The sequence below is a fragment of the Centroberyx gerrardi genome, chromosome 9 (genome assembly GCF_048128805.1).
Source record: "Centroberyx gerrardi isolate f3 chromosome 9, fCenGer3.hap1.cur.20231027, whole genome shotgun sequence".
NCBI classification, from domain to species: Eukaryota; Metazoa; Chordata; class Actinopteri; order Beryciformes; family Berycidae; genus Centroberyx; species Centroberyx gerrardi.
In genome coordinates this window covers 12,670,266-12,732,974 of record NC_136005.1, presented here as the reverse complement: position 1 = coordinate 12,732,974, position 62,709 = coordinate 12,670,266, and the positions used below count along the sequence as shown (strand labels likewise).

General features: G+C 42.2%; 7 protein-coding genes across 15 annotated transcripts in view; 4 read left to right on the top strand and 3 right to left on the bottom strand.

The window, feature by feature from the left end:
- The first annotated feature begins 2,514 nt into the window (after positions 1-2,514).
- On the top strand, positions 2,515-8,245 carry tmem161a (transmembrane protein 161A). Its single transcript, XM_071926002.2, has 11 exons — positions 2,515-2,602; positions 3,179-3,282; positions 3,375-3,458; positions 3,746-3,837; positions 4,037-4,193; positions 4,799-5,014; positions 5,167-5,310; positions 5,421-5,534; positions 5,694-5,868; positions 6,094-6,190; positions 6,544-8,245. The coding sequence occupies exons 1-11, from the start codon at positions 2,600-2,602 to the stop codon at positions 6,846-6,848; spliced, it is 1,491 nt and encodes a 496-aa protein (XP_071782103.2). The 5' UTR covers positions 2,515-2,599; the 3' UTR covers positions 6,849-8,245.
- Positions 8,246-10,968: 2,723 nt separating this feature from the next.
- On the bottom strand, positions 10,969-22,473 carry mef2b (myocyte enhancer factor 2b). Its single transcript, XM_071925971.2, has 10 exons — positions 22,366-22,473; positions 21,347-21,383; positions 17,398-17,478; positions 16,342-16,545; positions 16,095-16,223; positions 15,470-15,659; positions 13,906-14,054; positions 13,155-13,269; positions 12,797-12,908; positions 10,969-12,487 (listed from the first exon to the last, which is right to left on the bottom strand). The coding sequence occupies exons 3-10, from the start codon at positions 17,449-17,451 to the stop codon at positions 12,157-12,159; spliced, it is 1,284 nt and encodes a 427-aa protein (XP_071782072.1). The 5' UTR covers positions 17,452-17,478; positions 21,347-21,383; positions 22,366-22,473; the 3' UTR covers positions 10,969-12,156.
- Positions 22,474-27,951: 5,478 nt separating this feature from the next.
- On the top strand, positions 27,952-31,883 carry tmem221 (transmembrane protein 221). Its single transcript, XM_071925973.2, has 3 exons — positions 27,952-28,314; positions 29,491-29,576; positions 30,847-31,883. Exons 1-3 carry the CDS (start codon positions 28,016-28,018, stop codon positions 31,380-31,382), a joined length of 921 nt encoding a protein of 306 aa, XP_071782074.1. The 5' UTR covers positions 27,952-28,015; the 3' UTR covers positions 31,383-31,883.
- borcs8 (BLOC-1 related complex subunit 8) lies at positions 29,367-34,234 on the bottom strand. 3 transcript variants are annotated; one of them, XM_071925979.2, is made up of 6 exons: positions 34,052-34,234; positions 33,736-33,848; positions 32,970-33,034; positions 32,777-32,884; positions 32,238-32,329; positions 29,367-30,321 (listed from the first exon to the last, which is right to left on the bottom strand). In XM_071925979.2, the coding sequence occupies exons 1-5, from the start codon at positions 34,200-34,202 to the stop codon at positions 32,260-32,262; spliced, it is 507 nt and encodes a 168-aa protein (XP_071782080.1). In that variant the 5' UTR covers positions 34,203-34,234; the 3' UTR covers positions 29,367-30,321; positions 32,238-32,259. The 3 variants fall into 3 exon arrangements, with proteins under 3 accessions (XP_071782080.1, XP_071782082.1, XP_071782081.1); XM_071925981.2 differs by having other exon boundaries at positions 32,238-32,302; positions 34,052-34,202; XM_071925980.2 differs by lacking the exon at positions 32,238-32,329 and having other exon boundaries at positions 34,052-34,202.
- Positions 34,229-36,997, top strand: rfxank (regulatory factor X-associated ankyrin-containing protein). Of its 7 annotated transcripts, none has more exons than XM_071925977.2 (9): positions 34,229-34,334; positions 34,650-34,761; positions 34,958-35,068; positions 35,224-35,289; positions 35,787-35,887; positions 35,997-36,122; positions 36,320-36,386; positions 36,468-36,548; positions 36,642-36,997. In XM_071925977.2, the coding sequence occupies exons 2-9, from the start codon at positions 34,662-34,664 to the stop codon at positions 36,692-36,694; spliced, it is 705 nt and encodes a 234-aa protein (XP_071782078.2). In that variant the 5' UTR covers positions 34,229-34,334; positions 34,650-34,661; the 3' UTR covers positions 36,695-36,997. The 7 variants fall into 7 exon arrangements, with proteins under 7 accessions (XP_071782078.2, XP_071782075.2, XP_078141675.1 ...); XM_071925974.2 differs by having other exon boundaries at positions 34,265-34,377; XM_071925975.2 differs by lacking the exon at positions 34,229-34,334 and adding an exon at positions 34,462-34,546.
- A 239-nt stretch (positions 36,998-37,236) lies between these two features.
- On the bottom strand, positions 37,237-39,025 carry nr2c2ap (nuclear receptor 2C2-associated protein). Its single transcript, XM_071925983.2, has 5 exons — positions 38,961-39,025; positions 38,643-38,733; positions 38,394-38,499; positions 38,176-38,243; positions 37,237-37,574 (listed from the first exon to the last, which is right to left on the bottom strand). The coding sequence occupies exons 1-5, from the start codon at positions 38,996-38,998 to the stop codon at positions 37,452-37,454; spliced, it is 426 nt and encodes a 141-aa protein (XP_071782084.1). The 5' UTR covers positions 38,999-39,025; the 3' UTR covers positions 37,237-37,451.
- A 23,365-nt stretch (positions 39,026-62,390) lies between these two features.
- Positions 62,391-62,709, top strand: part of ncanb (neurocan b) — a 134,876-nt gene continuing 134,557 nt past the window's right edge. Inside the window, exon 1 of the mRNA XM_071926009.2 lies at positions 62,391-62,525. Within this exon, the coding sequence (XP_071782110.2) occupies positions 62,391-62,525 (135 nt within the window). The remainder of the gene's footprint in view (positions 62,526-62,709) is intronic.

The window sequence follows — 62,709 nt, the reverse complement described above, 5'->3', positions numbered from 1 at the left end:
CCCGCCACTTCCACCACAGATGGCTAATATGGCAGAGGGGATTACCATTTGTGTCAGAGATGATAATGATGGAAGTGTTTTTCCACCCAGACAGAGACGTTTCTTCTCACAGTCTGACTGACGGTGTGATGTCGTGGATGGAGAGTAGATGTGTGCTTACAGTAAAGAGAAAATACATTTTACGTCAAGGAATCATTTGAGTATCTCTGCTGAAGCATCAAAACCGCTGAAATCCCTAAGGGCAAAAGAAGAAGAAGAGTATCTCTGATGCTTGTAATCAAACAGTAGTGTCTTTGGAGGATACTGGTGTTAAATAGATGTTAGATGCTGTTATGATAACCTGAGTGTGAATAATTTAAACAATACGTCTCGCACTATACAGCACTATCCAGAAGTAAAGAGGTCATAAGGAGTAAAAGACTGATTTCCCACATAGTTCCTCACATCAGTCCATACATACATATTTTATCTTCAGCAGCAATAAACTGTGGAGAGACAAGCACCTTTTTTTCCCTCTAAAGTTCTCATACAAAAGTAAAACTCTTTAATTAAAACATGATTGCTCCATTTCCTTAGCTCAGAAACTCCAAAACAAATTGCCTCAGGGTGGAGACTGGAGTTGCTATCCACAAGACTCGTGAAGATCAAACAACCACACATAGTTTAATATTGAACTGAACAACAAGTTTTACATGATTTATGTGTGCAGATGCCTGCCCAGTGGTGCATAGATGCCCACCAGAGATGCTGTTGCTTCATCGCACAAAGCTCCATTTGATCAAATTCACCATTCTCATTGAAATGTCATGCTCTTGTGCACAAATTCTGAGGGCGAAGGATCAGACACATCTTCAACAGGAGGGGTGCAATTAGTAGAAAGTGGGAATTCAATCAACTTCGCAGACCACCCAAATAACACGAACGCACACGCTAAACACAGATTTGAATGCTGTGAATGGTTTGGCAAGAGATCTTTGGAAGGGCTTGTTGTTGGATACACTTTGCACCGTTGGAGGCATACGGGCCTCCGCTTTACAGAGGATGATCTGACATTATAATGCATGTCCAGGCCATGGCTGTGTGTGTGTGTGTGTGTGTGTGTGTGTGTGTATGTGTGTGTGTGTGTGGGCACTAACAGTCATGCTCATCCTGAGTGACCAAGCATACCACACATGGAGGATGCACCAGTGCGCACAGAAGTGTCTTCTTTGTGCCAAGATATTCCCGCAGCACCTCATGGCTTACTCCAAGTCGAGGCTCAGAGATTATACATCATTATACATCAACAAATTACAAAGACATAAAGTTTGTGTAGAGGTTTGAAGATGATAACCGTGTTGTTATCATAAAGCGTCTCCATACTTTGATCCATGTAAATGGAAAAGTAATGCTTTATTACATCATTGCATCAAAATTTGCATCCCCTTCTTCTCTCTCCCTCTATCTCTCCCTCTCTCTCTTGTGTGTGTGTGTGTGTGTGTGTGCGTGCGTGTGTGTGTGTGTGTGTGTGTGTGTGTGTGTGTGTGTGTGCGTGCGTGTTTATGCCAAAGTAGAGAATAAGACACGCATATCTGAGACTTTAATCTTCATGATTTGCATAATGTTTCTTTTCATCCAATGAAATGTTAGGTGCATGATGGTGGAAGCATGAAACATGGAGATTATCATTAGAAGGATCTCGCAGAGGCATTCAGGGGTATTGAGGAAGAACAAGGAACTAAGATGGATAAAATCTTACATGATAATTAGAGATAGAAAAACATGAGAGAGAGAGAAAGAGAGAGAGGGTTCATGTTGGTAAAATATTTGCCGTAGCCTATTGTTTTACATACTGTTTTCAAAAATATATAGAGCAGATTTTTTTCAAGTGCAATTTTCTGCTCTATATTTTACATCCTAAAGTGTTTATGTCTAACAATAATGTTGTAGAAACACGCCTTTGCAATAAAATTCAATTTTCGTCAACATCAACATGCACCACAGCTATTCTCTTTCATATTGCCTGCTACGAACCAATGAAAACGCTTGTTCCTCTGTGGCTGTTTTGCTGCCTTCAGGGCGAGTCAGAAATGTTGGAATTATGACTTGATCGCACATGACAAACGACCAAACAAAGTGTTAACGACAGAGGGAAGGTCGGACTTTTTATTGATACTCGTCTTGCCAAGACGTGATATTTAGGAGGCGCATTTAGGGAGAGGCTAAAAGCTGTGTCAACAAGCAAAATTAATGATTTTTACAGCCATTGGCCAACAACTGATGGTAAGAGTGAGCTATTAGTTGTTACTGTTTTGCATTCAATGCTAATGGCATAAAGCAGCCCTGTGCCACTTGATTTGTAAAATAAAACAGACACCAACAACTACTTCTGGTACAGGGTCCATTTTATTACTATTTCCGATCAAAAGCAGTCGTATGTCGTATCTATTGAAGTAGGAAGTAAGAGCTTACGCGGAGCACTTGAAGGCAGCATGTGACTCCACTACTACATCCGGGACTTGCCACAGTTTCACCTGTCAGCTGGTTCAGCTGTCAAGACATTCATGCATGTGAAGAAGCTACAATAGTCTCTTACAAGTCAGGTCTTTCGGAAAAAAACATGGTAAGTTTATTTTAGTCGTAGTGCATTGGCATCTAAATATAAATGTTAACCACAATAGCCTGCAGCAATTGTCGCCAGGGAGCTAACTTTGCCAGGATTAGCTACTATGAGAGCTAGCTTGCTAACGTTAGCTAGCTAGCTAACGCTTGCAGCAGCGTTGACAGCTGGTGAGGGTTAGCTAAATTTAGCACGTTAGCCATTTGCTAACTTTCATTCATTTTCCAGTGATTTAGAACAAAATGTATGTAAAATGTTGCTGAACCTATATTATTCCTATTAACATATTAGCGTCTTGCATCAGTAGCTTCAACCTCAGCCGTCGTTATGCAAACTAAGTTACTATCCTTGTAACAAAGGCTAGTTATCTCGTCTTAAAACTTTCTGGCTCTTCTGACCTGTGTCAGAAAGGGACGCTGTTGACTGACTGTCACAGTTGTAGTAGGGAGGGCGCCTCTACCCTCTGCCACGTGTTGCTGTTCGTTTTCATACAGTGGGAACTGCAGTGTTGGATCAGATGTTTTAACGATGAACCTTGTTGTGACAATAAAACGTGTGTGTGTCTTTTTGCTCTGATAGGCGCTGATGGGAATTCAGCTGGTGGTCAGCTTGCTGGCTGCTAGTATTATGCAGAGGATGGCTCCACATTGCTCTTTTGCGCGCTGGCTCCTTTGCAATGGCAGGTAATGTCACCCACTCCAATCATCAGTAATGATGGTCATATCTATTATGTACTGTGTACTGTTTATATGAAAGTGTCTGTTCTTCCTTCCAGTTTGTTCCGGTTCAAGCACCCATCTGAAGGAGAGCTGTGTGCATTGGCAGGGAAGCAGATGCCCAAACCCAGCAGGAGAGACAGGTGTGAGCCGGGGGAGGGCCTGACACTGCAGGAGTGGGCCACATCATACTAGTGCTGCCTAGAGAAAGACATGGGTTTTTGTTTTTTTTCAACAAGCCAATTTGTGTCTTAGATTACTTCTGTGCAAAAAATAGTTTGCACAGAAGAATTAATGTTTTTTTTGTTTATGTTGGCTGCTGCTCTTTCTCTCTATTCTGGCTTTGTAAATATAGGACTCACTAACAGAAGAATATTTGTTCCTTTGTGTGGTTTTGTGTGTGTGTTTTTCCTCTTTCTTTTATCTCTAGGAGACAGAATGGGGACAGCAAGCCTCTCACCGTGCCCAAAGACATCGACCTTCACCTGGAGAAAGCTCCAGTCAATGTCCTTGACGCTCTTGGTAAAACAAACACTCAACTTTCACCTACACCACAATGACGTCGTCCAAGCACAAACACTGTCCGAGCCCTAACTGTTGACTCACCCTACATTACGAGACCATTACTTCATTATAACCCCTATACAGGGTTTTTAACAGGGACACCACAAATCATATCCTCTGTGCCTTCTACCATGTTTTCTTGTGTCTCTGCTTCCAGTGTTGCGTTTCTTCCTGGAGTACCAGTGGTTGATAGACTTTGCTGTCTATGCAATGGGTGTCTTCCTGTTCACTGAGTGTTACTACAGTGTTGTGGACGCCAGCAAAGAGGTCAATATCGGAGCCATCTGGTGTGTTCTGACCGTTCTCTTCAGCCTGTATCTTTTCACTGTTAAGTCCCTCTGTGTCACAACAGATCATTTCTGAAAACAGACAAATGTTGGTATAAAACCTATTTCTCTTGTCTCACTATACAATAATACTGTTTGAACAAAGTACTTATCAGATATATTCTTACAAAACTACTAAAGCAGGACCACTGTTATTAACAACTTTCTTATCTAAACAGGGGAAGGGGATCAACACTTCTCTTCTGAGAGGTTTAAGGAGTGCCAAGACTTTGTGAAATGGGAGGCCAGGGGCAAGAGCTAAAACAAAACATTGTTGGTTGGCTGTGGGAAAGAAAAAATACTGTTAGGCATTGTTTATAATGATATTGAACAGGTAAAAATAGCTTCTCCCATCATCAGGATGTTTGCTAATATGTATAGTAATAATCAAGATGTCTTAAACTTGTCTCAACTTTTGATATACTTAAATTAGTTAGTAGGCCAAAGATGAAATAGCCTCACTAAAAAATGATGTGGAAGGTCAAATATGGGCCATGAATCCCACTTTGGGCGATCTTGGACTGGATGAATGCAGCATGAAGCTGCTGTTTTTTTTCCTGTCCCTTGTTTTTTCCTTAACCTGCCACCTTCAGGAAGACCCTGCACACTCTGATGAGCCACTACTTCCGCTCTGATGAGGGTGGCGAGCGCTCGGTGTGCCTGGCCTTTGGCTTCCTGTCTCTGCTTGTGGCCATGCTGGTGCTGGTGGTCAGAGAGGACTATCTGGAGTTTGGCCTGGAGTCGGGTTTTGCCAGCCTCTTTGACAACTTGGAAGTCTTTGCCAAACAGCAGGGCTACGCTGACTGGTCGTAAGTATCTCTCTTACTAGGACAACTTATGATTGAAATATCTAAATCCGTTTGGTATTCATGCCTATTCCTGCATTATGGAATAATGCAGACATTCTAGTCTCTCTTGTTGATCTTGATGCCTGGTGGTTGTTGTTTTTGACTCCCATCAGGGTCCCAGTGACGAAGCTGACAGTGAAGCTAGGTCTGGCTGCTATCTGTGCTTATATTGGTGCTCTCCTGGCCTTCCCTGGGCTGCGATTGGCTCAGACTCATCTAGATGCTGTACAGATGAACTCAGACCGTCCACTCATCCAGTAAGACCTGACACAACTACTTTGCAAAATGCGATGTACTCCGTGTCTCATTTAAACATAACATAAGCAGTGTTTTGCTCCTTCAGTAATGTCCTTATTGTTTCTTGTAGGATTCTGTTGCACATGAGTTTCCTATCTCCAGTCATTGTATTGGTACTATGGATCAAACCCATCGCAAGAGACTTCCTGGCCAATGCACCTATGGGGAAGACTTCTGTCACACTGTGAGTGAATATGTGTGTTGGCAATTAGTAGCCACCGCAACAAACTTCTCAATAATCTCCAAATTCTTTAATTTCATAATGCCGGTAAAAAAATTAAGACTAACTTATGACTTTCCAGTGCTGACTTTGACTGATCCTCTGATACACCTACTCCTGCAGTGTTCCCAGCGCAATGTTTGACAGTATGCGTCTGTGGATCATCGTGGCGCTGTGTTTGCTGCGGCTAGCACTGACCCGCTACCACCTGCAGGCCTACCTCAATCTGGCCCAGAAGTGGGTGGAGCAGATGAAGAAGGAGGCGGGACGTATCGCTGCGATCGACATTCAGCGGAAGGTCAGATTTGGGCTTAGTATTTTACTGTGATTTTTCTCTACTTTTAAGTGACAAATGACTGGACAGAAAGAGGATTTTGAATATTTGAACATTGAAGGGTTGAGTTTTATTTCAACCCTTTTAATGCAGATTGTTACATGAAGAATAGTTGGGCAATAGGAAAGGAAACACTCCGTAACTGTTCATGGAGAGTGAACTTGATGTGTTTGCCATCATTTTTCTCAGGTCACTCGTGTGTTTTGCTACCTGACTGTGGTTACTCTCCAGTACCTGGTTCCTACTCTGCTCATCCTCTTCTCTGTACTGTCCCTCAAGGCATTAGGTAAGTAAAATACCCTCATCAGAAGATCGAGGGTTAAAGGAAAAATCCACCCTAAAACACTTTAACACTGTTCTGGGCCCATTGTGTTGTTTGGTGGTATATTTTTCTCATTCTTGTGGAAAACTGGCCAAAAGTAGATTATGTGACATCATGTTGAGATATACAGTTTACAAATAGCAGTTTAATATACTGTTCAGCTATCTAAAACATCAGTGATAAACATCAGGTTATGGTGTCAGTTTCTCAGAATAGAAGAGCAAGAGCTTCTTTTCTAGACCCACCATTTGATGTAAGCACCAAACCGTCTCCAGGTTTAGTTCTAGAATGATGACAGATCTCCATTGATCCTGCAGGGGATTTCTCCTGGGGGTTGGGTGCAGAGGAGACACCCGGGGTGACACCAGCACTGGTGATGCCCACTGCGGCACCCGTCGTGCCCGGGGGTCTTGACGAGGATGAAGAGGGGATGGAAGACATGGAGGAGGACATCCAGGCCACCGTAGCACGCTTGTCAGAGGCCTTCACCGCACTGCGCTCTGTCCTCACTCCCCTCTTCTTCAGAGGCTTTTTCGCCTTCCTCACCTGGTGGGTGGCCGCCTGCCAGGTAATCAGCTCTCTGTTTGGCATTTACTTTCACCAGTACCTTATGCATAACTAACCGAGGAAGACAAAGAGTGGCACATTACTCTACCTACAATGCAACACCAGCCCCAGACTATTGTTATCCAGTTGCACAGGATGCCTGCAGACAGCAGAGGGGATATTTCGATCAAAACACACAACTGCAGACAGAATGGACACCAGTGGGTTTCACCTGTGTTTTTGGTTGCAGCAAAAGTTGTAACCAAGGTGTCTTAAAAGTAGACAGGTGATGGGCTCTGCCTGCTGCGTTATTACTACCTTGTCGCCCTTTAGGCTTTGCTTGACCAGCAGGCTACTGTTTTCCCTGTGGGTTACCGAGATCAATAACAAGGGTGTGCAAAGGGAACCGGCCGTTGTCCAACCACTTCAACAGGACATTTTTCTGCAACTTCTCAAATATATCTATGCCAGTGTTAACCCCTTTGTTCTTAACACAGAACATTGTTACATGCTGCAAATAAAATTTGAATAGGTAGCAGGGAAGGTATCAGTACTTTGACCCTGTGTAGATTAGACATTTTATTTTTGAGAGGGATTTCTTGTCCCCATAAGGAACCGATTTAAGAGTGCTAAATGCTTTCTGTTCATTTTTGTCTGCTGTACTGTACTGATTGCAAAGCAGTAGTGACGCTCAGATCCAGCCTATTGAGTCTAACACAGCTGACCATGGATCAGTCAAAACTGTGGTTGTGGCTGTCTATTATTCAAAATTATTTTTTACCTGAAAAAGTGTTGAGGAGCTGTTACTGTTATCTGATGAAGGAGTTCGCTTCAGAATTCTTAAGTGCCTGGGAACTCAGGGATTTTGAGTGAATTTTAAAATATCTCTCTCTTTTCTGTGTTCATGTGGATTTAGAATTGGGATTGACCATGCTCTGTTGAATAGATAAGATTAACACTCCACCCATGTCTCTTTTTTTTATTTTTTTTATTTGCAAACACTACTCAGTTGCAATGTTTTTAGTTGCAATGTCTCAATAAAGTACATCAATTTTTAATTTCTGCTGTTTTTATTGCCAAACAATCGTGTACAGATAAGCCAAATCAAAACCTACTTCGAATCAGTCTTGGGTATGAAATGGATTGCAAATTGTCAACGGATTGTTTTTATTTATTTATTTATAATATATTGCCTCAAATAACTTTTGTTATTTACAAATGGTGCAGATGCGGTTATGCTGTACATTTGTTTGTTCTGTTTGTGGCAGGTTTGATTTTAGTGTGATTTGTTTCCAGATGGTGTAATTGAATGTTCTGAAATCATGTTATACTGTGAAGTTCACATGAAAATATTGTTTTAAAACCTTTTACATCAATTGAAGAGACTTTCTGAATGCATGGTGTGCAAGCTTTTGGCTGTAACCCGAATGTTTTATTTCTCTGTGTGGCTTAATAAAACATTTATTATTTTCAGTCCCAAGTCATCATTTTGATATTACTGCATAGCGTACATTGTAATTTCGTCTTTTGTTTTTTCCACTGACTTCTGTCTCCTCTCAAGGAGCGTGGGAGATGGCGGCGATAAAAGACATTTCTCCTTTCAGTATCAGTACTCCATTTGACAAAAGACATCATGCATGACAATAGAGTGTCTCGCCGCTGTACTGGGTCCTGAACTCTGACCCCAACCTCCTGAGAAGATCATTCTTTAATCACTGATAATTACTACGAACTTAATGCCCCTCAAGAGTCTGGGAAGAAATGTATTTGTGCTCATCCACCTTGGGTATATGTGCTGTTATTGTATATTTTCTATGGACATTATTACAGGAAAGTAAACACAACAACAAATCCTCTACATATGTCATTGCAGTGTGATAATATTCAAAGTAGATATGTTAGCTTTATGACATTATTTACCAAAACATTCTGCAACAGTAAACAAGTTCGATTTACATGCCAGTCACATGTGTACCAGCAGTTGAGGAACGTGACTTTCATCAGAGCGGGACTGGGCCGGTTCTTTGTCTGCGAGCTGACATGATTTATTGGTGATATCATTTGACTTCCACGTCCAGTCAAACCCCACAAAGACGCTCCACTTTAGAGAGGGACGGCCACCTCTCTTGTCCTTTTATGTGAAGTGGGACATGCTTCATTGAAGGATATCAATACTGCTACTGAGAAGTGAGGAAATTCGAGGTGGCACCAGTTAACAACCCTGACATCTCATATATAATGGCTGACTGAAATTCAGCACTGGAATGATTTGCACCTACAGCATTATATTTATGTTTTTATGTTTAGGAATTATAAAATAAGGACAATGGGTAAAGAACACTCTGAGGAAAAATATGTATTTTACTTGGCTTTTTTTATTGTTAGATGTGAGCAATTGCCTTAGTGGATCATCTAAAAAGATTGAGCCTTTTATGATCAGTTTCAATTGGTTAGAATACCAAACAGACACACAGACACGCACTGCCTCAGATCAGACAAGCATAAGATGATCTTTGTACATTGCCCTTCTTAAGACAGTGTCCTCTCCCTCCATGTCCAGTCCAGTTGTGTTCCTCTGAGCCTGTGACAGGTCTGGGAGAGTGTCCGGCCTAATGAACTGGAAGGTGACAGGGTTGACATATCTATATAATCACATTAATTATGTGCATCTGTGCCGGAGGCCTCAGGCCCCCTCAGTCTGCTCCGTGGACTGCAGCGGGCCAGGTCAGGCAGCCATGGCGGGCTATGGTTGCTATAGAAACCAGGGTGGGTGTGTGTGTGTGTGTGTGTAGGACCCAGACATGCCCTACAGACTGGCCCTGGTCTCAGGGGAGCAGACCAGACATGACCCCTGTGAGACTCGCTTTTCATTTAGGGAGGAGACACGACGGAGACGGACTGGGGCTCGGCTGGGCGATGTGGGCAACCAACATCCCCTCTTGGCTTTTAGTTGAAATGGAAAGGAAGGCGAATGGGAGTAGAATAAGAAAATGTTCTGGCGTAGTTATTGTGAGACATCCAGCTGTGGAAATGAGCCTTTTAGTACCAAATGTATTTTTGAAGACATAAAGGTCTCCAGGCTTTTAAGTGGCCCATTCTTGTTCCTCCTGTTCGGTGGTTGCGTGGTGAGTTGCCTGACAGGGCCAGACATGATAATGAGGGAGTGTGTGTGTTCAAAAGAGAACGAAAGTGAATAAGACTAAATAAATGGACACATGAAAGATTGATAGATACACAGTAGACAGCATTTTATCTGTCTTCAGATTGAAGGTACATCAAAAAGCGGAACAGTGGCCTCTGAATCACATTTCTTTTTTTAAAGGAAGATAGTAAACTAGACTAGGCCAAATGAATGTACAAATCAAACATTTTTATTTAAAAGGAATCACATCATTAAATAGACTTAAAAAGCTTGTTTGATGGATATGACCTGACAGTATGTCAAACAAAATTCTGTCTCTGTTCTGTTAGTGAAGCATACAACAAGCATGTAAAAACTCAATCCAAAACATCAGAATACTGTTAACTTGGTTTTTCATGCTGACATTTATCCATGTAACTACATAAAATAGAAACAGAGAGCTAATTCCACAGCAGCACTTGAACTTGAAGACCTCCATCTGCACACTGCATCTCTGCAGTGTTCGTTATGCTGTATTTGTCTGAATGTCTTCAGGGTGAACCAGTGAACCTGTCTCTTGTCATGGAGATTAATTAGATAATTAATCACTAATAGTTAAAGCTGATTTTCTCTGCACTTTTCCTTTTCCACTTCAGCAATTATGATAGATAATAAGATGACCCCTTGTGGGCAAACCATGAAAGTTCAGTCTGCATCAAAAGGACAAAAATCCTTACAAGACTGAACTATATTTTCTCAACTTCTGAACCAAAGATGAATATTCAAAACCAAAACACACAGAAATCCAGTGCATACAATTACAGCGGCAGGTAAATTTACAGATATAGATAATTGAAACCTTCCTCAATAAAAATATCTAACAATAACTATGTGTTGTGATTCATTAATCAGTCGGTTTTTAATGATATAGCCTATACTCTTTGTCATCACATAAGCCAAATAATTATTTATTTTCACTCCTTAAAGAGTATCTCATACAATTCTAAATATCATAAGACAATGCTAGCAGTAAAGCTCATTAATATCAACTATACACAACCACTAAATGAAGCCCTTCAGAAAATGTTGTTATATGTATGACAAACTTTGGTAAAATTATTATTTTACTTTAATCAAATTAGACACAATAGAGACAAATGTCAGGGGCTGTCGCAGTATTTAATTGCAACACACAACAAATAATGAACACTTTGGTCTTTAGTTGGAGTAGTCTAAATTTTGTATTGATGGAGTAAAGTCAAAAGATGAAACTATACCATTATTTGGGAGAACAATACGATGAAAGCTTAGCTTATAGTCTTACAAAGAAATATGGAAAGAAACCCTTTTAAAATTTTATAAAGAAGCCAATCATGCAAATCCCTGAGAAACTCATTGATGCCCAGATTTTCATTTAAAATGTGTACAGAAGAGTTGTGTATTAGCAAGACTGTACAGGCACATTTCTCCACTCCCAAAGAAGAGACCAAGGCCAGAGTGATAGAGGACGCCTAATTGGTCTCATGTGAGGAGACCACCTCATTGATTTTGGGCTAAAGGCTAAAGCATTAAAGTTATATATATACAGTAACAGGGGGATTAGGTGTGAAGTATGACTGTACACCGAGACACAGTGGTTAAGGCTGGCTGGTGTAATGAATTATCTCCACTGCCCTCCGCTATTCACTGTAACATTCAGACAAAGACAGTGGAGGACACACTGTTATGTGGTTTCACAGCTATTTTCCAATTTCCACACCACACCTGGGTCAGACAGTGAATTACTCAGAGGCTTCGCTGAAGACCACTTGGAAAGCCAGATAGGTGGGTTTTGCACTTTTGGAGCAATTCAATTGGTCCCACTGTGCTGCTGTAGGTAAGTTCAATCAGTCACAGAACAAAAATAATACATTTCAAAAAGTACTTTGATTCACATTTGCTCCACACAGAAAACTAAACCTAACCAAACAAAGAGCAATGCCTGTGTGCATCTATTCATGGGATCAATCAGAGATGCAGAGACGAATCTTCATCAACCAGGAGAGACCAGCTCTATATAAGGAGACAAAGAGAGGCTTTCCTCTCTTTTCCAAATGGACCCCATCTCGCTATCTTCTTTCTACCGCGTGTTAGTGTGTGCGTGTGTGTGTGTGTGTGTGTGTATGTGTGTGTGTGTGTGAGGATTTGATATGCTGGGCTTGACGGAAGATAGCTGGTTGAATGGGAGATGGTGGTGGAGGGTGGACTGTACTGTACCAGCCAGCTATCTCTGCCACCCGTCACTGATCTCTAACTGCCTGAGAGGCTGCCCTCCTTTCTCCTCATCTCCAAGTTGTTGGGCCACGGCTGGGTAGCCGGCTTTGGGAAACTCCTTCCTCTCATTGGCTGGATAGGGTTCTGGAGGGGTATGGCGAGCGGAATCGGGGTTGCTCATTGGGGAAGGCTGCCTGAGGTGGTGCAGGGGAGGGGAGGAGGGCGAGGACATGTGCTCAGGAGAGCTACGCTCCGATTTGATGTTGAGGTTGAGGGAGGGGAGATGTGGAGAGGTTGAGGAGGAAGTCTGGGAGGGGAAGGAGCACCCTCCGCTGGACATCCTGCAAACAGCAAGAGGAAAGGAAAAAGAAATCTTCAACTGTGCAGTTCTCCCCAAAGTGCATCAGGTGCAACTTCAGGACAATTTGATTTGGTCATCTTCTCAAACAAGAAATACATTCAAAAGACCTTTGCTAAATGTGGCATTTGATTATTGCATCCACCTGATATTCACCTGCCACTGTGGGTTTGAACAAGGGTAGCAATAAATTATTCTTCCAATTTCTAAATGTAAACATTTCTAAATTAATAAGCATTCAAAATACAACCGATGGAGGGAACAGATGGAACCCAAGCATCACTATCCTTACCCTGGGCTGATATGAGGCCCGTGGGGCTCCTGTGGTGGCTGCGCTGGTTGCCAGGGGTTCACTGCTCCTCGCTGTAGACTGACAGAGTGGGGAAAACCTGGGTGGTTGTACTCTGGAAAACACAAAAAGACAAGTGGGGGTCGTATATTAAGGGACGCAAAAAGAAGACACAAAGACGGATTTCAAACACATCTTCTGTTCATGTTAACAAACCAGCATCAGTGAACAGGAAGACAGAGTATCTTCACTTTGATGTACCGTTGTATCAGTCTTGGTGAACATTGTTTCTTACAATTAGGACTCCATTGAGTTCAGATTTTCTCTATTCACTCTAAATGCTGGTGCAGAGCAGACGTACCAGAGGCTCCAGGTGAGGAGAGGCCGTAACCTCCCAGACTGTGGCCCAGCAGCCCCGCCTTCCCCATAGCCACCATGGAGCTGCCGGGGTGCAGGCCCTGGTACAGCAGGCCTCTCTGGTGATCAGGGAGAGAGAAACAGTCAAACCAGGTCTTAGGCCAGTGGTGATACAGTGATCTCATCTCAAAGGAACTGGAACTCTGTGCCATCTCATATCAAAACTTCTTCAGATCTACACTTTCTTAGTGATGCTAAAAATATCGTTAAAAACAAACCAATCATGCATACAAAGCGCAGCCATTCCAAATGACTTTTAATGGAACGGATTAGACTTCACTATCAGTATGTAATGTTGTAAATTTCATGTGGTTTTATATACACTGCCTTGAAATTTCATGTAATCCTTGATGTAGTTATATTTCATCCTATTTGTTGTTGTGTATGTATATATGACCTTTTGGAGGTTTGTGTTCTTATTGTATGGGGTCCCTGTTAAATAAAGTTAAACTTAAACCTAAACTTAAGAACTTGGGTATGAATATGAGTGAGACTGCAAGACAGAATAAACATAAAACTGTATGAGTTCACAGAAATTAGGTTTGTAGCCATTGATGTAGATGAAAGAAGACGTTCATTTTCCAAATAAAAGAAACTTTGATAATGAGCATTACATTTTAGATGCACTATGCCTATCTTTATTTGCTAGTGTCAATATTAGTCAGTGTTAGGTGATCATAGTGACAGCTACTTACAGCAGAGCTGAGGTTGGCGCGCGTGGCCCCCATGCCCTGATTAGCAGCGTCTCCCCGCAGGTTCTCGCTGCCCAGGTTCAGGGGAGGAGGGCTCTTCATGTCCAGAGCCCGACTCAGGTTGCCGTGGGAGAACACGGAGTAGCCAATACCTACGCAGCGAGAGAGAGAAGCAGGAAGTGAAAAATGAGACGTGGGCTTGTTTCACTCACAACGATCATTCATTCTTTGTCATACATTCTTTCCCTCACTTTCTCTTAATTGTATCCATCTGTGATAAAACAGAACTTCTACTTTTGGACTGACCTTCAGATTAGTATCTGATCTCTATGATACAACTGGCTCTCACGATTTAAAAAGTCATGTTAATATTTGTAGAATTTTCCAATATGTTGATGACTTGACAGCATCCATGTTGAATTGAACGTAAATATAATACCTTTTTTTCAGTGTCAAACATTAGATAAACAATCATAAGAAACTTAAAAAACAGCATTCACAAGTCCATACTGTTTCTTGGCTGTGGTCGCTCAGTGTCAAGTGACATCACAGTATGTCCATATGTCTACTAATAGTTATAGTCAGTGTGAAGAAGCTGAAATGACTGGCAGGTGCAATACATTCTGTCCAGAAACCACAGACGCCGTTTCACTAGTGGAGGGCCAGTTTCACAAAACACACGCATGTATGCACACAAATGTGTGGACACGTGCACACACACAAACACACACACACACACACACGCACACACACACACACACACACACACACACACTTCCTGTGAGTTCACAGCTGGCTGCACAACACAGAGGAAGGATGACTGTATATGAATTTTATAGCATGCACTTGTCACAACCCTTGAGGAGCATTTCAAGGGTTTCATTCCAAAATGCTATACAGTATATCCATTTTGGGGACGAAAAATGTTATCTGTTAAATATACAGATGATTACATTCTCTAAAATGTTGCCAATTTATAAAGAGAGGGTTACAAATTACTAATAACTTCAATGAAAAATTTCATTTTATTGCCAACAACCATTTTGTCAGATTAGATTGTCACATTTTTCAAATAGTGCACATTTCATTTTGGAATGAAACTCTCCATTTACCCAGGTGCTGTCCCACTCTCTGAGAGGTCACATGGTGGTCCTAAAAATCAGTTTGAAGGTAAAACGCATTAAGGAAATGGGGTGGTTGGGTTCACTATCACTCCTTCCCTCCAGACCCACTCCTCTTTGCTATAAACACTGGTATTTCTAGCTCCCGTAGTGACATATATAGAAATACACACATGGAGTGATATGTATAGCTTGCTGTCCATAGTATGCCTTGCACTGTATGTGAGATCTATGGTCTCTTTGCATTGTATGAAAGGCTCTGCTGTCCTTGTACTATGTGTCAGTATGTACTGTAAATCTTTAAGTTGACATTATGTCTTTGCACTAATGTCCACAAGCCAAATTCCTGTACATCCTTCACATATTGCACATGGCAATTAAAGTGATTCTGGTTTTGTTACCTAGGACCGGCCAGTCTTCCTAATCCTTACCCTCCTCCCACTCACCTGAGTGTGGAGACATGAAGGCAGTGTGTGTGTGCGGTCCAGCAGGGCTTGCAGAGCCTGGTCTGGAGCCCAGAGGTTTGAAGGCTGGGGGTCTGTAGGACGCCATGCTGGATCCAGAGGAGTTGGGGAAGCCGTTCTCACAGCCTGTAGACACCAGGAACTGGGCCTCTGGGGTGAGCAGTGATGGAGCCTGAAGTGTGAAATATATGTAAAATGATAGCTAACAACTCAAGTCACAAAATAGTCAGCAATTGTACAAAAATATGTTTTTTTTTAAGAAAAACTTAAGTGCATTTTCTATCATTCATTTTGTGGCTTGTGCATATTTGTGTCAGTATCATCATTATAATTCAGTAGATTTACTGTGCTGCAAGAAAGTGAGTCGACTGCTAGAGATTTGTGTCATTTTCATTCACTCAGATTGAGGGTTCATTGGAAAAACATCACAAATTGAGTCATTTCTCTTGTTTCAAGTGAAATCAATTGATAGCTTGTCTCCATTTATGGCTTCCAGCTCAGCTCTGCTCAGTGTGTTTGTGTGTGTGTGCTTATGCTTGTGTGTGCGCATATATAAATTTGTGTATGCGTGTAATGTGTGTGTGAAAGCAGAAGTGTGTGGACTGACATAGTAGCGTTGTCGGGCCACAGAGAGGTCCATGCCCTCGCTGAGAGGATATTTGTCTGTTGCCACCTGCATGCTCTCCTCGCTGTCGAGCTCTGTGCCGTCCAGACCAAGGCCTTTCCTACGCAGCGTCTGGTGCAGAACAGAAAGTGGCCACAGAAAATTACCCACAGTGACAGACAGAATGAAGACAGTCAGATTTAGAAAAGTAAGAACTACATGTTTCCTTTAATCTGAGCTCCGGCAGTACCTCCAGTATATCCGTGTTGGTGCGACTCTCGTGTGGCTCGCTGTACTCGGTGTATTTGAGCAGCACCTTGTCCATGTCTGTGCTGGCGTACTGGAACAGACGGTTGGTGCTGTTGAAGATGATGAGGGCGATCTCACAGTCACACAGCACGCTCAGCTCATAGGCCTTCTTCATCAGACCAAACTTACGCTTGGTGAAAGTCACCTGAGACGGGAGGAACACAACTGTTTGTGTCATCTTACTGTTTAGGCACTTATTGTTTTTGAAATTCATCTAAATTATTCTAATCTATCTAAGGACAAATGTGTAAAAGAGATACATATTAATGCAGAGTGTTTAATTTGCAATTGGTTAGATGAGAATAGAATGAGAATGAGAGTGAGAATAAACCTGTGAATTAGAGAGCAGGACATGCTTGGAGTAGTGTAACACTGTAACACCAATAATTATTTTTAATGGTCTTTTTAACAACATTATGACCAAATGCATCAAATACAAGCAGAGTATTACAACTATTCTGAAATATAACTATGATCCCACCACTGTTACTGTCTCATCATTCTATAAATTATTATCCTATATATTACTATTTATTGTTTGAACAGTATGCAGTATTCATAACCCATGCCTGCACAAGCTTCTTTAGCCTCAGGAGCGATACTCAGAACGTATTTCATGCATTTCCATCCAACTCAGTGCTACTATCATACCGTATGTTGTTCCAATGCACTGCTGGACTCTCACCTACAGCTGCAACCTACTGCGTGCCATGCCACTTAAATGTGCATGGTGATAGAATGTATATATGTGGAGTGGTATGTTTAGTCTGCTGTCTGTTGCATGTCCTGCAATGTCTCCTTGCACTGAATGTGAGGTCCTGTTGTCCCTGTGCCATGTCTGCCACAATGTACTTATGTCACTACATGTCGGGTGATATGCCGATGTGTTTTTGTACCAGTGTCACCGAGGCAAATTCCTGTGTGTTTATTGTGCTTGGAGAATAAAGTGAGTCTGATTCTGATTCTGATATAAATGAAATATTGCACGTTGGCCCACCTGTCTATTCCTCTGGTCCAGGATACGAGAAATTTGTATTTTCTTTCTTCCCATTCTTTCCGCTGTCTGACACTCTGACACCTGTGAAAGGAGATATAACAATGTTATGGTTGCACAATACTCTTAAATTATCTGGATTTATTCTGCTGCAGTGAAACTCAACAAAGAAATGTGATACAAATCTGTAATATTTACAACCTCTCCTCCTGTAGCCCAGGGCATAAGAAAAATCAGATGAAGAATGTTTTTTGATGAGAAAACAGTCTTTTACACAGTCAAGCAGACAAATGCATTTGTAAGAGAAGACCGACTTGACGGTCAGTTACTGTGTATAGACTCTGAGCCCTTTGCAGTAGTATCTTTCTAGGCTTTATCAAAACAACAGTGCCAATGCCCAGTAATATGGCCCTTAACATTCACATTATTCTGGTGGGAAAATGTCATCTGTTTAGTTTAAGTGACTCAAGTCCCACCCTTCCCCCTTGGTAAGGGCAGGGTGTTTATTTTTACCACCATGAGGCGATGCGGTCTAAAGTTAGAGCGGCCCTTGCCTGGCCAGCAGTCTACACAGCCTGACACCCCCACAGTCTGGGTTACCCCAAGGCCAGCAGTACAGAGCTTGGCTACACTATGCAGCCCCAAGAGACAGGGTTAAAAATACAGTCGATAGCTCCCTTTAAAGGTAGAGCAGGCCACAGCCAAAACCAAACAGCGGAAGGAAAATGGTGTGTTTTCGAAAGATGGCGAAAGCAAAAGCCACCCACTCTTCTCTCATGTGTAGCCAGGTCAGAAAAAAAGGAGTTGGAGGGACAGAGGCCAAAGACATGGATGGACTGTGGTTTGCCCTGAGATTGCCCATTTTTGAAACTCACACCCACTGTTTTTCTTGGTCAAGAAAACTCCCGGTCCCCGTCCCTATGCAGGACAGTATAGAACTGGACACTATAGAACATTCACTGCCGCTCTTTGCGTCCCTACACACAGGAGGTAGCATAGAAGCTTGGGAAACGACTACTCCACTGTAACATCATGCAATATTATATCAAAGATGGAAATAAATGCACTCTTCACTCTATATATTATTCGTCTTTACACTCCACTATCAGTCAAACTGCTATGTTAAGTGGCTGTCTGACTCCTCTGCCCTGCACTGTACAGTACTGCTCCAAAGCCCAGAGGAGCTTTCCCTGGTTTTTCCCCTAATATTGGACATGTATGACCTTCTCTATATTTAGTTCCCTATTCCTCCTGATGGTGACTGAGCGGATATGGCGCCCGTGTTCCCACGACCCCTAAAGTGCCCGCTACCCCTCAACCCACGCTTGGCACACAGGCATCTGGGGCATTTCTGGAGGAATCCACCTCTCTGCCCTCATCATTACCTTATAAAGTACTGTAATAGCCACTGGACTGAGCGTGCTGCAAAGACAAGACACACCTCGACAATAACTACCGGAGGTGAACTCCCTTTCGTTCATTCATCTATGTCAAACATCATTGGCACTGTCTCCATGGTAACTTCTTGGAAAACAGTGCTAGTTAATTAGAAGACACAGAGAAAAACAGGCACACTGTGGATAAACGGCTCTTGCTGGTAAATATGTGACCACAAAAAGCAGTACTGGTCAGAAATCTAGCAGCTCGGCTACCACAGTGAATTCAGCTAACAGCAGGTCAAGCTTTTCATTTTCTTTTTTTGAACAAAAGAGAGACAGGCAATTTGACCTCATATCAGGGCATGTTAATAGTGAGAAGAGAGGGAAGTGGGAGATATGTGCTAAAGAGAGGCCAGGGCAGAAAGATCTTTATCTCACAGTTTTACAGAAAGTCCCTCTCCCCTCAGTTATAACTACACTACCACCATCATCACCACAGACAGCCCAGCCGCCCACATGACTAGCTGGGCAAATATAGCTACACCTCCAGCCAAACGGTGAGGAGTTAGCTAGAACTCTCTGTGGTTTACTAGGTTTTTCAAACCCCTAAAGACACAGACAGGCAGTAAAACCCTGGCCGTGCTTCATATATCAGCTAATTCTGGATAATGTTTTCCCATACGACAACTGCCGCTTGAGGTCTGTAAGCACCACAAACAGCCAAGCAGCAACCACCTATTGCACGTGAGCTTTAATCTCTGGGTGAAGGTAATGACTGGGCAGAGCGACTCTTGAGCGCTTCATTCATTTTAGACAGAGAAAAAGTGGACAACAGAGAAAACGGCATCATTTATTTGCCTCTACGTGTTGTGAACTAGTCTCAGAAGTATAGTGAATGGAGATGAATGCAAGCCAGAATTGCCACGTGTCTTGTAATAGTGCAATCATTGCACACACGCACAGGCGCCCCTGGGTCTCCTGCTTCTATGGGGAAAGACACGGCAGCTTCCTCAGACGCCTTCCCAGAGGCTAGACAGTGGAAAAAACTGAACGCAGACAACCAAAGCAGGCATGTAACACAGAGCAGCCCTGCTTTCTAACATACCCCGGTCCCAGAGGAGCGCGGCCTTCTGACTAGTCACTGGGGATCTCACTGGGACAACAATGAGTTTGCACCATGGATGTATTAAACACACAACAGTCTCTGCATCAACAGACAACATCATTGTAACAGGTGATAATATGAATGAGCGCTGGGTTTGATGCTACTTCTCAGTGCTTTATCAAGTTGGATATTTTGCATGTTGCAGTGAATTAAAATAATGAAATAGAAATGTAAAAAAAAATACATTTTAGGTGTTTTATAGACTATTGGAGGTTCTCCTTCATTGATTTTCTCTTTGTGAGTCATTCAGAGCATGAGGGCTTGGTGTAAGTAAATGTTTCGAAAATATTTGTAAACAAGTGTAGGCTAATTTTAGGTATAGAAGCAGAGAGCTTCTGGCGCTCTCAGCAAACCAGATTCGAAGACCACCCAATCACATTTTCAACATCGCATACGTCCACTTATTGTTTGTGACATACAAGTTTGGCCGAACCCATCAAAGGCTGATGTTGGTGTTATCGAGTCTTAAAGCCACTGATCATGTCAAGTGGGGAAATTTCACGTGTTGAAATGTTAATCCATAGAAATTGTTTTGTTTTTTCTAATGCCATGGCAGTGATGCAACTGAAATTTCTAATACACTATCGCTAAAAAGGATGTTTCTGTGCCAGTGTCTTGCTGCTGCTCTCTAAGTATTGCCTTTCCTCCATGTATTCTGGCTATAAACCGAAAACAATTCAATCAATGAAGCAAGTCCATTTGCACTAAAATAGAAGCTGTAGCTAGCATGAAGTACTAAATTAAGCTGGGAGCCTGTAGTCTAACTCTGAGTACACTAGTAGTGTGGACAGTACCTCACCGGCCCAGTGCACAGCATTGTTTTCACTATTAGTTGCCGTAGTTGTGTTATCTATATCACTGGTAAGATGCGAAACCAGGCCCAAAACTATCTCCAAAAATAGAAGACCGGAATCCGATTTGCATGAACCAATACATAAATCCTCCAAACCCAACGTAAAAACACGGTGACCCGAACTGCTACTTTGAAATGTTAATGGAACAAACTCACCAGCTCTAATAAAAAAGGAAATGTATTTTGAGAAGAGGAAGCCTTTACATTGAATCTTGTCAGATGTAACACTTTATTCGTCAGTACGTTCATCACACATTTAGAGCCCATGACAGAGGTTTGTCTTCGAAGTTATTATTTTAGTATTATCGCGCGCGCGCGCGCGCGCGCGTGTGTGTGTGTGTGTGTGCGTGTATGAGTGTGTCTCACATCAGGGTCAGACAGTTCATGTGCTTACGGGGCCTTTGCAGAGCAGTGGTGAGGAAATATTTGTCTAATTTTAACAGGAGATAATTGAATTGCCTTGATATTTTTGATAGAGCCAGAATAGCAAGAGTACATGCAGGCATGAGCTGAACATTTGATCTTTCCATAAAGAACGGAAAAGGTTTTCATTACCTTATAAAGTTCTCCAATGTCCACTGGAATGAGTAAACTGCAAAGACAAGAGACACACCTTAAAGCTCCTTTTAACTCCAAACTCCTTTCATTCATTTCTTTTCTTTTGACAACTGAAGAGAGGAAAGGCTTCTGCTGACAACTGCAATTAAAAAGGCATGTTCGTACATTATTACACATAAAGACCAGCAAGTTCCATCTTGAGCCAATGATCTCTGATCATGAAAAACATTGGAGTCATGGATGCGCACTTGCACACATTGAATGAGAAACAATAGCAGTGTATTGAGAAGCAACAGTTCTGAGGACAAGAAAGTCCAACTTACAAAGAAGTCATGTAAAGGATTCAAAATGTTCAGTTCAGGCTGTCTAATGAAGCAACTACTGCATGTCATGGCTATAATAACTGTGACTGAATCTATCTATCTATCTATCTATCTATCTATCTATCTATCTCTATCTTTATATTCACTTCTGTGAATATAGTAGGCCTAAGTTACAAATTGTAATTTTGCTCTACATATCTCACACTGAGGCAATAAAATGCAGATGGGATTTATGACACTACTTACAACAAGGAATAAATTACCACTTCAGTTCAGATGGCTCTTAAAATCAGCCAAAGTCTGGGCTGAATGGTTTTAAAGTGTCATGAGATGTGTCTATCTGGTGTATCAAAAGGAGACAGATTGTACGGCAAGCATTCAGCGCTATAAATAAAAACGGTAAAAATACATTGCTTAAAAATATTTGCAGATAATTAATAAATTGCTGACGTCATTCAAAATAGTCTGGTTAAGAATAGCCTGTCTGTCCCAGAGTTACCAAGCATCCCTGTCTAATATTACATCTATAGGCTACTTTCAATAGGCTAACACACTAACAGGTACATTAACCGCAGTGGTATCTGATTATTACACCACAGGAGAGTGGAAACTTCGCTCATTTGTCTTAACAAGCGAGATAAATGAATAATAAACACACATGCCCAAAGAAAAAACCAGAAGATCAGTTCTCACCTGTTCTTTGACGTGACTCCGGTGGCCTTTTTTCTCTATTTACCTCTGCGTTTGACCCAGTTGTTAAAGACAAATATAACAGGAAAAGTTGCCGATGATAACGAAAAAACGAAACATAGGTATCTCGGAGGACTCTGGCCGTGTCTTCTCGCTGAGGACTGACAAAGAGATGTTCACCTGATGCAGCAGGAGCGGATGGTTGAGGAGCGCGGCTCTCCAGCAGAGCGCACGGCAGCAGCAGCAGCAGCAGCAACAGCTGGCTGCAGCTCGTCTCTCTACGTTACCACACACACCGCCTCCTCAGCGATGCTATTGGTCTGCAGCGACGACACGCTCATCCGCCTCCGACCCGCACCAGTCACTGAGGGCTGGCACCAACTGTAACTTCAGATCAGCGGCTCCCAAACTTTTTCACGTCAAAAGGATCCGCATTAGACCACAGGCGCGCCATTTGATATGATTTTGCCCCGAGGAAATGTTTTTGATATGATTTTTCCAGTTAGTTGTTTAGTAGTTAGTTGTGTAGCAGTATATAATTGCATGACTGTCTGCAGGTAGGCTACAGTGAAACTTATAATCAAGACAGCCATTCTTATACATTTCTCACTGTGCAAACTAGGGAAAACAATTGTTAAGGCTGATATCTGTTTTAGACTGAATTCCCCTATTGCCAGTATTTTGTGCTGATATTCAACATCTTTAAATGTGGCCATTTTCATGGCAAAAAATTAAATGTATTCCGTGTTTCCACTACTGTATTCCTGCCAGCCTCTGAAACAACATCTAAAAACCATCATGGGACACTAAAACGCTCCACCACACACTATTCAATGACAGGGGAAACTCTGGGATACATTAGACCTTTAAATGAAGAATTAACTTACCAAAAAAAAAACAATCATGGGACAATTATTCAGACAATTATATATTAAATATATATCAACTGCAAAGAAAATAACATTTTATTGCAGGTTTTATGTAGCTGTGGTCAGGGAGAAACCTCCATCATTCATCATAGAACATAATGGTTCTTAACTGGTTCTTTAAAAGGCTGTGTGGTTCCACGAAGACCCACCTGATAAAGAAACACTTTATTTAATGGAAGGTTCTTCCTGTTCCTCATATGGTTCTATGGGATATTAAAAGGTTCTTAATTCTTATTTGAGTTATTGGATGGTGGGTGGTCAACTGCCTACCATTGTGTAATTGCAAATGAGCCTATACAAGGGCAATTAAACAAAAACACAATGCAGGTGTCTAAACAAAGGTGTGCAGAAAATATTTTTTAAACAGCCTTGGTCTGCAAGGTTCTTTGTGGAACCAGAAATGGTTCTTCTATGCCATCACTGTTTGGTTCCAGTTTGCACCTTTATTTTTTTGTGTGTATTGGCTGTGGGTGACATGACATGCCGATATCCAATATTTAATAAATATATTGGCACACTGATGTATCGGTCCAACCCTTGTATAAACATCTTGTGAGTGACATAATAGTGAAATTAAACTATTCCTCATTTTACTGGGGATCCCCTGAATCCCCCTTAAGGATCCCTGGAGGTCACTGAACCCAACTTTTAACTTGTGAGGCATGTTTGCCTTATTAGTTTGTGCTCTCATCATACAAACACTGTACATGATAAGCTTTGACATCCTCTAAAACATATGGGGATAGGTAAATCCAGTGGTATAATTTAGGATGGAAGTATTTATGAGACTAAAATATTCTCTTGAGAAACTATTTCCTCTTTGTGACGATCCATATTTACCACTTGTCGTGAGTTTATTCCCTCTCAACTGGAGGTATTGAAGGTCGTGCCAATAATGCAACTACAACGGGCAGCAGTGTCTTTTCACTTTGCTCTTCCTAAATTCACTGCACATGACTCTCAGAAGGTGACAATAACTACAGCTGATTGAAAGGTGTGAAGAGTGAAACCATATGGTATTTATATGTTCTGCAGATGAAACTAAGCTCAGGGGAAACATGTGGGCCCACTAGCCAACTATATGTGTAGGTCAGTGAATTGAGACACCTGCCATAGGAAAACTGACATCTAACACTAGATAACACTGATACTATTTATGCCCTAAACACATGTTGTGTTTAAGTACCTACAATTCCAAAGGTTTTGTTGAAAATTAAAATAATCTTTATGTCATTTTGCATGAAGAATGTTCTTACCTTAGGAAAAACACGTATTAAACCCAGTACCTATATAGCTGCACTGAATTCATAATCTGTGTGTGTGTGTGCGTGTCTGTGTGTGTATGTATGTGTGTGTGCGTGTGTGAAAGCAGATGAATCAGAGGGTTTTTAAAGTGCTGTAGCATAATTAGAAAATTGTCTCTTTGCATTTCTTCTTCTCAAAAGAACATCTTGGTCTAAGAAGAAATCTTTGTGAAGAGAATTTCAGCACATGGATCAATAAGGTATCAGATTATTATATTCAATGTCTAAACGTCATCAATATTATTGACATGTCACAGTTGTCCCTACGCCCCCATCATCATTGAGCATTAACACTGGCTAAATTTTGCTGTTGTTTGTGTTGCAGTAACCAGAGAACCGAATCACACATTCCAGTTGCATTTGGTTCTTATACTTCTCTCAGGCCAAATTTCCATCTGCATATCAGATATAAAACACAAATTAATCCTAGAGACAACTAGTATCAAGTAACAAGTATACCATCATTTTGTCTGATTGTACATGTTGTGAGTGCCACACCTGCTGACTTGTCCACTGTATAGGCCTGGTAGTTTTGCTGTTGTGTTTAATAGCTACAGTAAATAATCAATACTAAAGTCTAAGGATAGAAAGGGAATGGAGTGATGAAGAAAGAGAAAAAAGGGTGAAATGAAATGATCAAAAGCAAAGCACAACTTACAGTAAGACAATGCCAAGGGACAGGGAATTATCTGCATGTTTTCTATTGATAGTAGCTGTGATGGGTTTCTATTTGTGCGCGCCATGCCTTTGATTTATCCCCCTGTTCTATTCAAAGTGGGTCCAAGTCAATAAGGGACATCGGCACATCCAGGAACACATTGCTCTTCCACATTCTGTTTAAATTTCATTTGACAAAGTATCTGTACTGAAGATTGATATGCAATGGGTATAATAGGACAAGCTTGTGTGTATATGACAGATGTCACGAGTCCAACTGTGATTGATTTTGATACATGTGATTTTGATACATAAGCAACTCTATTTATCTAGACGTTAACAAATTCAGTGTAATATTGCATCAGCATTCAGGTTGCATAGTGCATGCATAAGAGACTGCACACGGAAAGCTGCCATGCTGTCAGCTTAATAGATATATTTAGAGGTAATAACTGAATCACTTATACTGTATGAGCTGCATTATTCTTGACTATTCTTGGGATGTGACACAATGCACTCGGCACTCCTAAAAATAATGTAGTGACAAGAGTTATTAGTGTAGAACAATCATCCATGGAAAAGTGTGGATACCAACTCTCTTTTTCACACATGTACGCAGACACACATACACATCTCATTCAAACATACGGACACACAACCATAAACACACACACACTCGCACACACACAGTTTGTGATCTCTAAAGAGGCCCCAAGCGGCATCTGATGCAATAGTTAGCAACATCCCCGCAGACTGCCAGAGCCTTTTCCTCCAGGCTTCATCTGTGTGTGCATGGCCTGGCCAATCCGATAGAGAATAGTGCAAACCCCCATCTGCAAATACATCAAGCTAATCACCGGTGACAAGAGTGAATTATGTTTTCTGAGGATAGCGTGCATTCAGGTGTCTTCTTCACCGCTGTGTTCTGAAACAATAACGGCGCTGAGGACCGAGCTCAATCAATCCCGTGATTGACGTCTGAGTCATAACTAGCAATACAGTGCTACAAAATCCCTAATAATTACAAGAACCATTTAAAAAAGAAAGTGTAAGTCTATAAGTCATATAAAGGTGCATTTGAGAACTTTTCATAGTGAGTCCATTTTTTTTTTGTTTTCCTGAAACTTCTCACTTCTGCTTTCGACAAGATCAGCCCCGACCCTTTTAGAGCATGTGGTGAGGCTGTCGAATTCAGAAATAGCCTCCATGGTCAGTGTACATGTGTGAGAGCAATTCTTCACATTGTGTACCTTTATAGCTAGTCTTATCTACATCTCAACAGAACAAGGCTACACCTTTACCCCCCCCTCACCACCAACCCCCAACCTTTAACAGAACAGTAAGGTCTCTGTAACACAAGTCACACAAGCAGACTTTAAGTATGTCAAGCTGTTCGTGGTCCAGACCAGCAACAGCGGCGATGACAAATACGCACAATCATTTGTACTAAAATTCAATGTAGCCTATATTACATTTTTTTGAATACTTGCATTTTCTATTATGACTATTATATGACTATTATATAGCCTAATTAGAATAAATCAGACAAGTACTGGGCAACTTATTTCACTAGCCTACATGGCCAGAATACGTGGATAAAGATGAGAGAATAGATGAGAGTATAGGTGACAATAAAAGCAACAAAGTGAGTGTAGAAAAAAGTGCTCCGCTGCTAAGCTGTATTTGTTTCCAAGGCAACTAGTGAAAAGTTAATTAGATTCAGAGAGTTGAGAGGAGTTGGAGTTAAGAATGAAAGAGGTATTCTGCAGTGAACTGGGTCGGCTAAAGTAGCTCCTGCTGCAAATTCCTCAACATTTTAAGCAGTAGCCTAACTTACACCTGCCGTTTTGCCATCAGGTAAGTTTGCACAGAGACATTTTTAAGTTTAATTGGGCTTGGGGTCATATTTGATTTTGCCTGATGTCAACTGCATGTCAGTAAATGTAAGCTTATTCACTTTAGGATTACTTAAAGTTATCCTAAAGTTAAAATTATTATTATTAAGCATACAATTATGATTATTATTATTAATAATAAATTAGCCTTTGGTTGCTGATAGTCTTATGGGAAGGAGTTACAGTAATCCTATAATAATTTAGGGACATAAGCCTACTAGCATAAGGAATAGGCCTATTATAGTGATATCAAAGGAGATAAAATATAGGCTACCATAAACAATAAGATCACTATAAATTCACTAGTGAACAGGCCTATAGCAAAGACACGCTATGTGTCAAGTTATGTGTTTGGTAGTTTAATGAAATTTTCCCTTAAACTATTAGTAATAATTTCCATACTTCTGTAATTTAGTTAAACCCCTTTCACCAATGCAAAATGAAATTCACTTTTTACTAAGTCACTTATGGGATGCCGCAAATGTTTTAATCTTCTTCGTCTTTGCACTGTTTTTGTTTGGCCAGTGAACTGTGCCTCTCCCAGGAGCACGTCAATGCATTGTTTCCGAGGATCCAAGTGAAAAAGTCCATTGTTGTGGCGAAGTTTTTAATCTGGGGATTTAAAGCACATCACATGCTCAGACGGAGCAGCGGGGTGCGCTCCCACAACAGGCAAACTACTGAAAAAATCCATGTTGGGGAAACCTATCAAGTCAAAAAGGACGCCGAAACATTTTACAGACACTGCGATGTCGTCGCACTTTACGGAGGATTAAACATTTTAGGATATCGCAGAAGAATTGTTGTTCGCGCCGGGATAACTTTTTTTTTTATAGCTTGACCGCCGGTGATTTAAGAGACCCTAAAGATGACGCACACCTACAGCCAGCGGTCTCTAATGGTTCTGTCTTTACTGGGGATTTTATCGGCCATCATGTCTGTTTTATCGGTCATTCTGATTTTCCAGCTCCAGTCACAACAGACGGCAGTGAAGGAATCTCCCCCTTCTACCTCGGTCGTGCCAACTCATGTTTGGGCCGTCCTGCTGCCAGTGTCCACAGTGCTCTCCGCTCTTTCCCTCACGCTCAATTTGAGCTCTGTTGTGGTCTGTCTCCTCCACAGCTATTTTTCAACAGAGATCTGCAGAGGAGAACAAGATACGGAAAGGTATTCACCAGTAACGCAGCTATAGTTCAACACATTACACGTAATAGCAACATACGTCGGTTTAATTGTACAACAGCCATGTCAAACGCTCGCTCACTTTTGTTGGAAACTGTTGTTGATCCAAACATTCTAAAAGATAGTCCCGGTCAGTTCTGATTGGCTGTGTCGCGTTCGAAAGTTCGTTGTGAAATATGAATGCACACCTGATATCGCATTACAGTTAATTTAAATATTAATAGGCTACGCTAACAAAAATCACCATCCATACTAGGCCGACTTGTGTCGCTTAGCAACCACTGTTTAGCTTAGTGTTTAACAACTACAGCAGGCTACTGCTAGGTGGAAAATAACATGATTTATAGCAATTAAAAAATAAAGGATTTCCTCAAGATTGGGTTCTTGTTTTATTAAAATGGTGTGTTTCCGCGAAACAACCCCCTTGGCTGTTCTAAAATCACTGTAAACCACGGCTTATCGTGGCTTATTATTTAATTGCGTTTCAGTTACTAAAAAAAAAAAAGAACATAGCTGGTTTCAAAAGAATAAAAGTTGTTGCTTAATGTGTCAGGGTGCAGAAGCCCGCACTGCACTGCTGCTGCTCGACCCCCACCTCTAAAGTCCCTCTGAATCCCGTCCAAACAATGGCATTCCCCTCATTATGTACCCAGCACACGGCCCCGAGCTGGCCCTTTCCCACGTCGGTTTAGAAATCCAGCAGCGCGACTCGGGACCCTTCTGCCGAGAAGGGGACATTCCAGGACAATGTGAATAATCATAAACATCGCTGTTTCAAGTTAATTTACTCTGAACATAAATATTTGACATGTAAAAAGACAATAATCAATAATCAAATGTTTAAGGCAATAAAGGTCAGATATATAAACTTGACAGGAGGGGAAATAAAAAGAAAGGGACATGGACATTTTCATTACACAAAGAGAGACATGGTGCAATGTAATTAATCATAAGAATAGTTGACATAGAAACTATATATATATATATATACACACACACACACTCATACACACACACACATTAGGCTACATAAAAGCTTCATGTACACCCTTTAATTTTTGCTCTGTTATAATAATTAAAACAGCAGTGTCAACCTGTAGGCTACACATGTCTGAGCCATGGCATTGATAAGTTAATAACATTTGACATTTCCTTCCACAGAGCAGACTGGTTCCTGTTGGATAGCAGAGCTGTACGACATGTTACAATAGGACTGTTCTGCCTTGGGGTTTCTGTGTACTTGGCAGGTAAGAACAAAAGAGTGGAAAACATGACTTTCTTATTTTTTTTAACACAGGATTTTCTCTTGAAGCACATGTTGCCAAGTCTGCCTTTTCAGTGTGCTTTAGTCCTGAGTGGGCACATGCAACTGCTGAGTCACCGGCAGTCATATGGCCTTCTATCTACACATTTGTACTGTTTCCATGTGTGCACGTGTTATGCACCTTTCATTCAAGAGACAATTATTATTTAGCCATTACATCCTTTTACAGCAGACTCACACAAAACAATCTGATGCTTGTACAGAACTTGGTGTGAATGCTGTGATGGTGCAGCTCATGAAAAGCAACGTCCAAAACTGGGGGAAGTGCAGTGGATTTTCAGCAGCAGAGGAAAAAGCTGCACTACTGCTTTTTCACTGGTCTGTCCAGTGAGTCCGAGAGAACAATGCATTCTTTGAGCGACGTCCATGACTTGAGTGTTTTTAATGCAGAACCTGGCAGAGCCACGGGTCTCTGCTCTGCTGAGCGGCTTGCCCTGGGAGAGGGGGGGGGGGGGGGGGGGGGGGGGGGGGGAGTTGGGTCACTGGAGGCAGTTGCTCCATTGTGAAGGAGGAGGTGTTGCCCTTGCGACCCCACTTCAGCCTCTATCAAGAGGTAGCAGAGCAAGAGACTGCAGTAGCAACACCACCAACTCACAAAGCCACGTCACATCCCAGAGCTGTGCTTTTCTCCCCCTTCCTTTAGCATGGCTGGGTCCATGGTCCTTTTTCTGCAGACAAACACAGATGACAACTCAGCTCAGAACAATAAGTCTAACAAACAAAATATTATCTCTGTGAAATTTCAACAAAATTAAGTACATTTTTGTAATGCATCCAATTATCCAAACTGGAAAAACAAAGTCTCTATCTATCAACTGGACAGGCTTGAAAAACTAATGTTTATATGAAAATGAAGCAAAAATTAGCTTCGCCTTTTTTTTTTTTTTTGGAGTGTGTCCAGCAAGGCAAACAGCCTTATGAAGGGGACTGGAGATGGGGATCAAAGTAAAAACAACTGTTTCCTCAATTTGTTTGAGTAAAGTTATTTTCCTCCATTATCACATTTCTGCAGTAGTGCTGCTTTCTGCTTGGAATAACTGAAATATTTACCAAATCAAAATGAAGCCTTAAACAGAATTTCATACCATAACAGACTTGTTTGCCGTTTGCAGGGGAAGGTATAATATTTACTGTTTCTCTACGTGTCTTTTCTCTCTGTCTTTCTCCCTTCCTCTCTCCCTCTTCTTCGGCAGCTATGTCAATCTACATGCTCCTGATATTTGAGGTGGAGACGGGTATTGCCAGTGCATGTGTCCTGTCTTCTGGGATCCTGATCCTGTTGATCATCGTAATCCACTCTCTGGTCAAAGCTTCCCGTACTGCCAGGCCCTTTCACAGCAATCGCCTTGACACCCTGTACCAGAACGAGCACGGAAGCAGCAGCACCCCCGTCTCCCGGCCCTGCGAGCTCAAAATCGGCGTGGACAAACCGCGGATGCACCGCAGCCAGTCTCACCTCCAGCGCCAGATCTCTTACCCTCCGTGTGCCAACCCGAAACAGCGGGAGCAGCACCAGCAGTACTCCCCTCCCGGAGGTTCACAGGGCCACGCTAGTGATAAAGACGGCTACAGCAGTGGTGGCAGTTGTCCTCGAATGCACAGGACCCTGTCTACTGAGTCTGGCTTACTGCAGGCCCAGACTAAACCCTGGAATGGGGTCAATAATGAGATGAGGAGTGTCCTTGCACGCAAGTCAGGGATTTCCGCAAAAGACTCTACTCTAGTGTGATAAGGAGGGAGCTGAGCTCCTGGGTGAAGGCAGTACTGGCTAATGGAGACAGATGACCTTTAAATATGTCGAGAGGACTGCTAACACAAGTGTCAAGTCAACAGACCTAGAACTGCCAATTTATAGCTTTTTACATTCAACATGTTTACCATAACCAATACACGGTGTGCTCTGCGCACGCTTGTATTGACTGTGAATATGATGCCTTTTTCCTGGTTTTGGTGCAAGCAAAGCCTAAAACATGACATGGAAATGTTTTTATTGTCTAATGTAAGATGTTTGCAAACAAACGTGAGACTGTGATAAAAAGAATACAGACAATTTTTCATCATCATTACCTGATTCATCACCTTCAGATTATAAGGCATTTTATGTATAAACTTCTTAAGCACAACTTTTGTCTAATTTGTAGTGTTTTATATGGATGAACTTGATTTAAAACTCAGTATTCACACCGATGTTGCCTATGTATCAAATTGGCAAATTCTTGCATTTATAGCTTTCATTGACAAACAATAACGTAAATACTTTATTTCACTGCATTTGGTAAAGGATGGCTTGTGAAATATATTGCCAAATATTTGTACACAATGTGCAGATGTGTTATGTTATGCATTCTCTCAATATGATTTCATATCAACCTTAAATAAATTCATTCTAGAAAACTAATTCAACTTGAGAGTAAGACATTCTTGGAGAGTTGAATGCCACATTAAAACAATGCTCACAAAAGCTTATTCCATTAAACGGTCACCCAAGTGCACCTTTCACTAATTTCCAAGTGACTGTACAAGTGATCTTATGCCTATTTTTAGGCCTGAACGTGATTGTGTCACGGCTGGAGGAACTACTAACCTTGGACACCTCCGTCCAGGGGTCATGAGGAAGAGGATGGGGGATGTGGAGCAGGGACAGGGGGACTGGGAGAGGGGGTCACGTCACATAAGCTGCATGCACGTGTCAATGGGAAAAATAACAGCAAAGAAAAATACAACATAAAACACAAGGCACCCATGAACTAAAATAAAAAGAAGTTCAAAATAGGCCTGATTAATGTGTGAAACTTTGCAGTCAATGTCTGGATAAGTCAACTGCCAACAAAAATATCAACAGGCTATATTAGCTAATGGAGTGTCCCAAAACATGAATTAATACAAATTGCAGTAAATAACAGAAACAAAAGGTGACAAATGAATAAAGATTTGATGTGGAGCAAGGAACGAGCAAAAACAGGATGAAACTCCAAAGACATTAATTCCTCTCACCTTACTCTCAAATAATTACATTTTCTAGTGAGTTTTTGGAGCGGGAGAAGATACACGGACTCAAGGGTAGATGTTTGACACTTTGGACACTGCTGTGTCTCAGTGAACATGTTCTCTGCTGCCTCCTACCTGCGTCCTTGAGAGTTGCTGATCTGTTCCTTCATGCTGATGGCTTGACGTAGGAGGCTGTCGATGCTTTTGAAATACAGGCTGCTGTTCGTCATGCTCTTCACGGCGCTGCAAGGGCCGATAGATCGATGTAAGCCTCGACAGTCGAGGCCAATGGAATTCTTGAAATATGTAAATCTATGAGTCTTCTTACCTGCATGCATACTCTACAGTGTAGATGGCTCCTTGGCTCTGCTCCTCCCAGCTCTGCATGTCTGTCTGCGTGGGAGAAGACCCAAAAGAAAGTTCATTTTTGTGTGCCCTATACTTTGTTTTGCTTCCTTGAGTTTGTATTACATCATTCTGTTCTATGATTGATTGTTGACCAGTTAGATCTAGGTAGGCTTGTTCTCTGTAAAGTCCTCTGAGACATGCTTGTGATGAAGGGATATAAATAAATTAACTTTAACTTAAAAACGCATTCTGGAATTAGAGTATAACCCCATTACAGTACTAGTGGCTTTCTTTGTGTTTAATTCACAGGAGACAGTTTTCACATTCAAATGGCTGTGATACAATGACTGACAGCATATGACAGCAAATGGCTTTAAATTAGATTTAGCCAAATGAACCTTTATTTTAAATTCTGGTGGTATCTGAAACTTAAGCATGTCCTACCCTTCAAGACTTTATATACCCAAATTTAAACATACTCCTATCTACCCTCACTTCTTACACACTGAAAAAAACACACAACTCACACACACACGCTCAACGCTGCTAAACCTTATGCCCTTTGCTTTTAAACTAGCTAACTAGCTTTTAAAATAGCTAACTAGAAACACAAAGGACTTTGCGGCTACAAAAGCAGTGAGAACGTAATATTATAAACATGTACTAGCAGTCAAAACTTAGGTTGTTAGCTGTATTTTATGTAGGTTTTATCTTTATCTGCTACACATAATACAGTCTAACCTTACCTTGTGTTGCACCAGTTCTGGCAGCGACCTCCTGACGTGTTCTTGCAGTCGGTAGAGGGCCACAGACGGTTCATTAGCCAGGACGTACATGCTCTCCGTGAATTTGTCAGTCACTGTAAAGAACAGAGGCAGATGCTTGAAATATGCGAATTGTTTTGATAACAAAACAGAGATTTCACTGCATGGCACATGGACAAACCGCGATGTCAACACACTAACTTACTGGCAGCCATAGCATTACCAGCCATTAACGTGAGCTAACTAGCTGGTAACGTTGCAAGCTAGCGATGAGATATATGCCGATACATTTAACTACCTCGTTTGACTTTCAGTTGCATCTCCTGGTCTTCCATAATGCGAACTATTACAAACAGCCACTGATGGTGCAATGCTACTGCAAGTGAGTTAAGTTGTGTTAGCGAACGCAACGAATTAGTTGCTAGCTTCTTCCGTATTTTTGTTGTCATGTGTCGCAAGACAATGTTCCGGAATGAAACATTGATCTGGAAACAACAGTTCTTCCTCCAAAGCTTCATATAGATTGAGTATTAATATCACAACCATGACGCGAGTTGGCTCAAATGTGACTTAAAATTCAGGTAGAAAATGAATTGATTAATTGAATGGCGAATCAATTGAGACGTAAGTAATGTATTGTCGGCACACTTCGATGGCCAACATGATCCATCATGTGATTTTATATAATTTACTTTCAGTTTTGCCATCAGGAAGTTAGTGCAAATTAGACAAGTTGAGTTTGGATTCACATCAGCGAGTGATAGTTGGGGAGTAAACGAGGGATTCATTTGCGGTAACGACGTGTTTTGCACGTAGTTTAATTTGATTAGGCTAGTTAGTTCTGAGAGGCAGTATTACACTGTTTAATAGGTTAATCTCTGTTTTTTTTATTGCAGTACGTGATCATCATGGAAGCCATAGATGATGCTGATGATGAGTTTACAGATGGCCTAAATATTGAATCAACTAATGTATGTCTTTCGGACTCCAGAGAGGAGAGGTCAAATGGTATCTGTAGTCTATTTATTTTCAAAGGTTTCCATTCAGTTTTCCTCACTGTGAGATTATCACTTTCTAGGCTTATCATTTTCTATTCAGTATTTACAGTCACCTGACAGCGTTTGCAGACTTAAGATAATTAATTGTTCCAACACTGAACATCTTACTTCCACTGACATTCCTCTTGTCCATGTGATGGTGGCAGTGTCTCCAGAGACCATGGATGTGGATGAAGAGAATTTGTTCAAACACTCCACCACTCTCACCAACAAGCAGCGTGGGAACGAGGTTACAGTACGCCCAGCAACATTAGACGGTGAGTATATTAGCTGAAAACATTAAGAATGTTTGTTGGTGGCAACAAACTAACAGAGCTTAATTCTACATTAGTGCTGGGGTTCTGGCACTAGCAAAGTCATGGCATTTCACTGACTTGACCATGTAAGTTATTCTGACTATATCTACCCCAAGCTCTGTCCATACACCAGCTGGCAGCTCAGGGCGAAGTTTCACAGTTGACTACACACCTGAGTAAAGGTGAGGAACCTGAATCTTATTATCATCCACTAAGCCAGTGGTTCTCAACATGGGGTCCGCGGACCACCAGGGGTCCTAGAAGGGGTTCCAGGGGGTCCCCAGCAAATTGATGAGTTGTTAACGTTCAGCATTATTTCATTTACAAGAAGTTAACACAATTAAAGAACGTAGAAGTAGACGTAAACGTAAACGTAGAAGACTATTTTGATCACAGTTTCTCTGTTATCTCTCTACCTACAGTACAGATAGTCATGGAATTCTGGACAAAATCTTTTCCAACAATAAAATTTTTTCTCAGATTTGGGTCCAAGACACAAAATCTCCTCAAATGGGGGGTCCGTGGCCCTAATATGTACTACATTTGGGGTCCTTGATATGAAAAAGATTGAGAATCACTGCACTAAGCAATATAACACAATACAAATTCTGTGTTTGTTTTGTCCAGAATTGATGTGCACAAATCTTATTAATGGACTGTAAGCTGCTTCATTTTGCAGACAGTTCACTGCTCAACAAACAGGATGAACGGGGCTTCACGCCCCTCATGTGGGCAGCAGCATTCGGAGAGAAAGCAGTGGTGGATTTTCTCTTGGAAAAGGTTAGCAGTAAGATATAATAATAAGATAAGATAATAAGATATGCCCTGCACATTTAGTGAGCTGACAAAGCACACTATATCACTGATATTTTTGTGATTTGTGTCTTAGGGTGCAGACCCCAAAACTATTGCAAGGGAGCGAGAGAGCGCCCTAACCCTGGCCAGCTCTGGAGGCTTTGTTGACATTGTCAAGTCTCTTCTTGGACACGGAGTAGACATTAACACTTATGACTGGGTACAGTTATGATTTTCTGACATGTCATCCCAAGTCCATGACACAAATGAGTTATGGCAAGGCAATATTGCACACACACACACACACACACCAAATCAAGCTGGATGAAAATCTATTAGACATACAAATTTTACTTTATCCAATGTGATTTTTCTAGATGTTTTTACTGATTGAACATTCTTGCATTTTTATCTCAGAACGGAGGAACTCCTCTCCTCTACGCTGTACGAGGGAACCACATCAAATGTGTAGAGGCGCTCTTAGGTACATTGCACGTTCGTCTGTTATAAATTCATGGCAGCTCTCTCTTTGACTACTTCTCTAATTGCCTTTACTGTATCTCAGCCAAAGGGGCAGACATGACCATCGAGTCGGACTCTGGGTACAGTCCAATGGCCTTAGCTGTTGCTCTCGGACACAAAAAGAGTGCGTACTTTCTTGTCCTCTTTTTACTAAAAGTTACTGTAAATAACATTTTGTTGTAATGCATATAATTATTTTCAATTCCTTTCTTTCCAGTCCAGAAAGTGTTGGAGGACCACATTCTGAAACTCTACAAGCCACCAACATGACACTAATCCCAGGGCTGTAATAAATGGAAAGGACAGTTTGACACAGTGGGTGTTGGACTCACCACCTCTCTACATCATCAGTGATGAGATGATCAAAACCACTGTCTAGTAACAAGTGATTGTTAGGGACAAATACACTTGGAAAGGAGTTTACACTAAGTCAACTGTGTTGGTTCATAACATTTATAAAGAACTTGTTCATTCCGTTTGTATGCATTAGTTCAGCATACAAAAACATCTGCTTATATATATATATATATATATATATGAGGACATTTTTATACAAACAAGGAACTAAACTATCATGTTTGTGCATTTTGTTTCACTGAAAGATAGTAAAAATGAACTGTAAACAAGTTTGAATACAAAAAGCAATGTATTTTTATACTGTGTGTTCTTTTGGAATGGCATTTCAACTCCAAGGCACAAATAATAAACAAGGGAATATGAGAGCATGATTATACAGCAAGTGTTTTTTTTTATAACCATAACTAAGCCAATAAATCTGTAATAAAAATTCAGATTCAGAGTCTGTGTCAAGCCCCGGCATTTCCACTTCATATTTCTGACTGATGAACAGCGAGGTGGCCAAAAACTCTCATACCAAAAAAGGCCACATTAGGTCCATTCACATCAGTTCATATACGGCGGTGTGACAGATGTCATGTTTCCCTGGAAAGTGCCACCACACTCTCCGCTGTCCGCTGCTCTGGGTCCCTTCTTCTCTCATGATGTGAGGTTGAGAAAAAAAAAAAAGTCATGAAGCTTGTTCCCCCAGGACGTCCAAGGAATAAACAATAATTCTCCCAAAAAAGTCGGTACTATTCTCAAACACTATTTTTACTTTGTCCACTGCAGGGGCCTCCTGTATGGGAAAGCTGTGGGTGTGGAGTTAAGAACAAGATAAGCATGGCAGTGATGAGAGGCATGCCCAGGAAAATATTGTTTGATACTTCTATTATGTACCGTCCAGGCACCGAGAGGAAACATGCAGCATCTGTATTCATGTCACATACAATATAGCAGGTATAGCTTGAACAGAATAAATTAATCTATAACGTTAAATTGAATTTTGCATTAAATCATGCATTAAAATAAATATTGGCTCAAACATGTAATGGAACAGACATTTGCCTAATTTCTTTGTTCCAACAGAATATTGATATTGGCATGCATCATGATTATGCTTGCAAACTATGAATAACACATTATCAAAAGAGTGTTGACATTTATCGTTATATAAGAATGAATTAAAACATGAAATAAGTTAATAAAATCTGACAGCAAACGTATCATGCATTAGATAATATTTTTATAAAAAAGTATAAAATATTAGGTTCATATTTTCATATTTTACTCCCCTATCACTGGCATCAGATAAAAAAAACAACATTTATTAGTTTGGTTTGGTTCAATTTATGTCACAAAATATCGTCAATAATTGATTTAATCTCTTCCAAATGAGTAAGAATGAAGGATATCTGAAGGGAGTTGTCGTCTTCTGGGTAAAAATGACTGATCATGGTAAAGTCTGCATCTTTTGGGCATCCTGAGGAAAACGTAAGTGGAAAGTTATCAGGCTTATCTAGTTACAGCAATTATAGGTCTGCAATACGAGGCACTGACACGGGAAGCATGGACAGACAGTGGATAATGTATAGTGGGACGATGTATTCAGCAGGTATTTCTCACTCTGTACCTTCCAGTCTGCAGGTTTTCCCTGAGAAGCCTCCTTGGAACTGGACCTTTAACTCCGACACCTTGACAGGCTGCGGGAACTCCAGAGAAACCCACTGGGAATCACCCTGCCAAAGCCAGGACAACTGATATCTCACTGTGATATGTAACGTTACAGCAAAACACAGGCTACTACACCCGAGTCAGGATATTCATGCCCATAGCTCAATAAACACCTACTCATTCAGACTTTAGGGAGTTGTAGTTTTACCTGGTCTGAGTTCCAGCATGTTTCTTCATTGCAGTCAAACATGTACTTCTTCCCAAACTGCTTCACATCTCTATTCAGCACTGAACTCACTCTGAAATTGGAGTAATGGCTAGTTGTTAATGTTCATTGATTAGACTACTAACTTTAAGATTGACATTAGGCTAAATCATTCACATGTAGCATCCCTATGCTAAGCAGTAAGTCCACGTGTCGTTTCACAGAGTATCGATGATAGGCAGCCATTCATTTACATCAGTAAACTCGGTTATCTATAGTGCCCAGATGTGTATATTTCATTCAGTGAGTATTAATATTTACCTGCTCTGTGTTTCATTGCAGATCAATGAGGAAGCCATGTCGGATTTTCAAGTTGAGGGCAATTTGCCGTATGCCACTGAAAGTGACGTGGTGCACTTTACGACAGTGATGGCAACAGATGGGGCGTTGTTGTTCTTTTCTCCACTAGATGGCAATCGCGTTCTTTCACATTGCTGAATGCAAAGCGGCAGCTAGCAGCCAAGCCACGAGGAGCAGGTAGCAGGTAAAACCGTTTCATCATCATCTGTATTCTCGATGGCAACAAATGAATTATTGTGAGCATAAAACATTTAACTTAATTCAACCCATTTCGTCTGCTCTATAGTCTGGCTAATCAGGTAATGAGGTGTAGGCTCTTCTTCCCTTCTCTGTGTTTGCACCTGCGCAGGTCACACCGTTGTCTACAGAAGACTGAAAGGTCATCGAGATAAGAATTGATTAGGAAGAGAGGACTTGAGGCACCGGGCCACACAAAAGGTGAATCGATCAGCTAACCAATTGCAATCTTCCAATGAAACCGGCAGGACAACAGACCAAAGGCAGCGGTGGATGTTGCACTTGTGGTAGGATAGCATGTAGTTGTGCTTTTATTGTTTCATTGATTCACCAAAGTGGATTGAATTATAGCCTAATACTTTGAAAGAGTCAACACCAACATGAGCTTTGTTGTTCTCATTAGTGAGCATATTCTTGCTGTCAAGGTCTCGCTTTCATAACCTGGGAAGCAATAACACAGCAAGTGTATGTGTGTGTGTGTGTGTGTGTGTGTGTGTGTGTGTGTCTACTGTAGCCTATTTGGCACATGGCTCATTGAAGATGGAGACCTCCTGCTGAGGTTTGGTCACAGTGCCCCCCTCACTGCAGATAATCAATAGGTCTGAATTACAAAACCTGATGAAACCCAGCCTGCGTGAAAATTGCCCCGGGGGCTGGGGAGAGCGACTGGAGTAAAGGTTTGGAACAATAATAGGCTGCCCCCCCCCCCCCCCCAAACCCCCAACCCCCACCCTCTCCACCTCTACACACAGACACACCATCACCACCATTGACTTTGTCCAGCTTGCATCTACATCATGATGTTGGTTCATATTGTATGCATGGCAGTCCGCTGTCAGTGTTTGAGATTGAATGTAAATGGTGATTTAAAGGTGCAATATGATTTTTTATATCACAAAATGACCATATTACATCTGCAGGGGTTTGATAGGGCTGTTAATCAATACCATCGACTCAATGATTACTCTGCCAGGTGCTGAGATTTATACCTTTCAAAACTCACTTTCCGGCCCATACTGTGTTCTGAAACAGCAGCTCTACCGTCTCACATTTTCACCAGCTCAACGACGGAGGACAGAGCTACGAGTGAGCACCCAGCGTCGCGAGACAATTAGTTCTCAAAAAGAAAAGCAAATGACAAAGCAGCAGCCTATTTTCACAGTTTTCCAAAGTGATATATTACCTCTTCACTAGACATTTCTGTTGGGTTTCTGCTCTAATTAGCTAGCTCACTCGTCTGTATTGTGTACTCATCTCTAAAATATCACAAGATTGTGATGGAGTGTTGTCTCCATTTCCTTTTCCAGTTCAATGCCTTTGTTTACATCTCTGTGCTCACGTCTCATGGTCAGCTCTTTCAAAATGGCTTGCTGTGCTTGTTAGAGAATATCTGCATCTTCATGACCGATCAAACGACTTCTGAATCCTCATATTCCCGCAGCTCTTTCACCACCGCTGTTGTTCCGTTGAGTTTTTGTCACCTTTATTTCTGGGTCGTTACTCATGAGGCAAGATTAGTGGGTTAGCGAGCTAACGTTGGGCTTAACCCTGGCTTTTGGGTCTAAAGGAGGTGGCTCACTTTTTAAGCGGGGTGCATCGCCATGTTAACTCAGACTGCACACCTAACCTGCTCCAGAGCAGGTTATGCTCCGGTTATCAGATCTAAACATCACAAATAAACTCGCTGAAAAAATGGCATCACCATCCCTAGAGGTGTCTGTGGACTTGTGTGCACCGACTGTAAGAAATGCTCTTTGCAGGCAACCGCTTTGTTTTCCCTAATGATTTATTATATCAGAGATACAGTATAATAAATGTTTGTAGCATTTCCGGGCCATTTGCCCACTCTGGCTATAAAAGAGGGCTTCTGTCAAGTAGCAGGTAGCTTACATTAGTTGACCATAGTTATAAATAATGTTGACCATAGTTATAAATAATGAATGAAATGTACTGTTGCATATTAAGTGTGCTGAAATTCTTTTATAGGATTCCCAAGAGTGATTAGTACAATTATAGATTGCACCCATTTTCCCATCAGCTCAGCCCTGGGAGAACACGAGGCTGACTTTGCGAATAGAAAATCTTTTCACAGCCTCAATGTGACGACACAATATTGTATCAATGAAAAGTAAGCCCACTCTGCCTCTCTGACAGGGCAGTGAAAAGCCTCAGAAAAAGTCTGTCCATTCAAGTTGTGTCGGAGCTTAGAAGTGTGCAGGCTCTTTTTCTGAGATTTCCTTAGCACAGCAACTACAAAACGATGTGCATATTCTTCATCTAATTATTGGTAGAAATAGCTTAAGCATTTACATTATCTGTAATTTTCCTCCAGCAATCCTCTCTAGCCTTGGCATCAGAAAGTGTATTACTTTTCGCTGTTATAGTGTTTTGCATTTGTCTTGTTTGTTAAAAATCACAGTTTGTAATATAGCTGACAGAATAGCATGGCAGTGAGATTGTGCCAGCATGGGGATGAAATGTGATGGAGAGGGATTTATGGGTAAGAGAGTTCAGAGAGAGAGAGAGAGAGAGAGGGGAGATGGTGCATGACATCGGGTTCAAGGGTTGTACAGGCAGACAATGAAACAGAGGTAAGACATATGGGCGTGTTGACTGTCTTTGGAGAGGTAAATAAGCTGGGCTTCATGAGCTGAAACAGCCTCTATGGTCTATTCCAGAGTTTACGAGCTGTGGGCACTTGTGCAGATTGTCCTGATGAGCTGGGTGATTAATCCTCGTGCTGCTGTTCGCCAAGGGACACAGCAGTCGGGCTGGGGCAGCACCACAACACATTTAGCTGTGCCCTTTCTGCCCACATGACAAACTGACTGCCCTGACAGTCTGAATGAACTAAAGTTGTTTGTAGTTCAGTTTGATTAAGGAGAAGTCTGCAACTTATTGGGGGTTGGGGGGGTGAGGGGAGGCAGGCGGTGTGAAAATAGTAGGTCTCGTCTTACTGGAGGTGTATATTGAGGCTGAGCTAAATAGATTTGGAGCTTTTGAAGTTTGCTTGATGGAAGTCCTGCCTATTAATTTTGTCATTTTGGAACAAGTCAGCTGTTGGTGATAGCTGTAGTTAATAATTAAACACGAGTTCAGTTGCCCAGAGCCACAGACAGGGCCTTTATTGAATTGGGTAGAATATTTTGGAAATGAGAATGACATGATGTTGCTTAGTGGTCGTAAATCATTTAGTTTGGGAAGATAACACGTGGTGTTCCTCGGATTCCAACTAATTTTAATAAAGCAGGAAATGGGCAGAAACGTGAGGCGCATCTGTCGGCTGCTGCAGCAATTAACACAGGGTCTTGAGTTGCGGCGCTGTTTCCTGGCACAGCTTCTCACTCATCTCCATGCTCAAATTTTCTGCTCCAGTTTGAGTGAGGTTCTTTAATTAAACCATTAAAAAGCAAAGCATTTGCACAATATGCTCTGCTGCCTTCATTACAAAGCACAATCACTTGTAATTTATTCGGCGTTGGATTTGAGTCGTCGTCTGTATTTCTGTTTTTTGTGAACACCGAGTGAGCTCACTTTCAGTAGCGTGTCTTCTGTTTTTCTCCTAGCCAGTGTAAAGGTGGACATGCATGCTTTCACCGCTCTAAATTACAAAGAGATTGATGGATGGCTGAGGCGTAATGGAACTCTCAGATTGGCTGTTGTTGTGTCCGGGAGGTTTGGGGACTTTAACGCAAGAGAGGATGGTAAAATCATGGAGAGAATACAGCTAGTGTATGTGTGGACACTAGCAATTCAAGGTGGCGAACAAATATATACTTTGGGCTGCACATACAGGTCTAAATTATTCAGGCTTTGTTTGCTACTGTAAGATATAGCCACATAATACTTGTGCTGTCTGAATTATGTGGTATGGAACAGTAGTCTGGCACAGGTGTGCGTCTACTGTATCATATAGCATGTAAGAGCTGAGATGCCTGTGTTTCCCCAGGCTTTACGAACCTGAGCATGTGCAGTGCATCGATGGGCAGGATTTATGAAGTGTGGCTGCTTCAACTTCATGCTCCAGCAGTCAGAATCCCTGCTTGCTCATGATGTGGTTGGGGGCCCACAGGACAAGCCTCAGCCCCACTATCACAACGCCCCCCCCCCACCCACCCCCCCCACCCCCCCGCCCCCCCCTAGCTTCTGATATCCGTGCAAAGGAAAAGGCCTGCGGTAATGACTGGAGCACTAGAAGGCTCTCATAGGAGAAACTACAGTGGCAAGAGCAGCTACACCTACAGCATATCATATCATGGCGGGGTTACAGGGATTTGCCGTGGGGAATAGCAGGATCTCATGGTTCAGGGAGTTTCACTTGAATCTTCAGGTTCGGTTCATAGCCTGCAAATAGAACATTAGATGGATTGTCAAGGCTGTATTTTACAGCTGCGACGTTCTGTCATCTTTTTAAAATGTGTAGGTGGATTTTGCGATTACATGCTGATTACATACTTAAGTGAGATTAACTGGTCCTGGATAGAAAGATTTTTTTCTTCTGGTCTTTGAAGTCTTACGCGTCTCTGTCTCAGCCTCGCTCCAGCTCAGGCTGTCTAGACGAGGAGGAGAACTAAGAACTAACCCTGCATGCTACTCTGTATTCCAGGGGGGTTAGCCCTGTTGCATGCTTGCCCCCCCCCCCCCCCCCCCCCCTTTTTCTTCAGTCTCTTTGCCTCACTTAATTTACAGCAACACACCTTGTGAACACGAGCAGCCAAGCATCAAAGCATCACTTCACAGATCACCTCTCTCCTGAAATACTGTATGTTCTCTCAAGGTAAGAAGAGGAGATACACTACATGGTCAGAGATCACACGACACCATTTGGCCGATTGTTGTTTTCCATGTCAAACTGGAAGGCCGACACGTGGGAGTACTAGTGCAGACCCCTTTAACTTGGTATTACTATAAACCAGATCTACCGCTATGAGGAGCTGAACCAAACTGCGATCTCTCACCTAACAGTCTCTGCTACCTCTGGCATGGCACCTCTTCCACTGAATATGAAGTAATTCATGCCATTATTAATGATGCAGATAATGCACATGCCTGATTAAGAACCTACGCGTTTTTATAACGCCATTACCCTTTATTTTACGACAATTCTATTTTGTTTTAGGTAGTACAGTCTGAAGAAGGATGACTGAGGACAAACGCCATGAGATGGATTCAAACTCACAATGCCACAAGGTAAGTGCCATTGCCTGCCAACCCTGAGGTTTGGTGTCTTTAGCTGCAGTAGCTCACTTCATGATGGAGTGAATCCCTGCTGGATGGTTGTGGTTGTTCCGGTGACCTTTGAGAACTATATTAACTATATTGCCCCAGCCAGCACAGAAATAATGCAGTGTAATCATGCATGTATAGAGCCACACAGATAGACATACACATATGAGCATGCACACACAGGCACACAGGCACATGTGCACGCATACACACACATACATACACAAACTCTAAAATTATAAGTGCACCTCATAAGGTATATAGACAGACCCCCCACACACACACTTTATATTAATGGAGGCCTTTATGGGTTTATGATGAATCTGCGTAGGCCCGGCAGAAACGAATAGTGCCATGTTAAAAAGGAGAAATGAAAGATCAACTCAGTCACTCATGATGGTAGATGGAATGGACATAGAGTCCAAGTACAGGGCAAGGTAGTAGTAATGTATGTACTGTATGTTCTAGATAGCTATACCTTCTTCTATTTTCATACTGCAGTACTCACAGTTTAATAGACAGTCTTTTGAATATACATTTGAAAGAAATTCCATTTTTCATTTCATGCTATATTGAATAGCTATTACAAACACTGAACATTTTCCTGCAATTATCTCTATTTGTTATTTCATTAAAACCCTATAAATACCTTGGTATTTTACATTATAATCCATGTCAGGGTTGCAATGTTTGAGGTCAAATAAAGTAAATGGTACAAAGCACAAGGCAGTTATGCACATAGATAATGATGTGAGAGAAGACTGAGGGGCTGAAGAGCCTGAAATAAAGAGAGACACTAAGAGGGGATTTGCTCTTTACTCTGTGGAAAATTAGCCTGTTTTCTTGAGGTTGTGTCTTAGCGGTGGAGTGCCTGCCACAGAGCGAGGTCAGGGCCACGAGCTGGAAAACCTAGCAGGCAACCGTGATTATGTGTAGACACCTGAACAACAGGCAGGGCTACTTAGTTTAACCCCGGCAAATTGTATTTACAGCAATTAAAGCCAGATAGCAGCTCCAATTAGGAGCTTTCATTCTCATTATAGCTTGCTCTTCCTTCTTGGACGTGACAGACAGCAACTGCAAACACCTGCCGTGTGCAGGCGGTGTGTGTGTGTGTGCATGCGTGAGTGGGTGAGTGTGTGTATATGTGTGTGTGGCTGTGTGTATGTGTGCATGTCAGATAGGGTCTGTAGTGGTGGCGCGAAGGATATGTGTGTTATATTCGCGGTTGACAGGGTCAAGTGTGTTGCGGTGACAGATGTGTGTGTGTATGTTTATGTGAGTGTGTGTAGTGGAGAGTGTCAGGTAAGTTGTTATGCTATAGAGCAGAGCAGTCAGGGTATGAGCATGTGCAGATGTCTGTGTCTGTGTCTATGTGGGGTTGACAGGGTTAGATGTATTGTTTGCTTGCACAGCACAGTTTGTGTGTGTGTGTGTCTATGTGTGCATGTCTGTGTCTGTGCGTCTGTCTGTGTGAGTGTGTGTGTGTGTGTGTGTGTTGAAATGTTGAGCTGCTGTCAGATGGGCTGCCTCTTTAATCTGCCCAGGCAGCTTTGTAATTGGACCACTGCATGGAGAGTGGGGACCGCAGCTGATAGTACACCCACGGTTTGGAGACTGGGGAAATAATAGGGATGGAAGGATGGAGGATGGGTGGCTGGATGCAGAGGGAGGGAAGCGTGTGTGTAGGGGTGTGTGTGCGTGTGTGTGTGTGTGTGTAGGGGGGTTGGGGGTACGGGGACTGGCGGCAGTGGTCCTGGGGGCGGTTTCCTTGGTCCATCACCGAGGCAACAGCATCATTGTCTGAGTCGATTCACTCGATCCCCCGCCTGTTCACCCGCTCAGTCTGGTCAAAACCAATTGAGTGCCTGTCTGAATGGATTCCAATGGCAGCCAGAAGAGCCCCCCCGATTTTCATTCAAATGCAATTCAAACAGTTTCACTTTCAATTCCCTCTCAGCGCGGGGCCTACCATAATGTGGTCCTCTCCTCTCTGTCCTCCTCCAGTCTCGGTCTCCTCCCCCCAGTAGACCCACCGCACAGGAGATGAACTCACCAGACAGGTGCCATACTGCTCAGAATGACAATTTGCCTTTTGGAAATCAGCCTCTGGCTCCATTGTGTCCCCTGAAATTGAGTTAGCCCATCAGCAGACCCTCAACAGTCCCCCCTTCCACCCACTTTCTGTCTCTGTCAGGTCCTTTAACCGGTAATGCTGGTGGAAGAGAGTGCCTCCATTTCAACCTGTTCACAATAGAGGCATATAGGAAATTGGAAGAGCATTTCTTGTATATCATGGAACTGTTAGGGAGATGTTTATCACAGTGGCTGTGCTAAGGAAAGTGCAGGACTGTATGCAAGTGAACAGTCAGCAAGCATTCATTTTCATGTCTTGTCATGTAACTAGTACACAAATGGTACTATTGCGGCCACACTGCATATTGTCATATAATACCAAACAGGCAGGTATACCTGAAACATTACTTTCCACTTAGGTACATACTCCTCCATACAGTAAAATCAAATGACATCATATCTATTATCCCGCTCCCTGCAGCATTCAAAAGAATAAAACCTCAGAACTGTTCAGTCTGTAACTGAAATAACAAGGTAGCCCCTCATCTCCTAAATCATCCACCTTGTTCCTATGTTCCCCGCAGAGCTGATGAGCAGTAAATCTGAGACATTATTTATGAGCAGGTCATGCAGTATGGAGAGATGTGCGAGTTGGCTGTCAGCGAGAGGGTCCTTGGGCAAGCCTAATTAACTACTACGTCAAAAAGCAAATGAGTAATCCATCAGGAGAAGTGGTTGGAAGAGATCCATCCATCTCAGCTCCTCCTGCTGCAGAACAGCGCTGTGGCCTCAGCTTTAATCACACTGTATTGCACAGGTCACACAACTAACCTGGTTACTGTTGCGGTGAGGCGTACAGGAAGTTATTCATAACCACTCGGAAGCTTTTTGCATCAGTTGAAGTTGTGTCTTGTAAAGCATTTGCTCCTTGGCACATTACCAAGCAATGACAGATTGGCATACAGCACAGGACATAATTAATAAGGCTATTAGATGCCACATTAAAGGCTTTGTATCTCTATTTGTTAAGACAGGTCAGTTTGTATTACTGAACTTTTGTTACTGTCACTCATTAGCAGTGAGAGCAGAGAGTTTATTCTGTGAACCTGTGATACTGATACACAGCTGCAGTGGGGATGATTTGGAGAATATGGAAATGGAGATGGCATTTTGTGACAGTACTTAGGAGAATATTCACATGCAGGTGTAAGAGTGCATTTTCTGGTCCAGAACTGATAGCACTATCAGCTCAAACAGTCACAATATGTGTCTACAGTGAGTTGCCCATTCATCGTCAATGGAGCATCTCCAGGCTGTTCATTTGGAAGCATCTGCTCAGTCCAGGAGTTTTTTTTTTTTTTTACTACTATAGGTTAAAGATCTCTTCTCTACTTCCTCGATATCAGTTAAATGCACTTCAATTAAAGTCTTGCATCTCTCTGGTTTTTCCTCTCTTTTGGAAAGTGTTTTTATGCTCACAAGTTTAAATTGAAATCTACAAGGCCATGCAGATACCATTTTCCAATTCTTAAATTAAGTGTTTTTTATATTTATTTCTCTGTTTGTTGGGTCCTGTTGTTCTTTGTACCATGCGTGTCAGTCATGTACATTTACTATACTGAATGAACAAAGTGATTCTGATTTTAAATCTGTACATTACATCATCACTTCTGGAGAGCAGCTTTAATCAAATGAGATTTCAATGAACATCGGTGTTCTGGTAGCAGGCTGCATTCACTAATTACACTACAACAACGCTACAACGTTCACTGGCGTTGCGTGATCGTTTTATTTGATGTGATGCAGTGCCTCTCTCTAAGCAATAGCAGTGGCGTTTAGAGACAGGTTGTATTTTTTTAGTAAGGTTTGTAAATTTTGCGGTTGGAAGGGGATTTATAAGTGCTGACAACCAAGAGTCAGGTCTGGAAAACTATGATCTGGAATGCGAGGGGAAATGAGTTGTAAGCCCGGCCGTTAATCAGAGCTGCTGGAGCACAAGAGAGTGAGTAGCTACCTACTTGTGTGCCACTTTCAACAGTGTGTGTGTGTGTGTGTGTGTGCACACCTGTGTGTGCTTGCGTGTAGACGTGCCTCAGTCTCTGTGTATTGCGTTACAGGAATCCTATGCAACAGCTTGAAATGCCTTGCACTCCAGCGGTTGCGTTTTTGTTCCATTCAAGATAGCGCTGTCAAGAGTACTTTCACCTTTCAGTGTTACTTGAAACTCTGATTTTGGTATTTTCCTTTTTTTTAAAATCTTTTCTGTAGTATGTCAACCCGGCTGAAGCTTTGCTAAAGTACTGGAGCCAGTCATGTCAGTCATGTCCGCTCCATAAACAGAGGAAAAAAGCTCTTAGACATTTCTTCCTCTTCAGGTCCTCTGGTATAGTTGTATGGATGTGCACATTTCCCTAGGTTTACATGATGTACGGAGATTGGATTCCTCCTCCGTTTCCATTGCTTTCTCCAGCTGACTGTTCGCCAGATAATGAATAGACTTGTTATCTGTACTTGTATGATACTGCTGTGCTTGGATTAGCTTGGCATTGGCTGGGAGAACACATTTATGTCCGCTCATTTGTATCGTGGGGTTGTCTTTGTGAAGATTAGGTTCTTGTGAATGTATTTTGTAGTTTGTACAGCTCACAATGACAGATCTGCTGATGCGAGTTGTATCTGTGTCACTCCCAACGCAATCAATCCATGCTATTGTCCCAAACATTGTTATCTTATATGAACACTCTCGGGGGTGTTTTCAAAACTGGATAATTGTTTTTTTTTCTGGTTCGTTTACATTTCTGATTTCTCCTCCCGTATGCAGGTGGTGGCATCTAAACGCAATTACCTCAGAGGTGAATGTGAATGCTTCAGACCGCAGTAATACATCAATGTCAACCAGGACTGAGATCTGCTGGTGAAATATGATTTTCTCTCTATCTGTAGAAATAAGTTCCCCACTCGATAAAATGAAAATAAACTACTACATTTGCCAGCCTCGGTCCATTTACCAGATGTTTGCAGATGGTAAATAATTTGTGAAAAAAAAAACAAACGTATATCTCAGAGGAAGGAGGGAAGAATACGCTGGTCCACAGCAAGGCAAAGACATCAGAGATGGATTTGGCTTTGGGCCTCCATGTTCTGCGCTTGTGAATGAGATTACCAAGAGAAATTGGATTTGCAGTTTATTTCATCTTTCTTGTGACTGAGCCTCATGCTATAGTTCAGAGAGAGGCAAGTTTATGAATGCGCTATGGTATTAAAACCAGCTCACCAGCACTTGAATAGCTTTGCTGCAACCGGGAGATACATTTTGAAATGCACTGATGATAGAAGTAGCAATAACATTTTGTGAAGCTCTGGTGCAGTACAGGCCAAGGTGCATAATATGTACTCCTGTTGTAAAGAGCACAACACCAGCCCTCTCTCTCTCTCTCTCTCTCTCTCTCTCTCTCTCTCTCTCTCTCTCTCTCTCTCCTATCTTTTGTGTCTCCCTCATTCTACACTGTCAAACAGTGCAGAAATGCCATAAAAACAATAACTACCTAACTGCAGACATTTTATTATGCTGATGTTCAATGAACGTTGTCAGATAATTGTATCTTAGAGGAAAGTAATGGTGTTTTTCACTTTTTGGCTCATTTCTCTTATCTTATCTCCACATTACCTTGTCTATAGGCCATTTCCCTTTGTTCATATACACCTTGTAAAAACCTTATGAGGGCCAGTAAGCAGAATGGAGCTCACTTGCTTCAAGAAATGGCACAAATCACAGTTTACAGCTATCAATTCCAATGTGAACTCCTGCTTTTGCTGCTGTGTGCTTTGATTTCAAATTCTACCTGCCTGGAAACCTGACACCGGTTATTAAGGTTATTGCTTAAAAAGCCCTAGAAGGTATTTCCGAGCAGAAATTGAACGCCTCTTCATTCCCTGTGATAGATTGAGGCTTAACTATTAACAAGCATGTCTGATGGAGTTTCAAGTTGAATGGGATCCTATAAGCAGAGGAAGGTAATGCAACTTTGAACAGCATGATGAGAATTAAGTAAGTCGGGCTCTGCGCTGGGTCAGAGGCAGCACTCCAGCTGGCAGCAGAGAAATGAAAGATGAACAGAAAAACTCGAATAACACCCATATTTTTCTTTAATGTGTACTTCTCTCTCAAATAGTCTTATTGGGTGTTTGGTTCAGGATGAATGCACCATTAAAGCTCCCTCCTCCCCACCACTTTCCTCCGTAAAGACATGGCCAGTGGTTGCACTCATTTCATTCCAATTATCTCAAATAATGCTGATGTGCTTTTAGATTTAGAAGAGGAGGTTCTCAAGACCTCAGCTCTCTCTCTGTCTGTCTCTCTCTCTATATATATATATAAACGATGTTGAAAAGAAAAAATGAACAATGTCCAGTATTATTGAGTAAAATTGACAAATACATAACACATGAAGGTAAATCAAAGGTAAGAAAATGCTCATTACATATATACAATTCTATACAGTGTAGAAGAAGAATAAATGGTGGTTTTACAGTGAAGCATTTCTGACATGCAGTTACGTATTTCCCTGCCAGTTCTACAGTATTACTGTCTTATTCTCTCTTTTCCTTTTCTCTCTCCCTCTCTCTGTCTCTCTCTCTCTCGCTCTCTCTCGCTCTCTCTGTCTCTCTCTCTCCGTCTCTCTCTTGCCCCCCTCACCTCCAGTAAGTCTCCACCTGGTTAAATACAGTACATGAGAAAACAGTTTCTGCTCCATTAACAGCTCTTTGTTTTACATCTCCTCTCCTAACTGACTCACATTATCTAGTGGCAGGTCTTTGTTAGTTCACTGGAGATCTATAAAACACACTATTGGCATGCAGACTGCTGGGCCATCAGTGGGTTGAAAGAAACAACTGAAGGAAAATGGTATATATATATAAAACGTCCTGCTTAGTCTACTGCTTTAGTTTACTTTAGTTCAGCTCAATCTTGTGCATTTCTGTCCAGTCCTGCTAAGTCCAGTCCTAGTCTAGTGAAGTCTAGTCTATTGGCAAGTCTTTTCTAGTGATGTGTTTTATTGTAGTCCAAAAGAGGCAATTAATTTATGAAGTTTAAAGTTGATTGCTAGGGCTTGATTACTCCGGATGCCATTCATTGAAAAATGCATCACAGCACTCTATATCATTGGTCTGCCAATTGTCTGCCAAATGACATTCTTATTAATCATTCTCCCAACAGGCTTACATCGGTCTTGTTGGCTTTTACTGCCTTGAATGCTCTTTCTTTCTTTCTGTCTTTCTTTCTGTCTTTCTGTCTTTCTTTCTGTCTTGCTCAAACATACACACATTCACATGGCACAGCATGCTGTAAGTGTTTTGATCAGTGGTTCTGTGTGTCCAGGTGAGCGTGCAGTTGTGACCTGGTCACTCTGGGTCAGCCTGTTGCCTCATACATAAATACATTTTCTAGCAGGAGCAAAAATATGTGTAGACAGCTAAAAGACGTGGGAGGACCTGTGTGTCATGATGCCAAGCACTGACCAGTTTTTCTGAATCCGTCTGAAAGCTGCAGAGTTAGGACTGTGTGTGTGTGTGTGTGTGTGTGTGTGTGTGTGTGTGTACTCCACTCCACGATTCGACCTACACAATGCTAAACTGAGCCATGTTGAGCTGAGCTGCCAAACAGTGTGGTCCTGCTGCTTACTCTATTAAAGGGGCTGCGTTAACCGTCCTCAGGGCCGCATGGAGCCTTCTTCTCTGGGACACCTTTGATTAGCATGAAACCAGATTGTCAACTTTGCGAAGGAAGAGAAATAGAGCAAGAAGGAGATGGAGAAAAGGAGTGGACAGCAGGGGGAGAGACGGAGAATGAGAGATAGACAGATAGAGAGAGAGAGGGAGAGAGAGACAGAGAAGATCCTTAATCATCTCCCTCTGCCAACATCAAACAGAGCGGTACGCGGCTTGTGCGATGGTTTCTTGAAAGAGAATTCATCCATAACTTCAAATGCAGCCCAACAATGAGCTGTGTACAAATGAATAAATCAAGAAATAAATCAGGGCGAGGTAAGCTGATGAGGAGAGAGAGAGAGAGAGAGAGAACAGGCTTGCCTATCTGCTTAAAGAATGCCAGCGTTGGTCGCAATTAGTGCAACCAAGCAAGTCGGTGCCAAGAGGTAAACTAATGATGGATGGAAGCAATCAATTCTATTGCACACTCTTCGCCGTTCTCCCACTGTACTCCAAAACTCACCACTAAGGAACCTTGTGCAACACTCCCCATAACATTTCCTATCGCTCATACAAACACTGTGCGGTTCCTTTCTCTCTCGCCCGATGGAAAGTCTTTGTTCAAAGAAACAATTTGTTTAATTACCCCCAGCGGTGGAGCCAATTAAGAATTTAAACTCAATTAAGTCTTAAGTGTGAATTTCTGCATTGAAGTTTGAAGATGATGTGGCTCAGACAGGAGCCCCTGTGGTGAGCGCAGTCGTTCTGTTTTAAGGAGGATTGCTTATTTGTCTAATAATTACTCTCCATGACTTTTGCCCACATACATAATACTGTTAAATTAAACCTCAGCAAGTTGCTCAAGAATTTGTTTGTTCAGGAAACGGCTTAATTTTTTGAGTGAAGCACATTTATTTTTGAGATTATACAATGGACTTTGAAAGTATCATGAAGCCTTCTCATAACTTTTAACTCAATTAAACTTTCAAAGGAAAAAAAAAATGAAAGAGACCAAAAGCTTGCTAAAAGCTCATTAAAAGAGAAGATTGCATGGATCTAAGTGTGTGCAAGTTTTTTTTTTCTCTGTTTAGAGTGGGCATGACTGACATGACAATCTCCCATACCTCAGTAAACTTGTGGATGTTCTACAGAAAATATTTTTAAACAGGATAATCCCCAAATTAGAATTAGGACGGTTTCAAACAACAGTGAAAGCACTCTTTGACAGCACCATCTTGAATGGACTTTCTTTTGTGTGTGTGTGTGTGTGTGTGTGCATGTGTGTCTGTGTGTGTGCATGTGTGTAAGCGTGCACACATCAAACCATCCTGCATCTAATCTGCATCATGTGTTGCACAGTGGATTGAGTCTGACAGAATCACCAACTGTGACTGAATGTTCAACAAGACATCAAACAAGCATGACAATTAGATGAGTGACTGTCCCTAAATCACAGCTCGACAACACAGAGACGGTTTAAACAAATCAAAACTACGTTGATCTAACCGACAGGAACTTTCAAGTCCTTGTAACGGTTCCTCTCTGGGTCCCTCCACTCTGAACCTGGCTGATGAATGCTGCTGCTCCATGTGGTTGCAGCAGCAGCAGGCTGATTCTGCATTCAGACTGCCAGGAACCACATCGCCTTGCTGCTGTCTGATGGTAATTTCAACCAGCTGATTGCTAGTGGTAGCAATCAGCTTGTTCGCCGAGGGTTGCAGTCATACACGAGACACATAGCAATGCTGATACGTGGCTGCTGACGGGCCGACGCAGCCCAAAAGTTCAGCTAGAGCCAACTTTTTCCATGCCAACAAAGGAGTAAATTTTACTCTGGTTGCACAAGATTAATGGACTTCTGGAGACTTGTCTCTGGAGTTGCTGGCAGTGTGTGTATGTGCGTGGTAAGGTGAGCTGGCAGGGCCTCTCTAATCAGCCTCCTTTGGTTTGTGTACCGCCTTAGGTTAATACACTTGGTTGAAGTAGCACCTCCTTGGATGTATTTGGATGACAAGGTGGTCTAGTGTTTTGACAGACCAAGTTGAAATCCCCTCAACAGCCGTGTGTCTTGTTTAAGTGAACAAGCCCTACCTGCTCACTCAGTCCGAGCTGCTCTGGATAAGAGCGTTACCTCATTTTAATTCGCCCTGACAAACAGCTCATGCCATACCTCTCTCCTGATGGTTACACAATTGTAGAACGAGGTGAAGCAAAGTGTAACGAGAGAGGAGAGGGCCGTGCTGGCGAGATTAAAGCCGTGTTGATTTGACAGCGAGATGAGGTTGCCTGGAGTTTATCCGGTCGAGGAGGCTTGGTGCCGGGGTGCTTGCAGTGACAACGCTCCCTCGTACCCTCACACATCCATGTGGCTCCTCCCTACACACACACACACACAGAAAGAGAGAGAGAGAGAGAACTGAAGGCCTCTTTCAGGACGCAACTACAAAGAATAAATGCTGGTCCCAGTGGCTCTGAGTTGTGAATTCCCCTCTCCCCCTTCTTCCTCGCTCCTTCTTTGCCTTTGTGCCTCCCTCCTCTCCCTCTCCTTCCCCAGGCCGCTTCCCCTGCCACCTACCTCTTTCTCATCTTCTGTCTCCCCTTTTTACTCTTCTATCTGCCTGCTATTCTCGGCCGCCTGCAGTCATTTTTCGTCTTTGCCCTCTCAGCCTCCCCTCCAACCTCCTCTCTTCCTTCTTATCCCTATCTGTCTGTCTTGCCTGTTGTTTCTCTTAACCCTCTCACCCCCCAACTAGCCTCATCGCTTTCTGTGAAATATCACTTCAGGAATCATGTAAAAATTGTATTTTAATATATGGAACAATTGATGGTTAAGGTGATTGTGTAGTCAATATGTGTTTGTAGTTATGAACAGAAACATGTGGACCAGGTTATAGATTGAGGAATTCATCATGTGTACATAAGGAAAGGATTAGGTCCACCCTGACTTGGTAGCCACATTATATCTATCTTCTTTTTAATGATTTAGGTTTACCCCTGCTCTCATCTCCTCTCTCTCTTCTTCACTTCCTTCCATCCCCCTTCCCTCCCCTTTTCTTTCTTCCCTCCTCCTTCTTTCTTCCTTCTTTCTCCTTTCTATTGATGATGTATCACTTCCTTGTTTTTTGACCAATAGGCTTGCACATTGATAGAGAACCATCCTCCCACCCCAATGACCCTGATGAAGACCTATGTCGGTCGCAACGCGTTGGTCATTTTAAATACGTATTGCCATGTAAAATAAAGGCATTTTAATTTTGCACAAACCCTACAGTGTGCCTTGGATCGTTTTTGAAGGAGACTTGCATTTTACATTTTTTATTGAGACCATATTCCACTCATGCAATGAGCCCTTCGCAAGATGGAATAAGCACAGTACACCTGAAGTATCCAAAGAGCACCTGTATGTGATTCGCTCTCCTTTATCATCCCACTCTCTCCCTGTCGTTTGCATGTCTGTCTCTCCACCTTTTGATTCCACACTCTCTTGTCCTGGATTTCCTTCTCTCTCCCATTTAAGTTAATTTAACGTAATATAATGTTTCTATTAATAGTTTTCCACTTGAATCTGCGGGAACAAGCATCACTCAAACCACATCTGAACCTTTTTGGCCAATAAATAAAACTCTTAGAGGTTTCAGGCTTTTAGCAACACAAATATATGCATCGGTTTTCACCTGAAACAAGTCCTGATGCTTTCATTTAGGAGGACAGCTTAACCAATTAATGTGAATAATGATTTTTGGTGTGGAGTTCAACATCTGTGTAACATGCAGTCATCTGGGGACAAAATATATAATGCTTTCAACAAAGTTTGGTACTCAGTCATAGTCATAAAATACATTATGCTTCCTTTCAAAATACCCCCTCAATCTTCCCTGCAACCAACAGTATCACTCCTCGACAATATAGGTCTTGATAGTGTGACATGCTCATATCTTCACATGTGCTATACATCTGGGCGTAGCACACACAGTCCTTTGTCATGTAGATCTCAGCAGTGTGTGTGTATGTGTGTGTGACTCATGCTCGGGAAGCTTCAAAGGCTACGTGTAAGGGGAGCTGACAGGTTAACAAAAGCCTTGTGACTAACACCTTGAAGAGTGAACACAACATCTCTTTAATACTGTAGAGAGTGTCAGTCTTGGAGAGGTGGGATGCTACATATATGTAAATTTGATGGTGTGTATAAGAGAGAGAGAGAGGGGTATGTCGTGATATATGTACATGTGTGAAACTTGTTTTGTGCCTTCGTGAACATCCTTGTCTATTTATGAGTTGTGATAGACATTTGTGAAAGCTGTTGTTTGCATTTGTGAACATCCTTGTTTATTTTTTCGAGTTGTGATATACTGTACATTTGTGACACTTGACTCCGTACCCCTCCTGCCCTGTTGAAGTAGTTCACACATTCTGCACATTTACTGGAGGTGCCTCTTGCAGCCGTACGGCTCCACGGTGCTCAGAAACCCTCCCCCAGACAATACAGTCTACACAGCTCTATTTGTGAGCCTCTTCCCCACAATACAGCAAGCTTCTGAGTCTTGATATTTATTCTCCAATGAGATCATTAGAGGAGGAAGAGCTGGAGGCGGCCATATGGACACGACGGCTGCTCAGCTCAGTCCATTATTTAAATAAAGATCCTCGCAGCCGCCAATAGGCTCTCGGCATGTGTTGGCACCGACACAGGAACATACATGTGGGACGCATGACAATGACACACCCTGTAGATGGTACTATATAACAGAGTGTCACTTTTATTTGGAACATGCCCAAGGCGAAATGTTATAGCAGAATTTTGGCTTACTACTGAAGACACATTAAATCCAGTTAAACAGGCCATTCTGTGCATGAAGGGGAATCACATTGACTTGCAGCATAGATTATATTTTTTCAGTGAGAAAGATGACACTACAGAGCTACCGATACACGAGGTGAATAGCAATGACATGCAATAGTGGTGCAAGCACAGTCACCTTTATTAGAAATGTCATAAATAGACAGGCATAGCCGGATGAAAGAAAGCGAGAGGGTTCCTCTGAAACTTTGCTGTGTTTACATTATCCTGTTTCTCCTTTGTTTCTGCTGGAGTCATTAGCCTGTAAATAAAATGTTTACAGAGCAGCAGCTTTGCCTTTACCCACAGGAAACAAGAAGAAACAGTTTGATGGACAAAAAAACAGAGGAGAGAGTGTTACATTTGGGTGTATAATGTCAAAATCTTCAGTAGAGGGGGCTCTTTGGTGTGGGGTAACTGCATCAGAGAAGAAAACAAAATCCAAGGCACTCTTCATAGAACATAATTGTACATTTTTAACGTGTTCTTACAAATGTATGTTTTTAACCTGTTCTTTGAACAAGCCGATGGAATAAAGGCTTTATAACCTTTTTCTGTGACGAGTGCCCTGGATTTTGTTTTTGTTCTTTGAAACAGTTTGATGGCTTGGATCATGGATTAAACGGCTCATTTTTCTAACATTTCAAACATTCAAATGCAAATATTTATACAGATGCATTTATTACATCTTACTTTCAGATTTTACAAACACGCAAACAGAAGGATACTAGAACAGCCTGGTCACCATTTCATTTCCAGTGGCACCACAATAAGTGGTGAGAGAAAGATCAACAAGAGAAAGATCAACATTAAAAAGGAACACTTTCATATTGCCCCGGGCATGCTTTAGGATGCTAAAATATGCATTGGAGTCTGTGATTATTATATCTGCCTCTCTCTATGGAATCTAATGAAGCGAGATTATTTGGTTTTGTATAAAGTGCAGCTGTGGGTGCTGGTTATCCATGTAGTTCTGTGACTTCGACAGTGTAACAATAACCTTCTTTTATAAGGGAAGATAATGGGATAAGTATATTCTTTTCCCCCAAAACATAAAAATCTCTATTTTTATGAGATTATTTAACATATAGTATTGATTGGTACGATCATTTCACATGTTGTATGAAGCTACAACCATTCATAATCGTATTGTTTCTCTTAAAAAATAATAGTACATTTTAGAGCTGAAATGGATAATAGGCTGGTCTGAACCTATTAGTGAATAAATGTACATTAGGGATGTAAGAAACTTAAGATGTTGAATTTAGTAGGGAGAGTGTGACGGCAATAGAAGAGGAAAAAAGAGGGCAGGGGTGAAATGATATGCATAAGATAATTATAGAATCTGAAGTGAATAGATGAATAGAGGGATAACGGCGTCCCTCTCCCTAATGAATGAGGGGCCCACAGCTAGACACCAAGCCTTTGGGTTGAAAAGTATCCACTCTTTTTCCTGGCCCCTGATTGTACAAATTGTTCCCCACACTGGTCTATCTACACATGCTGTCTTTTCAGATAAAGCCAAGCCAGGGGGGCTGGGGTGGCGTGCTGCGTTTTGAGGCTTGATTATACTGAGTGGCAGATTGAGAGAGGCGTTTGGAGACGCTTCAGTGGACAGATCACTGCTGTGGCTCTACGGTTGTGTGTTTGCTGTCCAGCAGCCAAGCATCGCCGACAGAAGTGCTTCCTTGTTGACTGGCTGCTCTCGAAACGCTCCCTGGATTTACTGAGCTCTCTGTGGGGGAGTGGGAGAAGAAAAGCAGGGAAATCGGAGAAGAGAGTGCTGGAGAGAAACAGAGAGAGAGAGGGAGAGAGAAAGGAAAGATGCACAGGAAAGAGGAATGGTGGTAAGGATTTGGGACATAGTAACCCTCCTGTCCTCTGCACACAATCTGGAAAGGTCTTTCCAATGGGCCTTGTGCCCGTTCCATAAAACGAGAGTTTTATGATCCCCGCTCATTGCCAGAGACGCTGATTGAACTATAGACACAGCCAAGCCTGTCCAAAGCTTTTGGTATAATGTACCCTTTATAATGCCAGTAGCAGGTCCTCCTTCTGCAAACCCCATGTTTTCCCCTATTCACTGGAATCCATTGGACCGCTTCCAGCTGCTCAAATGCAATGAGCGATGCAGCATAATGCCTTGTGTTGACTTCCTTAACTATGCCATTTATCAGATTGTGTTTGTCATCACTTTTCTGCCCCCCCCCTCCTCGTCAAGGTCCTCGGCTTGTCTGTGGATGAGTCTTCTGCAACGGAGAAGAGTGACAGGCATCGTCCGTCTGGCTCTCTCCGTTGGCCCTTGGCATTTATAGAAGTCACACAGTACAGTTGATTGCCAATAATGATGAGCTGGCTAAGAGAGGGAGAGGGAGAGATGAGGTGGTGATTGCCGCTGCTCAGTGTGAGTCGATAATGGAGCATATACGTTATGTTCCATTATGTATCTCACTGTGTGCCCCTAACCCATATGCTGATTAATGCTGATTTATGCCTCATTATGTTGATTTATAATGGGGCTGAAGGAGTGCTGTTGACTGGCTGCAGAGAGAAAAGTGGGCTTCATTAAAAGACATGATGTTAACATTACGCTGTTTCTCTCTCTCACTGTTTCCAGGATGGCTCGGCGGAGCTTTGTTTCAATGGAGAGATAGGATTTCTGCTTATTTATATTTTTTGTTGTTGGTGATGGGATAAATCTATACAGTAAAAGTGTAATGGCTTTGGAGTACCTCAGGCATGCACAGTGCTGAGAGTAATTAGTCACAGTGCCATTAACTAATCAGTGAAGTTGACTTCCATGACAACAACTGTTACTTTGCAATCACTTCCAGGCATAATCTGCTTCCATCTTCCAATCTGAGTGCAGCCAACTGCCAGAAAGTGCCCAGTGATACATACATACATGATTTAACCTTTAAATTTGGGCAATAGACTTAACCCAAATAAGTGAGAGTTGTTGGCATTCTGGACCCCGCTACTGTCTATCACCACTCTTCCTGAATTCATAACCCAAGAGATTGGTGAACATCCCTCCCCGGCCCTCTAAACCGTGACAGACGCGTCTACAGCCGGCTTTTCACTGAACTATCCTCTTTATGGTATACTGTAACACTCAATACCCGTGTATTTCAAGGCTGTGCAGGGTGCAGGGGATGACTCTCTCTCCCAGGAGGATGTTTGTGTAACAGTTTCCTTTAAACACACCTTTTAAAAGGAGAGATGGCAGCAGAGGCTGTAGAGGTGCGGAGGAACGAAACGGCACAAGGCTGTTCTATTCTCAGGAGAGGAGCGAACTCTCTCACAGTCAAATGTATTGTATCAAAATAATATTCTGTCTTTTCCTTTTCTCTCTCTCTCTGTCTCTCTCTCCCTCTCTCTGTCTCAAACCCTTTCTCTCTCCCCCTCTCTCTCTCTCTCCCTCTCTCCCTCTCTCTCTCTCGCTTCCTCTCTCTCTCTGTCTCAAACCCTCTCTCTCCCTCTCTCTCTCCCTCTCTCTCTCTCTCTCTCTCCCTCTCTCTCTCTCTCTCTCCCTCTCTCCCTCTCTCTCTCTGTCTCAAACCCTCTCTCTCCCTCTCTCTCTCTCTCTCTCTCTCTCCCTCTCTCTCTCTCTTCCCCCTCTTGTGTAGCTGAGTCGTGACAACATCTTCCCTCTGGGTCTCCAGTGTCAGTGCTGACGGGGCTGGTGAAGCTAAGCATCCCCTTCTCTACTTTGTAATACAACCTGGCCCAAGGACACCGTCTTTGATCCTGACATTGTCACTGCCCACGGCTATTGTTTGCAATTGAGTTTTCACTGCAGCAACGGGCAGAGGTGTGTCAATTATAGCTCCTCTGTCTGGCAGTGTTGGCCAGAGTGGACAGGGCGTTTTAGTCCAAGCACCCAGCTACATCACTTTTAGATAGCCTGGAGAACGGCTTAAAAGACTTTTTGTAGGGAATATATTCTTAATCTTTTTGTCCCAGTGGAAACACCGTCAGTGTGGCATCCCTCTTTTGATATCATGCTCTTGTAAGCCTCATTAGCGTGTCGCTGCTTTGACGAGGGCAGAAGATATGTCAGCATTGGCCTGTAGTTAAGGCAAAATAAGGAGAGAATTTGCATGTTGTCTCATCCTTGAGTTTCTTTTCCAATGACACAGACAAAATGTCAGTTTCAAGGCGGTCGCAACTGAATATACTGTGATTATTTATGCACAGGGTGTGATTTCTTTGATCACACATTCCATCTGTCAGCCGACAAGACAGAAGGGGGAGAACTGTCATCGTTTCTGGAGAGAGGCTGCCGGGAAGAAACCCATCCAACGGATGGTTCCAAAATAATGCCCTCAAAATGAAGAAAACACGTGTTACTGTTTGTGTGCCATAAGAACAATTCTGGCAAGTCTACTCTCTGACTGAATACCCCAAAACATGAAATTTCCATTATCTACTAAATTGCTGGCTTTTGATTTGTCAGAAGATAGTGTGGAAACAAAAAGCCTGTTCCATTTTGCAGTATTTGTCTGTTTTGATTAGTTCAACAGATATGTACAAGGCCAGTACTGGTTGTTTATCGTTATGGTTGTACAAATTAGTATTTTTATTTAGAGTTTACTCTCAGGGCCTGAGAAAGATTAAACTGAGTGCATTGAATGCAGATGTTTTTATCTGTTTTTTTGTAAAGCTTACTTTGCTGGTAGTTAAATGCAATGCAATACTAATGCTAATAATACTACTACTACTGCTACTACTACTATTAATAATAATAATAACGACAACAACAATAACAACAACAACAACAGCAATACTTGTTAGACCAGCTGACTGACCGGCTGAGTCCTGGACACCTCCCCCTTAAGTGCTTTGTTTGGTGTTTCCTTCTTCGCTCGCTGCTTCTAAAATTGACTTCCTTGTCAGACTAAGTGAATGCTTCGTTTGGAGCGATCTGCTTAAAAGTCCATGAATTTAGGTGACAGCAACACTTTCCCTGCCCTAAGTTCTGATCCAGAGGACCAGTAATGGCTTCCCATCAGGCAGATCCACTTACCCCGGCTAGGAACATCATTAAACATCAAACAAAACCATCTCCGCCTCTCTGCCTGTCCACTGAGTCAGCCAGAGACTCTCTGATTGGTCCTGTGTTTATTATAGACCAAGCAAAGCCCAACCAGGGGCCCCTTGTCTCCTCCCCTCCTCACCTTCATTCATTATGGATCACCTGCCCCCACCTGCGCGGCTTCATTACACCCTCATTTACAGCCTCTCTGGTCTGCTGACTCTTCTCTTTTCTGTGGCGCTTCACAGCCCCCCCCGGTGCTCCCACAATGCCTGTCACCGGCCAGACGATCCCCACCGACGTCATCGCCCGCGCTTTGTCTGCCTCCCCTCCCTCCTCCTCTCCCTCAGCTCCTCGCTCCGTCCCCGCCGCCTCCATCCTGTTCTCTCGTTTCCACCATTTGGTAATTTAACCCCGCTTCACGCAGGGAGCCATTCTCAGTGATGGCGAATGACCAAGTGCGGTTTGTTGATTGCCTTTTAGTGCTTGTGTCAGTCCTTTCTGGGTCAATGAGCTGCGGAGTCTGGATCAGCGCCAAGAATGACCCCCGTGACACACACATATCCCACCCCCCTTTGTCAAATACA

Excerpts from the sequence above, each read along its gene's own strand:
- tmem161a (XM_071926002.2), top strand. Across the intron at positions 4,194-4,798 it reads CTGACCGTTCTCTTCAGCCT|GAAGACCCTGCACACTCTGA; the intron begins GTATCTTTTCAC and ends TGCCACCTTCAG. Across the intron at positions 5,311-5,420 it reads TCAGACCGTCCACTCATCCA|GATTCTGTTGCACATGAGTT; the intron begins GTAAGACCTGAC and ends TGTTTCTTGTAG.
- borcs8 (XM_071925979.2), bottom strand. The coding sequence starts at position 34,202 with ATGACAACAAAAATACGGAAGAAGCTAGCAACTAATTCGTTGCGTTCG. Across the intron at positions 33,849-34,051 it reads GCAACTGAAAGTCAAACGAG|TGACTGACAAATTCACGGAG; the intron begins GTAGTTAAATGT and ends TGTTCTTTACAG. Across the intron at positions 33,035-33,735 it reads CAGAACTGGTGCAACACAAG|ACAGACATGCAGAGCTGGGA; the intron begins GTAAGGTTAGAC and ends TCTCCCACGCAG.
- rfxank (XM_071925977.2), top strand. The coding sequence starts at position 34,662 with ATGGAAGCCATAGATGATGCTGATGATGAGTTTACAGATGGCCTAAAT. Across the intron at positions 35,290-35,786 it reads GACTACACACCTGAGTAAAG|ACAGTTCACTGCTCAACAAA; the intron begins GTGAGGAACCTG and ends TTCATTTTGCAG. Across the intron at positions 36,549-36,641 it reads TGCTCTCGGACACAAAAAGA|TCCAGAAAGTGTTGGAGGAC; the intron begins GTGCGTACTTTC and ends CTTTCTTTCCAG.
- mef2b (XM_071925971.2), bottom strand. The coding sequence starts at position 17,451 with ATGGGAAGAAAGAAAATACAAATTTCTCGTATCCTGGACCAGAGGAAT. Across the intron at positions 16,224-16,341 it reads CCAACACGGATATACTGGAG|ACGCTGCGTAGGAAAGGCCT; the intron begins GTACTGCCGGAG and ends GTTCTGCACCAG. Across the intron at positions 12,488-12,796 it reads GGGCCTCATATCAGCCCAGG|GATGTCCAGCGGAGGGTGCT; the intron begins GTAAGGATAGTG and ends TGCTGTTTGCAG.
- tmem221 (XM_071925973.2), top strand. The coding sequence starts at position 28,016 with ATGACGCACACCTACAGCCAGCGGTCTCTAATGGTTCTGTCTTTACTG. Across the intron at positions 28,315-29,490 it reads GGAGAACAAGATACGGAAAG|AGCAGACTGGTTCCTGTTGG; the intron begins GTATTCACCAGT and ends TTCCTTCCACAG. Across the intron at positions 29,577-30,846 it reads GGTTTCTGTGTACTTGGCAG|CTATGTCAATCTACATGCTC; the intron begins GTAAGAACAAAA and ends CTTCTTCGGCAG.
- nr2c2ap (XM_071925983.2), bottom strand. The coding sequence starts at position 38,998 with ATGGCTTCCTCATTGATCTGCAATGAAACACAGAGCAG. Across the intron at positions 38,500-38,642 it reads CATGCTGGAACTCAGACCAG|GGTGATTCCCAGTGGGTTTC; the intron begins GTAAAACTACAA and ends TGGCTTTGGCAG. Across the intron at positions 38,244-38,393 it reads GAAAACCTGCAGACTGGAAG|GATGCCCAAAAGATGCAGAC; the intron begins GTACAGAGTGAG and ends CGTTTTCCTCAG.